This window comes from Neolamprologus brichardi, chromosome 8, assembly GCF_056152115.1.
Source record: "Neolamprologus brichardi isolate AB-2024 chromosome 8, ASM5615211v1, whole genome shotgun sequence".
NCBI classification, from domain to species: Eukaryota; Metazoa; Chordata; class Actinopteri; order Cichliformes; family Cichlidae; genus Neolamprologus; species Neolamprologus brichardi.
The window spans coordinates 8,831,940-8,888,977 of record NC_142111.1 but is presented as its reverse complement, the minus strand read 5'-3'; the positions used below and the strand labels follow the sequence as shown (position 1 = coordinate 8,888,977).

The following is a 57,038-nucleotide window of genomic DNA, read 5'->3' as shown; positions in this document are numbered from 1 at the left end:
TCGTCGCTCCACACGTTTGGATGCAATCTGTGGAAAGCAGGTATTTTTTTAATGATAAATTCAGGTAAGTATGAGCCAGAGAGATGATGACTTTTGTAATTAGGTTCTTACATAATTGCGAAACGCTTCGCCAAGTTTAAATACATTGCATTGTTTTACATATCCTGTATAAACACATTCAATTCCCCAACATCCTTCTTTGAGTTCTGGGTAAAAGTTCACAAGTCCCTGACTCCAGGTTTCCAACAACTTTGCGTTGGTTTACATGCTTATGCCCTTTTTGGGGCCATGCGATAAACCACAAGAAGAACTGACCTTAACTCCAGTTATTTTGAGTTTGATTACAGCCTTTTATCTAAACAGTAAAGAGAGAGAGTACGAATCATCATAATACTGCAAGATATATTTAAAAACCTTATGTTGTCTTGTTCTGATCACCCATTCACTTCAAATTAGTTCAGACACGTCACTTGAAATATTTCCTACTACTGGATTGACTGCTTTAACATTTGTAGACGATCCCTAGAGGCATCATAACAATCCCCTGACTTTCCCCTAGTGGTACCATGAGTTTGACATTTGGACTGTATTTGAATCTCTTAATCACGATTACCTAACTGGCACTTGATACAGTTCCCTGGAGTTCATAGAGGAAAGCTGCAGACCAGCTACTGAGTTAATAAAAACAAACAATTTACAGTTAACAAGAAACATCAAGAGGCTGTGGCAAGACGTGTCTGTACCAGGAGCATATGGAGAATAGAAAACAGCCAGCCTGTAGTTTACTGCCACTAACACAGGGATGGTTCTAATTTGACAAAACAGCTCTGTGATAATCGAGCTTTCTTGCTGCCAAGGTCTTGTGAGGAGACCCTGACAGACGTAGTTAGAAACCCTTTTGGATGTGGTTCCATGCAGCTTCAAGCCCTAATCACACTTTTATACTGAAGTAGGAGCCATCGCAAAATGAATGTATTCTTTCTTTATCATTATTTTAACTGGCATCTGCTTTTTTCGGTCTTTCACAGCACACGAGATTATAAATTGAACTATAAACACTTACTTCACTGAAGTTAAAATGATTAATTGTCCCAGAGATATCTTCTTCTTTTTTTTATCTGGTTATAAATTTCTTTATCTTTTAACGTGAGCCTAGAATTCAAGTCATGCTTATGTTTGGCTAGTATAATAGATTTTTGCCACAGTGTGTACAGTTATCAGTTTAGCTGATATTACAGAGTTATTAGGAGCCGTGGTGACTGATAAGACGTTTTTGATAACTTTATTTCTTTATTGGATACTTGTTTCACAAGACTAATATTCAGCGCAATATCAAAGCTATCATATGATTAATGAACTCCATCTTTATCATTTAATTTATTTTAATTTGTCGGACATTTTATCTTATTCCTATCCTTAGTTTGACTTGAGTCTTAAAGGCTATATTTTAATTGATATGTAAATTCCCTCCAAATTTGTATGATTTTCTGTGTTTCTGCACTCTTTGAAAGGACTTAAAAAAGTAATGCAGAAACGTGTTGTCACATGTGCAACACCTTTTGCGTGAATTTTGACACAACATGTGTAAAAAAAGGCTTAAAATTACCTTCAAACAACTTTCAAAATAAACACGTGTGTGACAAATCTGACACAACGTGTGTTGTCCCTGAGCTGATGCAACACGTGTTAGCACTTTATGTGTTGTTGTTGATACATCTGTAAGAGTGCAGGAAGGGCTTTTTAAGGCTGGCTTTGATTGAGCACTATACAAAGGACATTTCTTCTTCTTCTTCCTCTTCTTTTTATTTGGTTATTGTATTTGGCAGCGTTTGTGTGCATGCGTGCCATCATTCTGTCTGTAAACACAATAAATTTGAATGATGTTTTGAATGAATTCTGATAAAACGTTTAGGGAAGTAGAGTTAACCATCAAATAAAATGTGCCTTACATCCAGTAAAGTCTACAAGGTCAGCTCATGTATTGGTGGGAAATTGACAAAAAGCCTCAGAAGTTTAGTGTTTATTGGGAATATATAGAAAGCACCGTATGCAGATTTAAAATATGTCCCATTTGACCTCTGACCTGTCTTTGGAAGCCAATAGACTGACCTGAACATAAAGGCATTTGAGGGAATTCTGAAAATCACATTACAATAACAGGTTACAGTCATGTAAATGCATAACATTTCAAATGTGTGTAGTGTTTCTGAATAAGTCTAATTTTTAATAAAATAAAATAGACTGATGATCAAAACCTTTTTTTGTTTGCTAAGCATTACTAAACATTTAAACCCATTTACTAAACAATGAAATGCATGCTACAAATGCATTATATGAACAAAAATACAAATAATAAAAAATAATTATACTTAAAATAATGTCAGGTATAATAAAATTGGTTTCAACAGGGCAAATAACAAAGGTCAGATTTTTTAGGCTTTAGCTTCAGTTGAGCAGATCTTTCATTTCTTTTGTTTTGTTTTTATTGATCGTTTTATGAATGCCAACACCAGTTCTGCAAATTGTGCCTTGTGCTGCAGCAGCAGTTTATCTAAGCTCCCCAGTCATGACAGGCAGTAGTGATCCAACACACTATGCCAAGACAAGAAGTTGTGGGCGCACAACATAACATACTACAGAGCAGCTGAGGAAAGGGAAAACACTCTATACTTACCTTTCTGCACTCTCACTGACCTCAGACATTATGTCAACTTAAATGCACAACTGTGGTGTTTTAACCTGTTCATTAATGGTTGTGACTGTGCTTCTTTAGTCCTCTCGGTACTGGAAAAAGAAAAGGTATGTGTGAAGAGTGTTAAGTAATGAACAAGTTCGCTACTTTAGCTTTGGCCATCTGATAAGATCTGAACTGTTACTTTTATCAGTGAACCCCAACCCACTGCAAATGAGTAGTATTCAAATCTAAGTCCAACGTGCATATCGGTCAGGACAGCACGAACTGCTGTTTTATGGTCTTGTTTACACCGTGGAACTATTCAAGTGAGAAGCTGTTTATTTGCTTGTAGTCCCTCAAAGTACATCATATTCACTAGAGGGCATGGATAAATATATTCTTGGTCATTTTAATTAAATATCAAAGAACCTGGTAGAAGCAAGTCAGGTTCAAATGTGTAGAGCAATGCTGGGACTAATATAACATCAACAAACCCGAAGAAGTCATATAGTTTAGGTTTGTAATAATTGCAAGAAAAGTGAAATCGAGCCTCTTGAACTGAACAAATCTACGGTCCCTGGTGCTGGTTCATGCTACATACTTATTTGAACAGAAGCAAAAATTGTAAAAATAAATGTTCTGTTGACATTCTATGTCTGGGTGTATTCATGAGGGTTGAAGAAACAGTTTCCATAACATTTAAAAATATTTTCAATATGACGTTGTTTATATGGAGCAGTGTTCTCCTCCATTGCCTTTTTTTGGGCTACTTTTTACTTCTGTTGGCATGTTATCACTACCAGCTGTTGAAACCATTGCCTGGATGTGGTTCATGTTGCACTCAAGGACTTTTTTTGTGCAACATTGCTCCGATTAATGCCCTGCTTTGATACTTCTATGAATCTTAATGAAAGGTTCTTTTGGCTGGGCCCTTGTTTCCCATGGGGCTGCAGCAGTAGATAGACAATCATGTCTGATTTTTATAACACATGCTCTTCATGACGCAGCGCTCCTATTTATCTCTGCTTGGGACTGGTACTAGCAGTAAACTAGCCTGAAATCCCCCTGATGCTTTTTTTTTTTGGACTCTTGAACTGGAGATGTCCCATTATTCACTTTTTCTGCTTCAATCTCCATGTGTTTATACACTACTTTGCATTTAATCATTAGTTATTAATAATCCCTGGCTCTCTTCCACAGTGTGTTTTCTGTCCTATCTCCCTCCCCTCTTCCCTTCACCAGAAACTCGAGCCTGGTTATGCTGAAGGCTTCTTCCTGTTAAAAGGGAGTTTTACCTCCCCACTGTTGCCAAGTGTTCACTGATAGTGAGTTGTTTGATAGTTGGGGTTCTCTCTGTATTATTGTGGGGTCTTTACCTTACAATAAAATGTAATTACTGTTGACTACTGTTGTTTTGATTTGGTGCTATAGAAATAAAATTTAATTGAATGTGTTAACCACTACATCACTGTAAATATTTGCTGACCATTTAAAAAAACCCGTCAAGAGTTCCTTTTAATACCAGGATTACACCTACCAAGTTTGGATCAACTGTCTTTGAGACAGATGAAAGAATAACAGACGTATAGAGATTCCTTTATTCAGCCATAAGAATAAGTCAGACAAATGTTGATTCATCTGGAATAATAATAATAATACAGATGCCTAAATAGAGTTTAGGTTGTTGTAATCGTAAGGGAAGAAACTCCATCCTTGTTTGGCTTAATGTCATCCTATACACTGCCATACCTGCCTGCATACACTGATACACACATACAGCCCAGCAGCTGACATTTCCAATGGCGTGCAACATATAGCTGTATGTGAAGATTGGATATTCTGGGCTATCACAGTTTCTCCACACTTCACTAACTTCCATTAAACGAAAAGCCAAATTTAATTATAGTTCTAGGGAGTGCAGGAAGATTGCATTAAAGGGACACATATCACACAGAGACACACACAAAAAAGGCAGCAGTTAACACTCTTTCATTGTCTCTCTGGGAACGCGCAACTGACAACTCAATTCCAGTTAGTCTTCAGGCACCTGCTGTCCTAGTCATAAATAGTTTTTAGCCTATGAGCCACTGGCTTACAAAAAACTCAGAACTTTGCGTTTGATGAATTTCTTTTCTTATCACAGCTGTGTCATTCTTTCAGGATACAATAGCTTTCTTTACACTTTATATAGATTGTGGTTTTCTTAAGTACAGTCAGTGTCACAACAAGATGCTATCAGAAACACGTGTGAGGACATAAAAAGTCGCTCACCGTCATACCTGATTAGATTTCCATCAGCTCAGCTAGGAAGTGTTCAGTAAATAAGTGTTCAGGTCGTTGCACGTGCTGAGCATATGGCGCACGTTTTCAAAGAGGTCAGCAAGTCCGAGCGCAGAGACGTTAAAATCTCTTTCAAGATATCAGCTATGTGGTGTGGATATCTATGACTTCTAGTTGCCTTAGTGAGATAGATGGAGATTCACATGCAGGACAGTACAACCTAAACTGCTGTCACACAGTTGCCCACTTAGCTTAAAAGACAGAATGGCTCTGATTTAACGGTTCGGCTTTAATTTTCTGTTACAAGGATCATACTGCGATTGTCATTTCAATGTTAATTACCTTCACTGGCTAAAGTGACCCGATCATAATAAGCTAGCCAATGTGTTATAGCTCACACAAAGTGCTCAAGAGTTCATTTACCTCGTAAATAAAATGTCAGCATCAACTCAATTACAGCTGTTATCTGCTTCAGAGGGAAGACGTTATCAGCAGCTGTGCAATAATTTCCACCAGCAAAGCCATCTGGTGAGACATTAATTTTAAATCCCCCCCCCCCAAATCCTCCAACCCCCTTAACATAAAAGGATTAGACATTTTAAAGCCCTAATCTATTAATTTACTGTAGTCATGTTAAAATCAAGGTTAATGACTTGGCTAACTGTCTTTAACAGCTGTTATAAATCAAAGTACATGATGCCGTAGGTTAGTATGAAGAAGTATAAGCTGCAAGCATAAATGACTCTTAAACAAGCAACTGATGCCTTGACCTATAGAAAAATATGATTGATCGAGGTGCCTTATTTAAAACAAAACAGTAAACTAGTGTCTTCAGAAAATGTTGTTCTTCACTCGATCCCTTCCATCTGCAATACAAGATCAGGCGGTTGCGATCAGATGTTTCATGGCCCCATTTAGTCACTGCACTCACTACCTGTGTTACCCAAGTGGCTTAAAGACATAATCCCTCATTTTGTCACAGGACTCTAGAGTGCATATGATAAAACAACAACATCAACAACAACAACAAATCAAAAACAAAACAAGCAAACAAAAAAAATCTGATTTCTTTCCTTAAATGTCAGGTTTTCAAACTTAACACACATTCACATGTGGGCTCAGCAGCAGGACAATTTTGGATTTCAATGCTTTGTTTTTGTTTGAAAAATGTACATGTATCTAATAATAACAGCGATGCTTACATCTTAGCTTAAGAAACGCTTTGAAAAGACATCAGATCTTATTGGATATCTATATTGATATGAACTGGATCTCTTCCCAGACCTGGACCAGCTCCTGGACAGTCTGAGGTGCAACCTGGTGGCCATCATTTACCCAGAACGATGATGTTAAAGGCAGCATGTTCTCCACAGCTTCTCCAGATCCTTTTACATCTGTCATATGTCCTCAAGGTGAACCTGCTCTCATCTGTGAAAACACAGGGTGACAGTGGTGGACCTGCCAGTTCTGGTTTCCTATGACAAATGCCAATGAAGCTCCACGGTGGAGCGGTGAGCACAGGTCCCTCAGACCACGTTAAAATCTGTTTCTGATTGTTTGGTCAGAGACACTCGCGTCAGTGGCCTGCTGGAAGCTATTTTTAAGAGCTCTGTCTGTGTCATACACAATACCTGTCATTTCTGTTCCTCTTTGCACAAAGGAGCAAATACTCATCCTGCTGATGAGTTGAGGACCTTCTTCAGGCCTGTCCAGCTCTCCTAGAATCTCCTCCATGCTTTTGAGGCAGTGCTGGGAGACGTACCAAACCTTTTAGCAATGGAACATACTGATGTGCCATCCTGGGGCTGGACTACCTGTGCAACCTCTGTGGGTTCCAGGTATCACCTCATGCTACCAGTAGTGACGCTGACCAGTTCCTGTTTTGGGGGTTTTCTCATAGTTATCACTCTGTTGTTAATTTCATTTACACCAAAGCAACTGAAACAGTTTAAAACCCCCCTTGCTGCTTAACTGACCAGATCAATAACCCACAAGTTGAACTGACTTGATACTATACTCTGATCAAAACCGTTCCTTTCATTTTTTTTTCATAGCCAACACATATGATATAAAAGTAAAAAGCAACAAAATGTCCTTTTTAACACTATGATTTACTTTTTTCCAAGATCTCGTTTAAAGTGTAACTAAAGTCCGGTGAATGATCTGCTGGTTGGTAGCAATAAAGCCAGCTCACATATTTCAGTACTGTCTCAATGTAGCTTCATGTCACATAAAAGTGTGAATGTAACAGTAACATAATTTACCTTTTAAGAGGACTGTTTTGTTTGTGCATACCTGGTGACACAATGAATGCACCTGCTGGTGCAATAAGGTAAGTCACATAGCTACAAGCCTGTAACTCTGCGCAGTACAGGAGGGTGACTGCAGTATGCTTGAAACCATGTTGGAGAGCAGTGAATGCAAACATTTATACAAAGCTAAAATGATTCAGTTAGAACAGTTTATTACTTTTGTTTGTTTAAAATTTGAGGTCAGTTTAAAGCTAAAACTGGTGACAATAAATGAAACCGCAAACCAGTACTAGGAGAAAGTGAATATGGTGAACAAAGTGGAACATTGGACTCCTGAAGAGACAGCTATCCAAAGCTCTATGAGGTTTTAATCATGAGGTGATGGAAAACATGACTGTTAATGAGTGTCGGCTTATGTTCGTGCAGCTGTTAACTGTTAACATACCTGATTCATACCCCCATCCTCTCCACACCCTCTCACCCAGCATTACCTCTTTGGCTTCTTCAGCCTTGTGTCATGATCCTGGGTTGTCATTGTAGTTTTCAGTTTGGATATTACATTTGCTTAAATTATGTTTTCATTTTGATCTTGTTAGTTATTAAGTTTTTCCTGCCCACCTATTTCCCCCCATGCCTAATCTGCATTTCTATGTTATCTCCCATGTTTAGTCAGTTTTGTTTTTGTAGTTACTTTTGTCTGTCAAGTTCATGTGTCTTAGTTTCAGTCTCAGTGTGCTTGTCACTTCCTGTTTTATTTTGATAGTCACGTGTGTGCAGTTAGATTATGTTCAGCTGTGTTCCCCAGGTGTTTCCTCTTTGCCCCGATTCCCTCTTGTATATAGATAGTCTGTATCAATCTCTTTCTAGTGTCATGATCTCCTTCATCCCTCTACTGTGTGTTCTGTTAGTTTGTATTCCTGAGTTCCTGTTTTTGTCAGTCTCCTGCATTTTGGATCCTACCCCGCCTTCTTCACACAGCATTAAATGACACTTTGAAGGTCTAATAAAGGCAGTGAAAATACATGTATGTATGTATTGGGCTGTAAACAGGGTTAAGAATGCCAAACATAGTTTTTGTCTTGTTTCTTAGGTATTTATAAGCTGTAGATGATTTCACATTACTCTGCTCTGTAATGCTGTGTGTTTACTGTAATTTTATTCAAATGGCTTTGTCAGGGGATTACTGGGAAGTGAAATACTGTAGCAGTTTGGTTTGGGATGAAGAAAAACTCAGTGAATTTGGTTTGTCTACTCAATTATGGCAGGAACACGTGCACATGGTTCTTATTTTAGAGAAAGGAAATGTCTCAGAATATTTCCCCTTTACTGAATAAACTTCCACTATTATTGTTTTGCACAAATTGCTCTGACGGTTGCTGTGCAACAGCCAGTGAAATAAGGCTTGTTACATGCTACATTATAGTGGGACTGTACACTTAACTGCAGTTGTGTCGCATAGCCTGAGTGGTGTAAACATCCTCATTCTAGGTAATCTAAACAGTGGCGTTATGAATGTGTGGGAACCAAGAACATAATGATGCACACTGACCACAATATTCAACTGAAGTTACTCACCATTTTCTTGTTACTTGCTTCCTTTTTCTGCTGATCTCTCAGTCCTTTTCTCCAGAGTCCTGCCACCCCCCACCCTCCAGCTTCATTCCCTTATCCCCTCTTTCATTTGCCCTGTCCTTATAACTCCCCCTCCTGACTGAGCTAAAGGAGGGAACTGAGAGCAAAGTATGTGGAGTCCCTCCCAGACACTCCACTGCTGGTTAGTGAGGAGCCACTGCCAAGCAGGCAGGCACACTGCACCAGTGTGTCATAGTCTGTATCTCATCTTGCTCTGTTACCGAAACTTCTGATCAGCCAGCCATCCAAATCCTCTCAGGCTGGTGAACAGAAACGGAAACAAGGGAAGGGAGAAAATTACAGAGGAAGGGGGTGTATGGGGTACTTTGTTCAGTGGTGTAAAGTAGTAAGAGGGAAGGCTGCAGGGAAATGTGGGCTGGGTTACACTGGCACTTAAAAAGAAGCTCGCGTTGGCTCCTGTGCATTTCACCAGCAGCCAGGCTGGGAGGCAAAGAAGGGAAGAGTGAAGGAGTGGATGAGACAACAGCTTCAGGGGGAAGGTGTACTCTCACTTCATTGAAGCAAGTGTATTTTTAGCCCTTCCACCCAACTACTTCACGGCTTTTTCTTTCACTGTGTCTTGGTGGGGGCTAGCCATGGGTACTGGTTTGGACAGGTTTCTGTGGTCAGTACTGCTGCTGCTGCCAGTCTTTGGGCAATCTGAGGCTCTGCCAGAAAGCTGGCTGCCTGGGGAATATTCAGACACCATCAGTGATGCACAAAGGTTCCTCAGTGACTACAACAGCACCGCCGAGGAGGTGTTTTTCCACAGTGTCTCTGCCAGCTGGAACTACAACACCAACATAACAGACCACAACTCAAAGCTTCAGGTAAGACATCTGCAGTCTCGAGCTCACAAGACAACTCGGTGGCCAACTCTTTCTCTCATGCTGATGTTTCATTGTCCACTGTGCATCACTCTTGTCAGTACTAGCATCTTGTCACCAGAAATGCAGAGTTTTCTGGGGAACTCAGCTCTGCTTGACTTGGAGATTACTACTATTCATCTCTCTCCAGCATTGCATGCTCAGTTTACTCCAAACGCAGCCAACTCTGCTTGCGCTTTACTGGAAAATAAATGAGATCTGAATGCCTGTGGTGTGAATGTCTTTAAAATAAATAAATAAAAAATAATTCTAATGGGTCTCGCCTGCTCTTATGTTGGCCTTTTTTTCTCGAGTAACTGTTTGCTTTATGATTCTTCTGCTTGAAGTATTTTGTCCTCATGGTAGCACTCTCTACTAAATGTAGTTTTGCACACACCAGTAGTCTTTATAGCCCGTTGTGGCAATATTTGCAGCCAGTAAAATGCCCTTTTAAAGCAATTTCAAAATGTGTTTTCTTAGAAGGGAGCTGCGACACGTTAATATCAGATTGCAATTGTTCTAAAACTGCATGTTACCACAGGTTTGAGAAACAGTTGCATTAAAAGCTTAGGGACACGATAAAGCCAGTAAGGCAGCAGAAAAGTACAGCGAGACTGGAGTCAGAAACCAACAAAGCTGCTGTGGTGTGGAAAAATCACACCCATGAAATAGTCAAACATCCAAGTCCTGTTGGACAGCTGTCGAAACAGGGATTTGGTAAACTATCTAGGCTTTGAACACTACTTCCCTGACAAACACACACACAACAGGTGTCCCACACTGAACTCCTTGAACAGGGTCAATTTACAGAATGTGTTTTGTTCCGCAGCCTGCTTTTGTGATGGAAGGTGAAAGACAAGCAGCCTCGCACATGCTGCGCATGAGCATATTTTCCTCCTCTGAGTTTTTTTTAAAAGAAGGATCAAAGTGAATCCGAGCATAGAACGCCGTCTAATCTGGCAACCAGTCAACTTGACAGAGACATTTTGCGATATGGGCTGCTCAGCAAATCTTGTGCAGTTAAATATTTTGAAAAGTCATATTTGCACACTGATCGTTCACAAAAAGCAAATAGAATAGAATTAGAATTCAACTTTATTGTCATTGCACATGCACAGGTACAGGGCAACGAAATGCAGTTTGCATCCATCCAGAAGTGCTTTTAGTGATATAGATATATTACAATATATATTAGCAATAATATAGATATGTAAGTATATTACAGGAATGGGTCTATTATGGTATGTTTATAATGTACACGGTATGAAGTATGTTATGAATATTCTATAACTATAAGTATGTACAGGCTGTCAGTATGTGCATAAACACACTTTACTTGTAGCTCCATTTCATTGCAAACATACAGAGCTTCTTTTTTTCAATGCTACTTGTATGTGTTCTAATTATAGAAAATGTTGCATAACTTAGTGCACATTTTTCCTCAACATTAGTGTTTTTTGAGATGCAGATGTTTTAAAAATATCTTTAAAAAATTGAAATGTAAAGACTGTATTTCCATAATCAGTTTAAATGCTAATAATAGGTGAGACAGCCCATTCCAAAAGGTAAAATTGAATTTAAATTTGTAAACTAATTTATTACTAATAGAAAATATATAAATGTAGCAGAAACTGAGTGCAAGCTTGCAGAGAGAAAATGATTGAGAAAAATAGAGATTGAGAGGTAGAGCACAAAGGTCAGAGTTAATGCTTCTCAGCCGCACCATTTCTTTGTTTTTTTTTTCCCTTCTCCTGCAGCCTGTTATTTTAGGGAAGGCTGCTAAAGAAGCAGATAAGAAAGGCTTACAGTGGAAACATTACTTGTGAGAAGCTACTGTTCTGTCAGCATGTGTGTGGTTGCATCAATATGCGTGTGCAATTATTTTGTAATATTTTTCATACTTATAGAAGCTAGTCTGATTTTCTCTACACCTACTACAAATAATAAAAAGCCGCAACACCATTAAAGGAATTCTTTACAAAAAAATTCAGAGGTGCATATAAGATTCACAGTTTATAGAGGAGCAAATGAGTGTTGAATGGCACAGCGGCCTTGAGTGCATCCATTCTTCTGAGACTTATTGTTCATGACCTATGTCTTCTTGATTGCTATAAAAAGAAGCTCTTGAAACTTACTGGAGCAGCAGATAAGCATGTGGACTTGAGTAGCTATAGTATTTTTTTCTTTTTAGAGATGTTATCCTTGAACAAAGGTTATTTCACTGAGCACTTGCTCAGTAGATAGGTAGAACTCTTTATTGCCACCACGGGGAAGATGTATTGTTACAGTTATCAATAAACCAGCAACTTGAAGACATATTCTAGTTACACAGTTATGGGACAAAGACAGAAGGCTGGTAAAACAAATGGTTAAAGAACTGGAAAAATTATGGCATTAGTTGAAAAAGTAGAAATGACAAAGATTAGCTTAAATCCTTGCATCAAACTCCATGTTCAGCCATCCAGCAAATTTCAAGAAATCTGCATGATTCTTTAAGGGAGACTAAATGTAGGCTATTGCTCTTATTTTTAAATGTAATTATTTATTTTTAATAGATTGTAAACATAAATATTTATTTATTTTATGTGGGAGTCACTTTTTAGTTCAGGCTCAGTAGTTTGACTGCGTATTTCAGTATGCCACTGTAGTTGTGCTGCTTGGGCAATACATTTTTTTCCGAGGACCCACACGAGAAACTGGGACTGTTGTGGAGGGCCACACCGACCAGTCCTATTGAGTTGGTGCAGCCCTCCACAACAGTCCCAGTTTCTCGTGTGGGTCCACGGAAAAATTAATTGCAGACTCATGATGCAAGATGAAGAAAGACACCCGCGTTGCACAAGGTATGTTTTACACGGATGCTGGCAGTTACATTGCTTTGAAAGTGCACTCTGGTCTATAATAGCAGCTTGTAAAACTGATCCGTCCTTTCATTTTCTGGAGGATGACAGTCTTCACAAAAAACTGGCATGTGTTATAACAAGCTGATAATAAGAGTCCAACCCCGTATGTCTTTGTGCCAACAGCTAGTTCCTACAGTACAGCTCAACAGAGACTTTCACCAAGTCTGAGTTTTCTCAAGTGTTCACTTATGCTCTTGACAGATATCAATAATTCAAATATTTACAAAAAAAAGAAAGAAAAAAAAAGAATGACCCTGCACCTTTGGCTTTTTCATGGTTTAAAAAAAACACATGCCATAAATATTTTTGATAATTATTATTTATTGCTACCTCTTGAGAGACCTATCAGTGCACTGTTTAAAATATTTAGTAGCCGTATCATTTACGTCTACCTTGTTTTGTCTTTAGGTAAGTGCATTTCTTGAAGAACAGGCATTTGTGGAGGCATGGGGGATCAAGGCTAAGCAGGTCTTCTCTTCTGGAGTTCTCGACACCCTTCCTGACCCTAAAGACAAAAAACTGATGGAAAAGATCAAGCACCTTGGTGCTGCCAACCTTCTACAGGAAGAAAGAGAGGAGGTTTGTCTGTCAGATATTTAACGAGTCGGTAACCATGTTTGTGACACTGCTAAACTCTTTTGTATCTTTTTAAAAAATTCTCTATAGTATAACACCATTCTGAGCACCATGGACAATATTTATTCGACATCTAAGGTGCACCCACAGCCAAACATCAGCTGGAGTCTGGAACCTGGTGAGTTCACTATAATAAATGCTCAGTTTTGAAGATCAAACAAGACAAGCAAATGATATGATGCAAGAATTTTTAAGATGTTCAAGTCGAAACAAGGCAGTGTTAAAGAATATGAACAAGTCAACAATGCCCGGGTAAGAAAACACTTTTATGTGATTAAGATCTTATCAGCTTTTAAAAGTAGCAGGATGGGGATATTCACTTCCATTCACTTCTCCAGGGGAAGTGCTGTGGTTATGTTGAGTGAAAATCTAGAGAAAAAACACATGGGTAGCTTTTAACTTCAACAGTGTTAATTGTGAAAAATAGTCCTTTGTGCTTTGCTGGCAAAACCTTCATAAAGTAACAGTGAGGCAAGAGTGCAAAACCAATTAGTTCTGCAACAATTTTTTTGTTTGTATAAGTAAATGCGTTCATTAAGGTGCAGTCCCTGTACTCGTTATTGGTTTCTTATTCTTGGAAATCATCCATCTTGGGTTACTCCATGACGCATTCCCCTCACAAAAACACTACTGTCTCTATCATAACAAAAACTTCCAGGTGTCGCTTTTCCCTGCCATTTTCTGTGCAGCTCAACTTTCACCTTTTCCTAACCTTCATTTCCTCTCTCTGGGATTTTGAAGAAAATTGTTGGTTTAAGTAATTGTCAAAATAACACTGAGTTATCACAAGTCTTCCTGCTGTGATAACGTGAGCAGACAGAAATCTAACCACCAGCACATCACCATGTGTTCAGGAAAACCTGAAGCTTTTGAGTGTAATGCACCGGATTAGCATCTTCCTGATTGTGACACTTTTTCCACATCTCTTTGCATTTCTATTTTAAAGAGCTCACAGAGATCATGGCTAACTCCAGGAGTTACAAGAAGCTGCTGTATGCCTGGGAGGGCTGGCACAATGCGTCAGGCGTGCCACTCAAACAGTACTATCCAAGCTTTGTGGGGCTCAGCAACAAAGCCTCACGAGCTGATGGTAAGTACTCCTTGCTAGCTGCTGATATCGAGCAGGAGATTCCTAATGGAGGGAAGAAGAAGCAAAGCAGAGTGAGGACACAGAAGTAGAAATGACCACATTAACATTTTTGCCCTGTTCAGGATTTCAGGACACTGGAGATGACTGGCGCGCTTGGTATGAGACTGAAACTTTTAGGCAGGACTTGGAAGAAATCTACAAGACCATTGAGCCGCTCTACCTGAATCTGCACGCCTTTGTGCGCCGCCAGCTCTACAACCAGTATGGCCCCAAATACATCAACCTTAAAGGACCTATCCCTGCTCACTTGCTAGGTAAAATGCATGCAGTATCCATCCAATATGAGCTACATGTACATGCATGCATTACTTAGGAGTTGGTCAGCCAAAACAATATAGCAAAAAATGAGAAAGGGCAGGCTGGTCTTTAATTTGTAATTTATTACGATGTATTTATTTTTAACATTAATGTCTTTAACATAAACAGTAATTTTTTTACTTTTTTTTTTTTTAACTTTTACTGTTTTTTCTGTAGTAAACACATATGCCATGGCCAACATAAGCTCAGAGAATTAGGATGCAGGCACACCATGGGAGTAGTATAATGCTCTTATCTCATTGCTGTGCATAAACATGCTGCAGCAGGCATTTCCTACAGTGCTTGTGAGTGGTCCACAACACAGTAAGTCAGAACTGTTGCTTAAGTGTGTTTTCCTCCTCACCCCCAGGAAATATGTGGGCCCAGACCTGGAACAACATTTATGATATGATGATCCCATTTCCTGACAAACCTAACATTGATGTGACTGATGAAATGGGCAGACAAGTAAGTAGGACGGGAAGCTTTTATGGAACTAGATTAGGTTAAAGGAGGAGGGGAAAGAACATTCTCTGGTTCTTCCAGACCATCAAGCTTTCACTGCAATTCTAATAATTTTGTCAAACAGCGTTAATTGCGACTAGTCTGATTGTTTCCACTTCACAGGGCTATAACGCCACACACATGTTTCGTGTGGCCGAGGAGTTCTTCACCTCTCTGGGTTTGGAGAGGATGCCTGAGGAGTTCTGGGAGGGATCCATGCTGGTTAAGCCTCAGGGTCGAGAGGTGGTGTGCCACGCGTCTGCCTGGGACTTTTACAATCGCAAGGACTTCAGGTAAAATGAATTTTAGTTGTGCTTCCCATATTTTTCATTGCTAATAAAACATAAAATTCTATTCACATTGCATTCCCTATTTAAGAATTAAGCAGTGCACCACAGTCACGATGGAACAGCTCTTCACTGTACACCATGAGATGGGACATATTCAGTATTACCTGCAGTACAAGGACAAGCCTATGGGCTTTCGCAGTGGAGCCAACCCTGGTTTTCACGAGGCTATCGGTGATGTTTTGTCCCTTTCGGTTTCTACGCCCAAGCATCTGGAAACCATTAATCTTCTGGAATCTGTGACATCTGACATCGGTAATAGCATGAACACAGAAATAAAACTTTTCCATACCACCAACATCCCTTCTGGTGGGCTTCAGTACCATAACTAAGAAGGCTTCCGTATAAGGGCATCTTTTAGAAGCAACACTGCAACACTGTGTAATTTATCCCCAAGACTCTAATACCAGAAGTGTAATAAAATCCAGATTTTTAGACACTCAGACAACTGAGATTAATTCTTATATCAATATCTTTCTTATCCTATTTGTTTGTTTGTCTGGTTTTACTGAACTACGCTTTGTGTTTCTCTAGAAACTGACACCAACTACCTGTTAAAAATGGCTCTGGAGAAGATAGCCTTCCTTCCCTTTGGCTACCTTATTGACCTCTGGAGATGGGATGTCTTTAGTGGAAAGACCCCTCAGGAGCGTTACAATGCTGACTGGTGGTATCTCAGGTAGGAGGTTATGCATAGAAACTGTTGTACAAGTTAAAAGAATTGCTTGTGAAATATGTTTGGACAGAATGGTTTTCTTGATAAGCCTATAGTCGAGTAACAAAAGGCATCTTTGGGTGCTAGGCAACCAGCATAGACTCAAGAAAGTTAGTGCTTTATTCATCTTGGAGGGAAACGATTGCCAGTAGGAGAAAAGAATTACAATGACTGACATGGGACAAACTGGTAATTGTTAGAGCAGGGGTCTCAGATTTATTGGCTGGCTGGATTAACCTGTCTCTTATTTCTTTTAACAGGACAAAATATCAAGGCATCTGCCCACCCACCAGGCGTACAGAGGAGCACTTTGATGCTGGGGCAAAATACCACATCCCTGGGAACACGCCGTACATCAGGTAAGCATCCTGTGATGGAGACGATCGATTGGATTATTGATATTTTCAGGACAGCCATCTGTAAAACACGATAGAGGCTCTGTCATGGTTTGGGGCTGGATTTCAGCCAGTCTGACAAGGAGATCTTGTCAGTATTATTGGAATTATGAAATCTTTAATCCACCATGTAATATTATGTTATAGATTTGCAATGACTTACATTTTCAGCATGACAGTGATCCCAAACACACTGCCAGTACATTAAAAGCGTACCGGGATAGGAAAAAACCACAACATGGTACAAGATCAGTCATGGATCGGCCCAGAGTCCGGACATGAACATTATTGAAGCAGAGTAGGATCATCTATACAGAGAACAGAACAAAAGGCAGCCAACATCCAAAAAGGAGCTTTGAATGTCTCTCAAGAAGAAGTTTGGAGAACTATTCCTGAAGACCTCTTAAAGAAATTACAAGAAAGTTTCTCTAAGAGAATTCAGGCTGTGTTGAAGAATAAAGACGATCATATTAAATATTGACTTTCATTGTTCGAATCACACAAACTATGTTCTGCCTTGTGTACTACATTTCTATGTGTGCAGACTTTGCACAGTACTGTATTAGTGCCTTAATAATAGGTATTGTGTGAAGGGCAACTCTGTGGCTGAAGTAAAGGCAGTGAACATGCAACAATGCCTGACAAGCTGAACACTTTATTGCGGTTTTAAAACAATACTACGGGCCTACAATAGCAGGAAATGTAGCAGAAGCTGGGGTGGTATGAGAAAATCCTCTGACTCCATCTGGTTTCATTTAGGAGATGGAAATAAAAATCACAGAATCAGTTACTTTAACAGAAAAAGATTGCAGAGCTTTCATATATGTGGCCTCAAACACATAATTTATATAATTTGTATACTCTGAATAGTCATTATTTTCTGTCATTTAATTTTTTTTCTTCATTTTTTTAAATTTTTTTTTTCCTTTTACCTTGTTTGGTATACGACCTTCATTTGCAAAAGTTAAAGCTTTTCTCCCCCCCCACCCCCCTGCAGATATTTTGTCAGTTTCATCCTTCAGTTCCAGTTTCATGAAAAACTTTGCGAAGCAGCCAAGCACACAGGTCCCTTGCACACATGTGACATCTACCGGTCTGCAGAGGCGGGAGCCATTTTAAAGTGAGCTGATTATACCTTCAAGTTAAATACCAGGATTATAATTAATGGCTTATGGGGGAAAAAATAAAGATGCAATGCAATTTCACTCTTATCCCTCCAGGAAAGTCCTTCAGGCCGGCTCATCTGAAAGCTGGACAGTTGTGCTCCAGGATGCTATAGGCACTAATAAATTAAATGCCAGCTCACTCATGAAGTACTTTGAGCCAATTATTGAGTGGTTGAAGAAGCAAAATGTGAATGAGACGTTGGGATGGCCAGACTTCAACTGGGTCCCACCTATGCCTGAAGGCTACCCAGAAGATATCGGTAAGTTACCGGATTGAGCACAACAAAGATTATTTACATCTTATAAATGTCATCACAAGTTGCAGCATTAGAAACATGTGAAACATTAGTTCGGTGACTTATTTTTGACTGACTTTCTTTTTTCCTGTTTACACAGACAAGAACACAGATGAGCTTGATGCGCAGAAGCTTCTGGAAGAGTACAATAGTACAGCTGAGGTGGTATGGAATGCATACACTGAGGCCTCCTGGAAGTACAACACCGACATCAATGAAGCCAATAAGCAGGCAATGGTGAGGCCCACTGACCAACCAGCTCAAAGGAGATTACCTTAACCATGCTCAAGCATCAGCTCTGCTCATAGTTTTGCCGAATCAATAAAATGAATTTTCTCGATCAAACTGTGTCATTGAATCAATAACTGATTGAGTTGATGTGTCACTAATAAATGCATGTGTGCATGATTCTAATTACCTATACACTGGTCCATCCATCCATCCATCTGTCCATCCATTTCTTGATCTGTCTGTCCATCCATCCATCCATCCATCTGTCCATCCATTTGTTGGTCCGTCGATCCATCCATCCATCCATCCATCCATCCATCCATCCATTCATCCTGCTTTCATTGGCATATAATGAAAATTGTTTAATATAAAATAAATGCTATTCATTATTCTTCCTTAGCTTGAAAAGAACCTGGAGATGTCAGCACACACCTTGAAGTATGGACTGCAGGCCCGTCAATACGACACCACTGACTTCCAAGATGGCTCGGTCAAACGCATCATTAAAAAACTCAGTGACATCGAGAGGGCTGCGCTCCCCTCTGCAGAACTGGAAGAGGTGTGAAGGAAGTTCCTAAATTCCTGAAATGTGTGAGAGTATTCAGAGCTGCTTGCTTGGTGTTTAAAACACCTCTAAGTGTTCCTCAACAACGATGGACATGCAAAAGGGAGGGAGAATATAAGCTACCGCAATCAGAGACTATACATGAAATATATTTAAAGGAATGTCTCTTTGTTTTGACCCCACTTACACCAATGTGAATATGTTGGCATTGTTTTAGGAAGGTGCAAATAACCCTACTCTATACTAAAAGAAATGCATTTATCTGATGAGGTCTTGGCTACAGAGCAGCTGTAGAAATCTGTCAGATACATTTAATAAATGTCACAACCTGTTAATAATTTCACTTGGATCAAAAGTAGTTTTTTTTTTTTTTTTTTTTACCTTTTTAGTACAATACGCTCCTGTCCAACATGGAGACCAAGTACAGCGTGGCTGAGGTCTGCAGAGAGAATAATGAATGCCTCCCTCTGGATCCAGGTATGACTATGGAAAAAATGCTGCAGATTGACTTCCAGATAAATAATGGCTTTTGGTAGCTGATACACGTGATAAGGCTAAATAGTGCAATTATCATCACACTGCCTTAGAGAGTATACAGTGAGCAAAGTTTGCATGATGAAATATTTTAAAATCTGTTTCAGATCTCCAGAAGATCATGGCAGAGTCCAGGGATTACGATGAGCTGCTATTTGCCTGGAAAGGATGGCGAGATGCTGCTGGCAAAGTACTCCGTCAGGATTATAAGAGATATGTTGAACTGGCCAACAAAGCTGCCACACTAAATGGTATGACATTTAAATGTAATTTTACACCTACTGTGAGATTCTTCATTAATCTGTCCTGCTGGAAAACTTTCAAAAGTTTGGCCTTGATGGAGACGGCAGTTATAGAACAGATTTTTTTCAGATGCATGGCAGTCAAAGTGTGGTTAGTATAAATAAGTGGAGTCAAGGAACTGTTTTAGTCAGTCCATCATATTTATACTCACCAGATACTTTGTTAGGTTCTGAGTTCAACCCCCTTTTGCACTCCTTGGCAGAGATTCAACAAAGTGCTGGAAACATTCCTCAGAGAGGCATTTCACCCAGAGAACTGCTGCTTTTATTCTCTATAAAACTCAGAGATGGTTGTGTGGGAAATATCCAGTAGGTCAGCAGTTTCATAAATACTACAACATTGAAAACTCACTCATATCACCTCTCTTCTTCATTTAGATGCTCAGTTTAAACTTAAACAGGCCGTCTTGATCATGTCTTTATGAACTGCTGGCATATGACTGGCTGATGTGATTAAGCACTTGCATTAATGAGCAGCTGAACAAGTGTGTCTAACAAAGTGTGTGTGTACATATACAGTATCTCCAAAGTGACAGAGCTGTGTGTACACAAAGGGTATTTGGCTGATGGTATATCTAAACAATGAGGACATATAAGGATTTGCAGTTAAACTGTCGCACACAGATTCACATTTTAGACCAGGAGTTAAATCATTTGCTCCACAGCACTTATCCTCAGCCAGAGTCCCAAGCTTCATCACACCCTAGGTTTTCCTTTTTCTTTACCTAAAAGAGCCTGAAAATTTTAAACAATTTGTCTTTTAAAAAATTGTCCTGTCAGGTATTTTATCAAAGAGATTTTTCCATTTTGCAGTGACACAGCAGGATGTATTATCACACCAGGCGGCTGACGTTATATAACAATAAAAACACACTTTATGGTATATAGTTTATGATTACACATTACTTGTCAGTGTTTAGGAAATGAAGACTTAATAAAATGATATCTGCTCTACAGTCAGCAGATTTGAACTATATATACTGTTAATTATTTACTAAAAATTGTTGGACATGCTAGGTGAATGTTTTACTCTCAAATAAACAGCAGCCTTTTTCTGACACCCCAGTAATATGAAATAAATCACTTCTCCAAATCAAAACACTTTACATGATGATGTTTAAAGTATTCCTCTGATTACTATTAAGATATTTCTCTCTGGCATTTTCTGTAGGTCACTCTGATAATGGAGCTTTCTGGCGTTCCCTGTATGAAATGCCTACCTTTGAAGAAGATCTGGAGACTCTGTGGAAGGAGCTGGAGCCACTCTATCTAAACTTGCATGCTTATGTTCGAAGGGGTCTATATAATAAGTATGGCTCCAACTATATCAACCTAAAGGGGCCTATTCCTGCTCATTTACTTGGTAAGTAATGCGATTTGACTGCACTCGAGGCTCTATATGGACTTCAGATATTTAGTTTTTTTGATGATAGCAAGGTCACAGGACAGAACCACTTTTCAGCCAGCGTTTCACTTTGGAATCCCAAGTATTCTAACTCTATAGACAAAACTCTCCTTTTATGTCTGAGAGTAGCCCCTTCATATTCTGTCGTTGACTGTAGAAGCGTTTGGATTTTGCCAAGATTTAATTTGCTTTCAGGGGCATCAAGCGTGAGATTGTGTGTGACAGTTCCACATGGTCAGGGATTGGAGCGACTCACAGTCCTAAATCCCACTTGGTTAAACACTGGCACAGCCGATGACCTTCTACCTGACTTCTTAAGACTAAAAATATGGAACATGAGTACTGTTTTTTCTCTTTTTCAGGCAACATGTGGGCACAGACGTGGTCTGGCATAATGGATTTGGTCATACCCTACCCAGACGCTACACAGGTTGACGCCACCCCAGCCATGGTGCAGCAGGTGAATCGATGCATGAACCAGCCGTTGCTTTAAAGCCATTACTGCACACTTCCAAATCCAAGGAAGCATGCAGAAAACATATGCAAGCATCTTTTCTTACAGTCTTTCTCATTTCTCTCACTCAGGGATGGGATGCCATCAGAATGTTTCAGGAATCTGACAAATTTTTCACCTCACTTGGTTTGGAGCCAATGCCGCCGGAATTCTGGAGCAAATCTATGCTGGAGAAGCCGTCTGATGGACGCCAGGTGGTGTGCCACGCCTCTGCGTGGGACTTCTATAACCGAAAAGACTTCAGGTTGAGCCTAACTTTTTTTCCCTTCAAGGTAGAATCAAGAGACACGTAGCAGCCTGGAAGCCTTACCAAAATCTTACAGAATATCAGTCAAATCTCAGAATCTTTATATGATACTTAACAAAGGCACTCCCCGAAGAAGCCTGGTAATGAAATGGGATGGCATGTACGAAAAACTTTTATAGTCTTCTTCTTTTCACGCATGTTCAGCTAATGTAAGAGCCTCATTTGCTTCACTAATACGGTTGGTTTAGAATCAGCAGCTGCCCTAACATGCTGCTCCACTGTGGCATCCACCTCAAATCTTCTCCAACCTTTGCTCATTTCTAATATAATTTCCAAACTGTTGGAGATTATATCATATGTCTCTTTCCAGTTTGACCTCAAAGAAAAACTATTGGCTCTGAGAAGGCAAAGATAGGCATGGCTAAGTAAAAGGGTATTTTTGTATTACTTTGGATATTGTTTTAGTAGAACATGTCAACTATATATGTTTACTATGTCTGTTATTAGTATTATTTGTGTGAGGTGGAGTCATGAGTTTGTCTTTGAAACATTTTCATAATTTGCTCTAATAATTTCTTTGTTTGCTTCTCCAGGATCAAGCAGTGCACTGTTGTCACAATGGATGACCTGATCACCGTGCACCACGAGATGGGCCACATTCAGTATTTCCTGCAGTACAAAGACCAGCCCGTGTCCTTCCGTGACGGAGCCAACCCCGGCTTTCACGAGGCCATTGGAGATGTACTTGCCTTGTCTGTGTCGACACCCAAACATCTGCAGAGCATCGGCCTCCTGGACAAGGTTGAGAACAACTATGGTGAGTGATGTTTGCAACAAAAGCAAAATCTTCGAATGCATGTTGCTGTATTACAGCATATGATTTTGGCATTTATAAACACCTCATTTAGAGAGTGACATCAACTTCCTGATGAGCATTGCACTTGACAAGATTGCCTTCCTACCTTTCGGCTACCTGATGGACCAATGGAGGTGGAAGGTGTTTGATGGACGCATCCCACACACCGAGTACAATAAAGAATGGTGGAACCTCAGGTAAAGTTTATATCACAGAAAATGCATTTATTGCATTCATAGATGATGGTTCACTAAGGAATTATAACAAGCATGCATGCCTCTTTTCTTTGCATTGCAGATTGAAGTACCAGGGATTGTGCCCACCTATAACACGCACTGAGGAGGACTTTGACCCAGGTGCAAAGTTCCACATCCCAGCTAACGTTCCCTACGTCAGGTAAGGCTTTCTGATTCTCAAGAACAAACACATGTGATATTTTATCACTGATAAGTGATAAATGATTCAATACTCACCACCTCATCATCATCGATAAGATAAATATGCTGTGGAACACAACACGATCTTACTATTGTGCAGTAGCACAACTGTACACTGAGCATAGTGCTGACCCTACTTTTTTTTATCATCTTCAATCAGGTATTTTGTCAGCTTCATCATCCAGTTTCAGTTCCACAAAGCTCTGTGTAATGCTGCCAAGCATAATGGACCTTTATACACCTGTGACATCTACCAATCCAAAGAAGCTGGAAAGCTCTTAGGGTTAGTACGCACACTTACACACACGCAAGTGGAGATGCTCATATGTATGCTATTTTTTTGTTTTCAGCACTGGCAGTTTAATTGTTTATCCGAGACATCCTTATTAGTTATCCTAGTCTTCTCTGACCTTCTCTCTAACCTTTCTATTGCTGTTTTCAGTGATGTAATGAAGCTGGGCTTCAGCAAGCCCTGGCCTGAGGCTATGGCTATGATCACTGGCGAGTCCAAAATGAGTGCCCAGCCACTCATGGAGTACTTCCAGCCTCTCATTGAATGGCTTGAGAAGGAGAACAGCAAGAACAATGATGTTCGCGGATGGCCAGATTACGACTGGAAGCCTTTTAGTATGTTAACAGAAACACATACATGTATTCACTCATCAAAACTTTGCTAATAAGTTTTCCATAGTCAAGGCCAAAAGTTTCTGAACACCTACTCTGAAAAAAAAAAAGAAACACACATGGGACTTCTTTGTGTGTGTGTTTCTCCTCTGCTGCAGCTGAAATGAATCTCCTAATCATTTTGTTTTACAATGCACAAGCTCTGACTGAATTGATAAAAACATTACCAAGAAAGTGAAAGAAAGGCCCTGGTAGGGATAGTGTAGAAAAGTGAACACATCTCTTATTGGAGAGATTAAATTATGAAACCAATAACTAGATGCAAAACTAAATGAATTAGTATGGAAATGATTTTTAATGCTTTTTAAAAGTATTAATTTCATTATTATTTTTCATTATTATTATCTGAAACTAGTACCGACACAGAAATGTTGTTACACATGTGCATTGTTACTCACAGAACAGCAGTTTTCTAATTAAGACATATCAGCCTGCGCCACCTCTTGGTATGAAGAGGAATAGCTCTTGTAAATACCTAGCTACAGCTGGGCCTCTTGTTTAAGCAGCTTTTACTGATCTCTGTAGATGGAAACGTATCTTCCCCATAGCTTTCCAAAATAAGCACAACAAGAAGCCATTTGAAAATGACTGCACACGTACCCTTTATGTTTTAATTGTTTAGTGAAAAACAACCATTTAAACATGTTTGTATCCCCAACAGGTGAATCTCCGACAGGTGAAGCTAAAACAGTGGATTTCCTGGGTTTAAATGTGAACAGGTCGGCTGCCATAGCCGGCCAGTGGATCCTGTTGGCCCTCGGCGTGCTGCTATTGGTGGTCACCATCCTTATGGCCTACATGTACAGGAAGGCAAGAAAGCCTGAAAAGTCCTTGTCTACTATGGAGCTGAAGCAAAAAGATTAGCCGTGTTTGAAGACTGAACGACGAGAGTGAAGCCTGACTTACTGTAGCTGGCACAATACCAACCTCAATGTGAACATCAGTGTTTTTTGTGTACTGCACAACATCTGAACAAATTTGCTCCTCATGTTTTGTCTGCCTACCAAGTTTTTCATATTTATTGTATACACAAAAACACAAAATTCCTTACTTGCCTATGCAAAAGAACACATGCAATTTTTTTTTGTAATTTATTTGTAAGCTTTGATGTTAAAGAAGGAAGAGTTTTAAAATGAAAATTTGTAAAGTCATTCATTGTGTAAGTGTTTCTGAATATTTGATTTTTTTTCTAATAAGTTGAATCCTCAGCATTTCTACAATAAAGACATTAAATATTTATTCTGCCTCTGGAGACGTGACATGAATGAATTACAAAAGTTATTAAAAACAATTTCATTACAATAAAAAAATGCACAGTAACATAAAAAAGGCAACACCACACGATGAAAAAAAATAAGAGCTTGTGCACTGTTTTCAGCCCTTCCCTCTTTACTCACAGAGTCAATACAACCTCTTTAGTGGCTACAGTTGCACAACAGAATACAGTACCTGCAGGCTCTCAGGTAACACAGACTGGAGCAGTAAAGCAACACTTAGTCCCATCAGAGACTGTTTAATAACAGGCTTATAACAGCAGTCTATCATTGGTCTTACAGGTTTACCTTAACGGGGGCCACAGAGGCCTAGAAACAATCCAAGAGAAGGCTTACTGTCTTTTAAAAATACAAAGCTCAATGAGTGAGAAAAGAAATTCATTAAAACAGTCAATTTAACCCAACTTGTTACTATATACAATTTATACGTACCTATGTATGCTGGATCGTAAAGTCTCCACATAGACATCATCCTACTAAACTAATCCAGTGTTGTGACTCCCTGTATGACATTCTTTAGATATGTATGTTAATGTATTAGCCTAAGATGATGTAATAAATAATAGTCAAGTTTACTCCCTGACTAAATCAACACACAGACATGAAGCTATTGCTTTTCAACTTGTTACAAACCTGCTTTCGGCGTTCACTGCTGTGGAATTCAATGCAGGAAATTACAGTGCATCCGCTGGGGCTGTTTAAAGTATTACAAGTATTACTCACCTATAAGTACAAATCCTGTTTCCCTGAAACCAGGCAAACAATGCAAGTACATAACCTGAACAATATATAATGTCACGTTCTGCATTTGAGGCTAGCGCCAAAACCATTCCAACGCAAAGTCAGGGTACATTTGATGTGAACATTCACTTATAAGAGAGCGGCTGCTGGTCATTATGTTCTAAGTGTAGGGGTTGAAAATGATCTACAAATCAACTTATCTTGATTTAAATCCCTAACAGAGTCACTGACTCCTGACCACAAAGTGATAGAAGCAGAAAGGACATTTACAATCACAGATTAGATATATACACTCAGATTAGATATGGAAATAGGCACGGTGTGAAACAGCACAACAAATGACCAGCAACATTTCTCAGAAATTTTAGGGAAAAAAAAGATATAAAAAATACACATACAGAAAAAAAATTCAGTACATTAGCTCCTACAACACAATCAAAACCAGCTACTTTTGTATGCGACACAGCTTCTAATGTACAAAGTACATGCGCATTCACAAGCGCTTAACAAGTTACAATCTCTGGAACAAAATGTTCAGTGTATTGCACAAAAAAAGAGTCTATAAAAAATAAAACCATTAAAAAAAATGAATGCACTATCCACAGTTGGTCCATGTTGGTCCACGTGGCTCAGTCTAGCCCAGGGTTTTTTGGCCTCTTGACACTGAGCAGTTCAGGGTTTAAAACAAAGGCCTCAGTAGTAGTAATGCTGCATCTCTGTCCAACTTGTGATCCAATACTTTTTCTGTGGCTCCTCGGGCTGAAACCCCAGATTGAACTGATAACGCTCAGCCCTGCGAATTTTCACTCCCTGGTGCTTTGGCATTATTCTGTAGTAGATGGCTCGCTTGAAGAAGCCAAGCTAGCAGGAAAAAAAAAAGAAAGGAAGAAGGTGACATTAAAAAGTTTGAGAGCTGAGTTTTTTAATGGCTTAAGAAGAAGATTTAGGATTTAGAAGCTGAGTAGATTCACGCTGACAGAGACAGAAATACGCACTACCCTGCTGATTAAGGGAGGATTCACATTCACACACAACTTGGGAGTGATGTCACTTTCAAGGTGACTGCATTCCAGTTGTAAAGTTGGAAAAGCACATAAAAAAATGTTTTTGTTCTGCTTCTTAGCAAGGTAGAGCCATTCATTCATTTATTTAACCAGTCATAAATACAAAACAGTGGCAGCAGAGATCAAATGTTTTACATTTTTGCTACTGTTTTTTCTTCACTGCCACCATCTTGTCAAGTTAGGGTTGGCTGCTTTGGTGTGTTCCAGATGAAAATTCTAACTGGGAACTCTGAAATTCCATCTTCCAACTTAATCTGGAATGCACTAAGAGTTGCTGGTGCGATCATCGATGTGGCATCAACCAATCAGTCCCAAGGCGAGCTAACAGAGCTTGAATGAGCATTTAAACAAGCTAGCTGTCTGTTAGCTCTCTTTGTTCATATGCTACATGGTGATTATTTATAGCAAGCATAAACGTCACCAGTTTCAAGCCAAACAAAAAGCTGTGCAAGCACCTTCCATCTCTCTTAATAACATTATTATTTTTATTATTATAACATCAAAGCAAAAGCAGCGCAAGGAAAGCCAGGCAGTGTATATATGTATATGTGAATCCTCCCCAAGATGGAAAAGAAGCAGTGAAAAAAAGTTAGCCATACAGAGATCAACAGTGCAGTGTTAGCCTGCAAGGAAAGCAGTCGAAGTGGTTAGTTGAATCACATCCCAAACTCGGTGCTGTCACTGACAGCATCTACAGAAAAATCCTTTCAAAGGGGTGTTTTTACCCAAAAGCCCCAATGGTGTATGCTGTTGGGAGACATGGGGCCTCAGTAGTCCTCAGTTAGCCTCTCTGTCTCAGAGGGCTGGATCTTCATCTCAGCCTTCTGGGCCTTGGCCTCATACATCTCCCTCCTGCTGGCTCTCTGGAAGAAGCCACACTGGAGGAAGGCGCATGAATTCTGGGGTTAGACTAAGGTGTCAAAACAGAGGTTAAAGCTCAATAAAACAATCTCACCTTCCATAGTATAAGAATGATGATTCCTAGCAGTACAATTCCTGCTACAGCTGCAGAGATGATGATCCACAGGGGAAGCTCATAGGGCGTCTCCACCCTTTCCTCTGGTTCTATTTGTACTTTGAACTACAAGAAAAGTGAAGAATGTAATATATTATCATATCATAAGCATCATTTTCATTCCTGCCATCATCATCACATACCAAGGCCGTCTGACTCTTCATCTTGATGTTTGATTGATCATTAATAAGCTTCAGTGTGGCTTGGCCTTTAACTTCAACTACAAATGCATCAGAATAGTCCTGTAGGCACACACAGACACAACATCAGAACATTTTCCCAAATGTCAGGGCATAAACAGTAAAATAGGATTGCTATTTCAATTTGCACTTATTTATATTTGGTCATATAGCTCTTTTCTAGAATAAACTCCTTTCACATGTGTACAAGGAAAGCATGCAGTGGGTAGGAAGCACCTCCCTGCCCTTCTATTTGCACACATGGAAATCCTGAGGCACGGACATGCCAGAGACAGACAGCAGATATCACAGTGATCAAGTGAGACACAGCATGAATAGAAGACAACGTGTTAAAGTGTGAAGAAGCTTACACAGCACCTTGCCAAGTGAGTTTTTGGCCTACCAGATCTAACAGCACACTTGATATATAATTAAAAAATTACCATGAATCTACAATATATATTAGCTGGGGAGCTCACCTCTAACATTGTACTATTCCACAACCGGGATCGGACATAAATCGTGGCTGAATTCGAAACATTGAGCAGCGGGCAGGTAAACGTCACACACTTTGCTGTCCCCTTGGAGCAATCCTTTAACAGGCCATAAGAAAGAAACTATTAGAGAGTGAACAGATACTGACAGTTAAGACTAGATTTAAAAAGAAAAATCCTACTATCTACAATGGATGACTCAATTTGTATATTAAATGTTAATCCTACTGACGTTGGTATTTGCCACAGTGTGAGGTTGTCAGTCCACTTATTTTGAAAGATATTAAATTCTGTACACAAGACTCCTCACATACAAATGTCACACATATACGCATGATTATGTTAAGGGAATATAAAGCTAGGACTTACCAACAGGTAACTCTTTTTGGGAGTAGAAGACAGTGTGACTGCTGCCTGTGGCTCAATAATATTTGAATGGGTCACGTCATTCTCACCTTCAACTCTAATCTGTCGCTTAGTACGCTTAGGTCTTCTCTCTGACAACTGCAAGATGGGAGAAAAAAAAGAAGAAAGAAAAGGGAAGAAAAAAAAGAGGAAACAGAGGAGACAGAGACATTACATCAGAGGGTTAATTACTGGTTTGATAAAGACATTACTACATTTTTCTCAGAATAGCATTGTCATTTCAGCTGTCTATATATAGGCTGCATGCACTATGGCTTTCTATTTTGGGGCTTTGTGAGGTCTGTGTGTGGCGACAGATGTTTTTTTCCAAAATGTATTTCTGAACAGTGGTTTGGCATTAAGACCATTTTCACACCACTTTTCTAAAATTGACATTTATTCACACTGTGCTGACTTGAGTTCATGCTGACATCGGCTTGAGCAACACACGTAACAAGTCGATGACCCACCTAGCTTAATGAATTCATGCTAATGAATTTCTCAAAGGTTGATATTTGAGAAATTGTATTTAGAGGTAAGGTTCATGGGTTTAAAATATATCTCACAGTTTATGGTTCAGTACCTAATGTTTGTTTAAAAAAGTAATGATAAGCCTTGGCTGTACTTTCTGTTTAGTGCTAATGAGTAAAAGCTAGCATGCTAATGTGCTAAATAAAGATGGTAACTGAATTAAACATACGCACTTTGGCTTATTTGGATGCTGATGGAATTTAGCTCAGAGTATATGTCATATATTTAACTTTAAACTGCTGTTTAATTCTCTGCGTCTTTTGACACTGTCAAAGAGACTATGGAGTCCTCCTTGTTTAAATACCGCAGTCGTTGGTCAAACTATTCTTGACACTGTCACTTCTGTTCTAAACTGAAACCTAAACAATGGCTGAATGAAAACGTTCGCAGTGTCAGATGAGACCACAGGAAAACAGCACATCAATAGCAAAAGGTAAAGTACAACTGTTTTTTGATATTCTTAAGGAAAACTTCACGTTGTTAACAAAGACCTGTAAAAGCTGAAAAAAACCAAGCAGATAATATTTTTAACAACTGTCACAGACGCTTAGTGAAATTAACTCTTTGATTAAAATCCCTCAACTTACTTAACTCATGACATGTTTCAACGAGGTACACCGTGGCATGTGGAGTTCCCCAAGGTTCAATTCTGGGGCCAGGCTTGTTTTTTACCTTTACAATTTACCCCTAGGATCCATTTTTAAAAGACATGGCAGTTCTTTACACTTTTATATTGATGATCATCAAATTTACCTACCCTAAAAAGGTCTTTAAAAAACACAGAGTGTGTCCGGTAACATCATCCCAACGCATGGCAGTCTAACGAGTAGCTCTCTCTCATAACTAATTTGTTCACCCCGTGAAGTGTCAAACTCAAATTCTCAGTTATAACTATTGCTCTCCGGCTCACTTGGTTATTCAATATCCAATGAGTTGGCAAGCACAATCATTGAAATATTTAGGAGTTGTTATTCCCAAGGATTTAACTAAACTATTTGAGGAGAATTTTGGTTCCCTACAAAGGAGAATAGTGGGTGATATTAGACGATGGAACATGATCCCCTTTCTTTCTCTACACTCACGAATTGAATCTATCAAAATGAATATTTTGCCAAGATTATTATATTTATTCCAAACACTACCAATACCTATTGATTCAAGCCGTTTCAATGAATGGGATAAAATAATATCGCGGTTTATATGGGGGGGGGGGGGGGGGGAGCGGAGCGGCCGAGGGTTTGTTTTAAAACAGGAGGATGGGGGTTGCCGTCACTAAAAAATTATTTCCGGGCTGCTCAGCTGAAGACTGTGGTCAATTGGTGTGATACAAGCTACCAAGCACATTGGAAGACTATTGAGGAGAGCATGTTTTCCTCTCCAATACAAGCTGTCTTGATGGATTCGAACATTCGAGAAGGTATTGACAAGGTTTGCAACCCCTGGGTGTCGTGTACACTTAATATATGGAGAAAAGTCGTGAAAGAATTTAAACTGGAACAGGATTTGGCTTTAAATGGTATGCATATGACTCTGACTTTGTCCCGAATAAATTGGACTCACGTTTTAAAAGTTGGTCTGCTAAAGGGTTATCTACATTCGATAGTTTGATTAAGGATGGGAACTTTATTAGTTTTGACACACTGAAACAGAAATACAATCTAGAAAAACAGGATTTTTATCGATACCTGCAAATAAGACATTACATAAAGACAACAATCGGTGTGATGTCAAACACTAATGTGGAACTGGTAACTTTGTTTAGACAGGCGTACAGTGGGGATGTCGATACAAGACTCATTTCTTTTTTGTATAATTTTCTTATAAATAAGCTTCCCCACTCAACTGATTATATGAAGATGTTATGGGAAAAGGAGGGAGGGATGTGTATTTCAAGGGATGAATGGACTCAGATGCGGGAACGGCAATGGAGGAGTACTTCCTCCAACAGCTGGAGGGAATTTGGATGGAAGTCTATGATAAGGTTTTTTATTACTCCGTGTCAAAAGGCTCATTATGATGGGAATCCTCCTGTGTGTTGGAGAAACTGTGGACACCAACGAGCACATCACACCCATATTATGTGGGACTGTCCTGTGCTACGGACTCACTGGAAGGACATTCATGGTACATTACAAGGCATTTTTGACTGTACACTCCCTTTGGACATGAAGACAATCGTTTTTGGTTGTATACCGCAGAACTGGTCTAAAAATGATACATGTCTGTTAAGAGCTTTACTTGTTGCAAGTAAGAAAAGTATAACTTTTCGCTAGAGATAGGGAAATTTCGCTAGAGATTTATAGGATGGAGGAGGTAACAGCTCATGTCAATGACAGGGTGGGTTGGTTCCACTTGTGTTGGGATAAGTGGGTTCTATATGCCAATACCCATAAACCGAATCTTCTTTTCAAAGCTTGAAACCACCAACCTAGCTAACTGGTCACTCCTGACTGTTTTTTCTTTTTTTCTTTTTTCTTTCTTTCTTTTTTTTTCCTTTTCTCTTTTTTCTTTCTCTTTCGTTTTGCTTTGTTTTTCCCTTGTAAATTATGTTGATTAATGCCTGTAATCACCTTCATGAATTAATATTTTAGAAATAAAGAATTAAAAAAAACCAAAAAACACAGAGTGTTTCAGGGACATCAAACCCCTGATGGCTCTACATTTTTAAATATTCAATGACAGTAAAACTGAGGTTGTGATACTTAAACCCAGTGATGCTGGCATTGCCTCAAAATTGGGCTCTGTGGAACCTTATATTACGCCCACTGTAATCAACTTTGGAGTTCAAGTGAACTGTGATTTTAAACTGGATAAACATATATCCATAAATATACAGCTTTATCCATCGTCAGATCACTTAGTGATTTTGAGAGTTATAGAAGTGTTTATTTGTATGTAAAACGTATATATTTTAATTATGTTCTTACTGTGTGAAATTAATATTTTGGGTCAGTTTTTTAATGTGTTTTATAAATAAGGTTGCATCAGACTGAACTGGATTGAAGGTACAGCTAGCCTCTCTGTATGGCTTCACAGAGAGGCTAGCACAGATGTTGACTCGTTTTTATGTGACGCTCAAGTTTTTGAATGTCTTAAAAGTTTGATTTGTGTATTTTTTGTTGCTGTTAAGTTTTTGTTTTTGGTCTTACTCTGGGTCATCTTCACAGATATCACACGTTTCAAAAAGTGTTAAAAAGAACCTTACAGTTAGGTTAAGCATGTTGACCACATTTCCAGGAGGTTTACACTCCGTTTCAGAATCCCCCTGAACAACAATCTTCGTCAGGTACAGCAGCCACTTGCCGTTTGCTACCTCACAGGGCCACTCAAACTCCACAGCCAGGGTTGCTATGTCTTGCAGCGATTGTCCCATTGTGTTCATCTAGAGGTGGAAGCAGTCAGAAACATTAAAAATAGAAGTGAAATACATCAGATGGTATGAAATAACAACATGGTGACTGTAACTCCTAAACAGTATCCACCCCTGCTCACACTTAAACCACAAACCATGGCTGACACAACAATCCACAGCCGACGCAATATTAAACTTCTGAAGTGCTGGCTTCAAAGAAAGGGTGGGGATGATGGAAATGTGGGTGAGTAAAACACATAATAGATACAATGTACAATCTCTGAGTGGTGAAGATGACTCACAGTAAAGGTGAACTCCACCAGACTGCCCACGTCACTTGTGTTGACCATGGCTGACTCGCCCATCACTGTCCCACCAAACTTTACTGTTTCCACCTGTGTCTTTTCACTGGATAAGCTAAAAGACAGATATGTTTTACAAACTGTAAGGAGGGTAATATGATGCACTGACCATTTTATTTACCTACTCTTTATGTACAACAGGGGTTCTCAGATTTTTTGATGACCGAGTACCGATTTAGGAAGATGGTTGATGGAAGGAAGGAAAGAACCCTCCCCCAAAAAACCACATAAAAAAACCTAAAAGTCCTCTAGGGGCACGGGAGACATGCCTAACCTAACACATGTATAAGAAATATAGTAAATGCAATGCATATACTTCCCATGATGCCTGTGATTACTCTCAGTAATCAGGTGGTTTATGTGCTAAATACCTGAATTACTTTTCTACTATTTCTCACTGTTACTGAGAACCCTGAATGTACAGTATGTCATGAAACATTTGCGATTGGGACTTACAAGCTGAAGACTGGCTCAATGGTGTTTTCAATCAGCAAGGCCATAGGAACAGGCGTTAGGTCACTCTGCTCACTAAGACTGGAGAAATTACAACAGTGTGCATTATCTTAAAACAGCTTAAAAATTTAAACTTCATTAAAAAAATGCAAAAAGCAGAAAATGAACTTAATTATTATACACAACAGTATTATATTGACTTGTTTTCGCTGTTTAGTATTAAGCAGGAACAAAATACAATGTGCAACCAACATTATAAAGCCCTTACGTTGACAACAGCAGCTGACACTCAATCTTTCGTGTGTGTAGGGTGATTCCTGATGTCTCAAACTTGAGCAGGAAAGACACCTATTAATAAAGCAATGCAAGCACATGAGAACTGTTGCAAACCCAACTGTCCAGTAGAAAAATATAAAAATAATTGTCACCTGTTCAAACCTACCTTTTCGTTTTTGCTAATTGGGTTCCCCACCTCACAAATGACTGTATCAAGAAGAGTGCACTCAACTTTGTTATTCTAAACACAGAAGAAATAAACAGAATTAGTTTTAATTTTTAAGGAACTGACATGACCAGAGATGTGGCTAAACATGACCAAACCAAACCAATACAGTGTGCATCTTGTAAGAAGAGTAGCATTAAAAAAGAAAGGACATTTAAATAAAAATGGGCATCTTCTGCCCTCCAGTGGACCTACCAAAGAACTGACACTGGCATATTTCAGCACATCAGGGATAGTGACATTGAGCAGGACTCTGTGGGCGTCTTCAGCTAGCTTCCCTTCAGATTGATAGTTGGTAACGTTTACCGCGAGCCCTATTTTCTTTATGGAGCTGTTGAACTGGAGCACTTGAACTTTGCCCAGACTGTAGAGGGACAACATGTATTAGCTTTGTTATTTAATGATTATTTTGCTTAACTAACACATTCATGACATGACATAACAAAGAACAAAATGGCTAACGATGGCTAAAGTGCTAAAATGGACCTTTCCAATGGGAGTCCATAAGCAAGGGGGAACCCTCACAAGTTCACACATTTCACACTTCACTTTGTTTTCTATGTGCTAAGCTAATGGTAAGCTGGTACTGGTGGTAGCTTCATATGCATTATATATATACATGAGCACTGCAACAATCTTCTAACCTAACTGAGCAAGCTAACTAGTGTATTTTAACCTTTAAAAGTCAGCTTTGTGTCTATACATGAATGACTCAAAGGATGCTTGGTTGCTCACTATATAAATTTACCTGGGATAAGGCTTTTCTTCATTTTCTTCAACAAACTTTGCTGTTAGTTGCAGGTTACTGGTACATTTGTTGTCTGAGCCACACGCCTTTTGAAAGTGAATCTGCAGGAAATAGAATAAGCAACATCATATCAAATCTTACAAGGGGACACTGGACTGTACCATTTCTTTACCATCTCCAAGTTACTGAAAGGGAAACCTGTAAATGAAGTGCATGCAAGACTCCATACCTCAGTTCTTCGGCTGGATTTCTGCTCTGGGCTCAAAATTGGGAAGAAGTCGAGGTTCTGTGGGGATCGTCTGGCTCTAGGTATTGGTTCGTATAATGAGAAGTTCAGGAAAAAGACCACTGGTTCCAGTTTGTCCCTCACAGGTTCCTGTGAATTAATTAAAGAGTTTCTTTTTGCTTGTCTCAATAAGCACAGGACTATCAGGTAGCTGCAGTTTATTTGTTCTCTCCAGTCACTCAGCAAGATGATCATTTGCAAAAACACAAAATGCACGGCTCAGTCAATACAACATCTGCAATAGTTGCGTTGTGCACTTACGACTACAAACAGCTTGAGAGTTTCACACGCAGTTTTGGAAGCTGTCATGGTCAGGTTGCCAGTGTAAGTGTTGATGTCATTCTGAAAACGAACACGAGAGCTTCCTCTTCTCTCCCTGTCGGCCTCTACTATATACGTCACCACTTTACAGAGTGAAAACAAACAGAAAAGATTAAAGCAAGCTCATGCAGTAAATAAAGTTTTTTTTTCTTACAATACAAAGAATTTCCATGGTGATGCACTTGTTTGTAAGTTGGAAACGCTGTTCATTTGAAAAAGAAAATTGAACACGGAAAAACTTACTGACAGGTCTCTTGAAATTTGTATTTCCGGTGCTTAGAGTGAAAGACATGCACAGAGTAGCTGTAATGCTGTGAAGCACAAAGAGAAAGAGAAGAAGAACTGAGACCTGAAAAAACACTCAATAAGCCAGTTTCAGAACGACATAAATTTAGGAGACATCTCACCATGGTTTATCTCCAGAGCACATTTTATCGTCCACAATCTTAGGCTCGACAGTGAAGTCTTGGGTTAAGTGCACAACCGGTCGAGCTCTTATTTAAAAAACAAAACAGAACAAAACAAATAAATTAATCATTATGATAATAATAATAATAATAATAATAATAATAATAATAATAATAATAATAATAATAATAATAATATGAGAAATAACTCCATGAATACTGAAAAATAATAGATGTCATAAAAATAGTTTGTCGTAACTTATGAGACAAATGTCACTGTAGAAAATCGCTAAATATTATATATACAGTCACTGGCCACTTTGTTAGGTACATTTGTTCAACTTCTTGTTAATACAAATAATAGACAATCACATGGTAGTGATCAGCCCACAACCTTCCAGCAGAATAACTTACTATGACACTACGTCAGAAAGCTCAACAAAGACTTCGCTGCACTCAAATGATCCCGAGATCACAATAAAATTGCCCAAAGAGCACCTCTGTGTTGTGGTGGAACAGCTGTGATTGTTTTGATTTTGTTTGGGAATCAGTAAAGTGTGAAGTTTTTTTAGTAGAGGTTTCAGATTATTTCCTGATAAGCTAGTCTTTGAGTGGTAAACTACTCCATCTTTAAAAGAATTATAATTTTTTTTAATTACTTTAAATTACTGTAAATCCTGCACATTCAGGATTTACATCATGAATGTGCAGCCGATACATCAGCAGTGTGTGTTATGCTATGATGTCAATAAGGGGGTCCAACTAACATTGAAATATCTTGTTTAACTTTGTTTTTGATTGTGTCTACCTGAGGAGGGCGATGTGATCATCCAGAGAGCCAACTAAGATATCAGGGTAACTGTTATCATCCACGTCCATCCCTCCGCTGATGGAGTAGCCGAAGGTCCGGAATTTTTCACCAAACGTCCTACCCATAATGGTCTGCAGAGGGAGTCATTGACACAGGTTTTCAGAAGAGTACTTTGAATAAAGTTTTTAAATGACCACAGAATGTCAGACGTTACCTGACTAGGCTCCCTTGATATTCCCTTTTTGCTTCCCATCCATATGTAGACTATTCCTGTCTGGTGGAATGGCGCTCCAACAGCAAAGTCTGGAGACATTAGCATTACAGTTAAACAAGTGCTGGAAGCATGGCAAGAAAAGATGCTAGAAAAGAAAACTAGGCACTCTTTGTGTATAGGAAATATTTGTCCTCTAGGTGGCAGCAGAGAATGTTTTCAGGACTCATTTGAAACACGACAAGTTAAATACCTCTTGTTTGCAGCTGAAATGATTTGAAATTACAGAAATATTCCTTTAGCGTGCTTTATGCTCACACCACAGTTTACCTGTGGTCTGGTGCACCACTTTGATTTCACTTTTTTAAACTAGAATATTATCAGATGTAGGTCCAAAAGAGATGCTGGGTTCATGGTCACACCTTGGAATCCGTCTTGGTTGATGTCGCCAATGGCGGCCAGTGCAAGGCCAAAGGCAGAATCAGATGGGCCCTTCAAAACCATTGAGGCGGTCTTCTGGAAAAATCCATTCTCGTTCATGAAAATGTACACTGCTCCCCCCACTTCATTCTTACGGTCAAAGTAAAAGGGGGCACCCACAATCAGGTCATTCCAACTAGAATATGCAAGACAAAAATCCACATATGCATGTAAATACAAAAATACATACCATGGCTAAGTATAGCTAAACATTCAACACAAGTCACCAAAGCTATATTAACTGTATCTCAAAAGAATGAACTACCTAGAATCTTAATGACCAACTAGATTTCTAGATAGAGAAACACCTGATTTCTTCATAATTTCAAAGTGAATCCCTCATCCCTGCCACAGAAAGTCACTATTATCATCTGTGTTCAGACACACACTGCTTCACTGTTATGCACTATATGCATAAAAAGGCAAATCACAGCCAAATCTATGTGAAAAAAAAATCATTGTTCATTTCCCCACAGTTTTCCCCACAGTTACACTCTCCGGTATAGAAACGCACCTGTCATTGTTCAGATCTGTCACTGCCAGGCTGTTTCCAAAGTAGGAACCCACTTGTTCCCCGAGGATGATCTGCTCCAACAAAAGCTTTGGTTGAGTTTTATTTGAAAAAATCACAGCACCCTTAGACTCATATCTGGGAGCCCCCGTCACAACTGTCGAGTCATCATAGCTCAGCAGCTTCTTTCCTTCGAGAACTGAATAACCTGTGAATGAAAGTGCTTGAGAATCAGAGATGTTGTTTTTGACAATTGGATGCTTATCTGACGGTAGGGAGATTGAGTGTGAATCTCACTAAGGTTCCCAATGATTTGCCATTTGAAATGTTGTAAAGACACACCAACACTTACCTATATAACTATATGCTTTCTCTAGACTTTCAAAGTTTTTGTCAGCATAGTTCCAGGGGTTTTGTGGATCTATCCGTATCACATGAGCATCTCCTTTAAAACAAAGCAGAATCACACAACAATGTTAAAATCAACTTAATACACAATTCAAGAGTATCCAAGACATAACACAATCAAATCCAACAGACTTGCACAGTGTGCAAATAATGAGTAACCCCATTATTTCAGCAGTAGGCAAAACAGGTTAGCTCGACAGTTCCCACCTTGCCAATTGTAGCTGCCTGGAGAGCCTAAATAGACATCAGTTTCCGATATACCGCCTGAGATGCCCATGTTGCACATGCCGTCCAAGTTGTGGTCGTTGTTGTGATTGCAGACGTCATAATTTTCATCCTGCCACTGATCATCTTGGTCAAAGGTCAGGTCATTACTCCTTACATAACATTTTCCTAACATCCGCCACTGATTCTCTGAAATAACCTTCACATATCGATGTCCGCATGCCTGGAGACCAGAGAAAGTATTGAAGAAGTGCAGTGTGTCATATCAGAAATTGACAGTGCTTAAACTGAGATCAATTCAGTGACTAGGAAAAACAGCTTCAAGTAAACTGAAGAATCTCAAACATCAATATAATGAAACCAGTGTCGCTGCTTTTTAATTTACACAATGGAAACGGTCCTCCCTTTGAGCAGTTACACGAAATAATCATTTTCTATGAGCCAGATATCGAGTTTTTCCGTCCCACGGTCACCAAGTGCTCACTCATAGGGGGGTCTGATTGTTGAAGTTTTCTCTGCAGGGTCTTTTCCTCTTACAATATAAAATCATTTAAGATGACTGCTGTTGTGATCTGATGCTATTTAAAAATAAATATAAAAATATATATATATAAAAAAATAAATGCATTAATATGTAAGATAGAAAAATAAAAACATGGAGATTACACCAATTAGTGCTTAAACAAAAACTGAAACATATTAACAAAGACAGACTAGGAACAACATGCTGTTAGTTTCCCCTCACTGTATGTAAAATGTGTTCTCCAGTAATAATAATTAAAAAAAAGTAATAAAAAAAATCTCTTGATCAAAATATAATTTCTCCCTAAACATGAGACATTATTGTATTTTCTCCCTGTGTGTATCATCCTGTCTCAGGTGTGTGTGTGTGTCTACAGTAATTAAACATTGCAACAAGTCAAATGTGTCATCTCTTAGACTAAATAATAAAAGAAAACATCCTGTGTGTCAGCTCACCCTGCCTTGTACATAATATCACCGGTAGTAGTGACTCATAGAAAGAAAACAGGAAGTCATCTTACCAACACACGTCCATCTGGCTGGCCCTTCTGACTGGACACTGTCACACCCAACCACATGCCCTCCACAATCTCAGAGGTAGTTGCTGTGGATGCGTCATAAGGAGGTAGGTCAATTATTAAGGCAACTGTTTTAATTTGTCATCAAGCTGGTGCTGACAGGTAGGTCTTTACATACAGAGTAATTACCTTTTTTTCTGCTTTATAATGTTCCCTGTTTTACTTCTTGTTCTTTTATTTCAATAGACCGTTTCCAACCAGATTTCTATTTGCCATTATACACTAATCAAATCAAACCAGCATGCAGTACAAAATCGACCATTCCAGACTATTTATTACATTAAAAGAAACATTCAGCATGGCTATGGTGATCACAGTCATCAGAACACCTACTCAAACTGTAAATGCAAACCTTCATGCAGCCTGGATCATGCCCTGACAAATATTAACCACAAAAATGTGCTGAGACTGCAGCAGCACTCATTCTAACCTCAACATGAAAAGTGATTCAGAATCCTCTTATTATACCATTTACCCCTAGGTTTGGATGGGAGGGGGGTGGGGTCTAACATTTAATAACAGTCTGTTCATGGACATGGTGGACAAAATAATTCCAAATGCTCCAAAGGATGCTTGATGATTTTACTAAAATGATCTGACACAGTTCTGTAGTCCTTACTGTAAAATGAGGAAGCTAGCTAGTGTTCATTTAAAGGTTATTATTTTTTGTTCCTCACATTAGCTACATCCTTTTGAGGCCCTGCGCAGGGGAAACCCAGTTTTAACACATGAAGTTCACTCAGGGAGTACAATCCTAAATAGAGCTGAGCTGTGAGTCTCCTATGGCTGTGTGAAGTAAGTGTTGTTGAACATCTCAATCATATGAGCGATTCCTAAATTTTCGTTTAAACCCAAACTGGTTCTGAACAGTGTGCTAAGTCAGGAAGGAGGGTTTTAAAAAATGTACGTACAACATGCAGTCTGGGTTTTTTTAAAATTTGCTTCTGTTGGAGATCTCTGCGTTTGCCGTTTCATTTTGCACCACCATCTGTTATGTTTGCATCAAATCTATGGAAGTGCTATACAAACTCGGTTAAGGTGCTTTTAAAGTATTGTGAACGATGGCTCCTTGCTGGTGCACTGAATATGAAAATCTTCAGAAATGTTCAAAAGCGCTCTCACTCACCATCGATCATCAGAATACCAAATAAGTGAACATCTTTAAGAAGAATGGTGTTCAATCTCATCATTATTTTCCTTACATATATAGATGTATTTTAAAGGAAACCCCCCTCGAGCTCACTAAAATCTCTTAATGGAACAGTTCAGAAACAGCTACAACACTGCAACCAAGCATTCCCTTCATCACATCAGTGCTTCGCAGTGATCTTACTTGAGGTAACCAGGTCCATTCTGGAGCAGTCAGTGGTGTCGGTGGTAATGGGACAGAAGTAGACGGCGCCTGTTTCATTGACTTCCGGTAGAGATTGTGCTTTTTCTTTGGGCGCACCTATAAGAAGCCTACAAAGGCACAGAGGAACACAGAAAGAACAAAAACACAGAAAAAACAAAAACACAGAAAGAACAAAAACACAGAAAGAACAAAAACACAGAAAAAACAAAGAGAGAAAAACAGAAAGAAAGAGACAATGTTTGAAATCACAATGGAAGTGTGGCACAGTGTTAGACAAAGCTATGACACTATCAGCAACGGTTTATCAGATAACCTTCGAGACACAAAAAAAGCACACCATGCAGCTTAACAAGTCAATCATTTATATTTCACCTCTTGAAATTTAGCTATTTGTATATATTACAGCTATTTATTATTTTTCTAAATGTTCTAACATATTGTATTATTTAACTAGTTCAGTCTGTTACTGTTGTTGTCTTGGAGGAACTGTAACTCACATTATTTCCTTAAGGATTATGAAAGTATTCTGATTGTGATTAAAGGCACAACTTTTATGCACAGCATTTACCCACTTAGAGTGTGTGACGTGACCTGAGATGTTAAGATTCAGGGTCTAAACACACAAAAAAGCAGACTCATTTCACATGAAAAGAAAGAGTGAAGCAGTCGGACCATGACCCGTGACAAGCTTGGGCAGCGTACACACACACGCACTCACTCCCATGCACGCACGCACACATATATAGAGAGAAATTTGCTTCTTGGCTCTTTTTGTCCACTCATCGAGACACTCCCTGCATCTGCACCTCTTACCACACCAAAGAGCTTTGAAGTAAAGAGATTACTGCTCTCTGAGGCTCTGTGCAGGAACACACCATTTACCGTCAGCAGAAGATTTATTAGCTCCACTTTGTGGGCGAAAGGTGTGGACAAGCTAGTTTACAATATGTGAGCGAGTGACATACGCATGAAATGAAAGCACTCAGTGCTTTGGTCAAAGTGGGTAACACAAACATGTCATTCTTCTCATTTTAGCGTCCTGAAAATGATTTCAGTGCTGTCAGTGCTGACAATGAGTTATCAGCATTGTGGGAAAGAGTAGAAAATGAAAAATAAGTAAGTCAAGATGTTCACGATTGTTGACCTAACTGCGAGTATAGTGGGAAGCCAGCTTTCTCTCTTATTCACACTGACAAGTTAGAATAAATAAAGGTCCCAAATGTAAAGTTAAAAATAAGTCTTCACAGTAAAATCACTGTGCTTTTAAAATCCCATTTTCTCCCACGAGTCAGCCTGGGATTACTCCAACTTGGGGAGAGATCATTTCTCCTGAAAGATGAATCACAGCAAAAGGCTGTGCTATGCTAAAAACTGGAGGTCTGAAGACAAAGCGGGAAATCACTGAACAGGGTCTGTTAGCACTTGCTCTTGGTTAGTCATACCTGATTAAACACTGCTCACAGGTTTCGTGGTTTTTCATTCTGTTTAAACACAGCGAGCCCATGTACCAGGCTCCACCACTCCACCACAGTCGTCCACATATATACACACATTCACAGTGATATCGACATTAACATGCCCCTATAAACATTTACAATCTTAATCTGACTGCAGGCCTAAGAACATAGACAAAATTATTCTCTCTTTGATGTCTCACCTGAGCATGCAGAGAGTCAGACATGCAAATTAGTCACATGGCCCGACTTCCACTGATTTTAGATCAAATTACTCTAAAAAGTATATGAATTGTGGCACATAAGCTGACAAAACACTGAACTCAGATTAGACGCTGTGGCACACATAGCTAATTCCTTGACATTAGATCTGGTCAGATATGTTTATAGGTAAGACATCATCCCTTTCCTTTTATGAACGCAGTATGACAGCACCGGCACCAGCACAAACACTTCTCAGTATGACGACAACCACAAAGAGACAAGACGGCTGCTGAGGGCCAGCAGTTTCCAGGTTAAACTGTCAGAAGAGACCTTGGGTGTGGTGATTATTCAGTAATGTGGACAGTAAATAAGATACAAGATACCACAGAGGTTTGCAGTGGTGGATGGACATAACAGAAACATGGAGAGGAGTCCCATTCAGTGTGGCGTTGACATTCTTTTGTTTATCTGAGTACATGTCTATGTGTGTCTGTGTGTGTGTGTGTGTGTGTGTGTGTGGTCTTACACTACAGATTAACTAAGCCGATGAGAAGCAGGCGTGTAAAGCTGTTGTGTTTTTGAGCCGCAGGACACAGTGTCCCAAAACACTAACTCAGATCTTATTGTAAAGCCACACAAGGCCTCATGGGAGTGTTATCCAAAGCACTCATAAAGGGAACAGCGTCAAGCCGAAGACTGGGCAAACTTGACACACAGATAGCAGTTTGAACTTTTCTCACTCTGAATAGAAATCATGAGGAAGCAGGGAAGGGTACAAAGTCCAGTATTAATCATGCATGCTTTAGGGCATCTGAAAATCTTGGCTAGCAGGGTGCTGATTGGAGAAAACTAGAAAAAAAATACTGTCACCATCTTACTATCTCAGTGGCGCCATGTGGGTCATCGGTGTTTGTTGTTGAAATTTAACAAAGCTGTGTGATACCATCACATCTAACACAAGACGGGTTATCAGCTACCTTAGGTTCACGTACGTGCTACATGAACATTTAAGAACAGGTTGACAATTCGGCTAACTGACAAATGTTAGATGAGAATTCCACGTGTCAGGCAAATATGAACAATCAATAAATATTTTTTAAATATCATTTACTGTCAATACTGTAGGATAATATATATCATATATTAGGCTATTTGTCATTAGAGAAAAGTGTTGCAGATTGCAAAATACAAAAGGTTTACCAAAACGCCTTTCTCCATAGCTTCCAGTGTATGCTATGTTGTGTATAGGACTACATAAACAAAGAATTGTACCAGACACACGACACAATGAACCTATCCCTGTTTTTAAAAATAAATGAGATGCAGAGTTAGCTCAAAGGTTCAAAGGGCTATCTTTATAGTCAACCAAGATGATATCAATACATGCTCATAATTTTGATATATTGACTAATATTTATATGTTTTTCTTTCAGGGATATGACACATAAACGGATCTCCCTAGCAACATTTATGCGTAGTTATATACTACAGATGAATTAGACAGGCTCTAGTTTTAGCATCCTTTAGCAACTTTTCTTTTTAGTCTTTTTTTATAATTTTTTGATCGAGTTAAATCCTGCGGTAGAGAATCAGGGAGATGAATGTCCTTCCAAGAGAAGCTTGACGCGTGCATTTATGTTCATATTTGGCCCCTACATGTCAACTCCTGCTTGTTAATGTATCACTGGGCATGTTTGATTGTTTCTGACAGGCCATAATGATCCTAATCCCACTGAGAAATGTCCCAGTGCTCCCAACAATCAGGCTGCCACTGTTAATTTTTAATGTAAACACATAAGAGTAGCTACTTTTGGCAAAAAAAAAAAAAGAAGAACGAGCTTAATTTCCAAAATTTCGCTTGAAAAATGACCTTGATATCCTCATGATCATGGATACATGGAGGACAATAATAACTGAAGGTTTTCACTTTTCCAAGTAATGCAGCACAGAACCATAGACTAAACATCATTACTAGCCCGTCCTTCACATTCCTGATCTTGAGTGAACAACTTGCAACCAAATGTCAACTTTTTCATTAAAAGCAGATCTTTTTTTTTTTTTTTTTTTTTTGATACACCCACATTTCTCTGTTGCATATGTAACCCTCATAAAATTGGCGTACACCTGATTAACAACGAGGTGACTCGCACGTCATATTCCGTCCTGTCCTAGCTGTATGCTCTCCTCCTAATCTCCTTTCATGCTCATCACCTCCTCATAAACAGGCTGTCAAAGGCTCGGCTAAATGGAAAGGGAGAAGCAGGCAGCTGCATTCCAACTCCAGGACATGTTGCAATTTGCCCCTTCTGTCTAAGAAGTCATCCAAAAGGCTGGCTAAACCAAACATTTACTGTTTGCACCCAGCTAGGGGTGGGCGATAGTGATGTGTCGGTCGCGAACGAAATGGCTTTTAGAGCCGGTTCTTTGACGTGAAAGACGCGAGCCGGCTCCTTATCGCGAGCCATGTTTTGTTTTTGTTTTTTCTTTCTCTCACCCTCTCTCTCGCACTTTTTTTCGGCTTCACTCCACATGCGAGCCTTGTGCTTTGTGCTGGGCAGAGGGGGGAGGGGCGGCGGGAGGGAGAGTCGGAGAAAGAGAGCCAAGGACAACAACGCCACATTAGAAAGCTATAGTAATCATCACACCACAACTATTTTCAGTCGCGGATGATAAAGGATTCAGAAAGTTTATACTTTTTTATTATTATTATTATTTGAATATATGTGAGTGTTTGTGCATAAATACACAAACCACACACATATGCTTTCAATTGTGTAATTTAACTGATCTAGGTAGCTCTGTTTTGGAAGTTCAGTTAACGCTAGAAATGTGTTTTGGAGTTTGTACTGCTTTTTGGAATTTGTAGGTGCTTTGTCTCTAGGGGCCACCATATATATTTATATATAAACATACATAAATAAGACCACTTTTTTTACATTAGTAATTCCTTTTGTGCATAATTTTATATTGTTGTTAATAATAAATTAATTAAAGCAACAAAACAACCTGAAGAGCTGGTTCGGAGCCGAAAGAGCCGGCTCTTTTTAGTGAGCCGAGCCGAAAGAGCCGGTTCTCTAAAAAGAGCCGGAAATCCCATCACTAGTGGGCGATATAAACGATATACGATAGAAACTATATAAATTTGGCCAACGTTAGAGATTTTGACTATGGTCGTGTCCAAATTCATGGGCTGCATCCTCCCGAGGACCCGGCCTTCGCGGTCTACGTGGGCCGGGTCCTCAGAAGGTCGGGTAGTTTTCATGGATGCATGGATGTAAAACTTAATTGTTACACCCGATAAAGCAGCAACGCTGATGATTTAATTAAAGATGAAAGAATTTAGACCGTTTTTAACTCTTAGTGTTCGTTTGACTTTGGGACCTGAAGTGGACGGAGTTTTGAACCCAGATTACTCCGCGAAGCTCCTCACTACGGCAGCCGTAATGCTCTGACAATCCATCAAGCAGTGCAGCTTACCAAAGTTGTACTAAAACATTTTTTAACAGATTTCTGCAGGCCAAAATCGGTCCAAGGCCAGTAAGCACAACCAGAATTCATACATAAGGCACACTCTCAATTTTTGAGAAAATTAACAGATTTTAAGTGTGCCTTATAGTACGGAAAATACGTTATACAGAAGAAAAGAATGATATATATGGTTACCGCACATGCTTCAAATTATATTGCGATATGAATTTTAGGCCATATCACCCAGCCCTACACCCAGCAAAGGTGAGACTTAGTTAGGCTGCATTCTTGACAACAGGACTAAAAATCTTAGAAGAAGACAGTTTGATGGACTACTGTATATTTGTGTCAGCCATTAAGTTAAACAAACAGTGGTTCATTTATCTAGTCATGTTAGCCGGCACTGCCTTGGAAAAGCCTCTAACTTGAAGAAAGAACAGATAGTGGGAAAAGTCTCTCAACAAATGAGGGGAGCTGCAAGGGAAAGGGCTGATTGTAAGCTAATGTCAGAGTCAACACAAACAACTTCTCTTGCAGTTAATTAAAATTAAGCCACGCTCACCTATAATCTTTACCCCCCACATGTCTATTTGCTGCTAAGATAACACCAACAACAGTGAAATCAGGAAATCCAACTTAATTAAACCCTTTTTGGGATGACATTTCCTTTCCAACTCACAGGATTTTGAGAGATTATCAAGACGAGACAAAGCGCAAGTTAGTCGTGTTTACAGTCAAACTGGCGTCTCATTAAGAATACACACATCTTCACGTCAATCAAGTCGGAGCCGTTATGAGACACGGGATACAGGTGTTTAATGGGCAAATTTGTATTTTTTTTCCCCCCCTTAAAGGCCTTTATCTTATATGTGAAGAACAGGAAACATTTAAAAGTGGGTGAGGGAGAGAAACCGCCACAAAGAGATTCAGATGGCGGAAGGAAAGGTGAGCGACACGAAGCAAAGTGGGAAACTTTCTGACTCACGCCTGCTGTTTAATAAATTGTGCCTGCAGAGTGTATGCTGTGGTGTTACAGCTGCCTGTAACATGCGTGATTGATTGCCCTCCGGATATAGCTTAAGGCAACCTGTCTGTCACAGGATTTGAACACAGCCCTTTTAATAATATTAAAAGTAAACCATGTGCCACCGATGACATGTCAAGTTTGCATAAGTGACACTGATTGCACAGCAAACTGAAATTAGCTAAAAAAGAGAAGCTATGAGGTGATTGTAGCTCAGTCACCAGTCTGCTTGCCAAAAATCCTCGGGCAAGATACTAACCCCAAGTTGAATGTGTGTAAATGTTAGACTAGAAGCACTTCCAAAGAAAAGAAATAACTGCTTGTGTGAATGGGTGTGAGTGAGTGAGTGCTCAGAGTAGAAAAGCACTATATAAGAACCAGTCCATTTCAATTGTCATGACACCAGGTAAAGATTGTAATATTTCATAATATTATTTTACGTAGAATTATACAGTAGTCACAGCAAAACAGTAGTTTTATGAAATATTTTATATTTTACTGTTGACCTGGACCAGCACAGCCATTTTTCACACCAGTGCTGTACGTGGATCGGGGTACAGTATGGTGACACCACACTGTATCACTCTAACTGCAACACAAGGTGGGTCACTAAATTACCCAAAATGCACAAGCAAAGAAAAATGCAATAAAATATTATTAATCCTCACCCTTTATCTTAAAAACACAACATCAGACACACATACATACAAAAAAACCCTGCATGGTCTCATCTACTGCATCCTCATTGTTTTTCAAGGAAACACTGCTCTTCTACTAAAGAAGAAAATAAATACAGACCATACTAAATAGTGACTCAGTTTGCAGATTGAATTAAGCCTAATGATGAGAAGAGACTAGACGTAAGATCTTTTTATGATCTTCTAATGACATAATGACTTCAGTGGACGATGAGAATCTCTGATCCACCTCTCCCACCGCTCATGAACAAAAACCCTGAAAACTCCTCCACTTGGGGCAGCAATTCCTCCCCAACCGAGAGTGGGCACTCCACCCTTTTCTGGCTGATGACTTGGAGGTGCTAATTCTTATTCCAGCTACTGCACACTTGACTTGTAGAAGCACATCCTCTGTGATACATACAGCACGTCATAACCTTACTGACAAAGATGGCAAGGGATGAATCATGGCAGCTTTCAAGAAAATGAAGGTGAATGCAGAATGCCGCATTTTCCAGGAAAAATGAACAAATTATTTTTTCTTTTTTGTGAAAGGCAAGCCAGTGTGCTTCCTTTGTGGTGAGGCACTGGCAATAATGAAAAGGGCAAAGGTTGAGCACTCTTACAGTTTGAAACATGCTAAACTTGATGAGTAGAGAGGAGAAATGCACTCGTAACTCAAAGTGCTCAAAAAGCGGCTTTCACACAACAACAGACTGACAGCGAGAATATTACGTGTGCAGGTGTGGTGGTGAGTGCAATTTATAGCCAAGAAGCTGAAATCTCATGGGGCTAAGTAACACAGTATCTATAGACTTTTTTGTTGGTCTTTCGTTTTTGCATCCCTCGGTATGTGTTCATAATAGTGTGGCCCTCAGACAACTATATAAAAATTTAAATGGCCCTTCACATGAAAAAACAAAACCCAACAATCAAACACATGGAGAGTGAAGTAGAAAACACACAGTGCAACATAGGAAGCCCCTCAGCCTCAGCCCATTGGGAACGTTACTTTAAACTGCAGACTTCACAAAGGCCTGAAATAATTATCCACTGCCAAAAACACACAGCACTTGCAAATTCAGCATTCTGACACAAAGGTAGAGAAGAAACCCAGAGTCAGAGGGAAGTGGAATGTGAGCGGCTCCTGCCACAGCCAATAAGCGTGCAGCCTTTATTCCTACCTGTACCTGTGTCTACTGAGCTGTGCCAGTATATGCACATAATTTAGCCTATACTTTATAGTCAGTGCTAATTATAAGACAAAGCATTTCAGTCTTTTCAACATTCATGCTGAAAGACTTTCTTCAGCGAGTAATTTAATGCCTTAGGAAACAAATAAATGTGTAATAAATTACTTCTTTGAGTAATTACTCAAACAATGAGTACAGCTGTGATGAATCCAGGTCACTGTGCTTTCAGGAAACAAAGAAACTACATGAGGCGGTGAGCACACACTTCGCTTTCATATCATTCACAGTAAGCACGCCTAGTTCTTAACACACTTAAAGAACATTTGCCTGCATTTACAGAACAAAGTCGATGAGTCATCTCTAGTCAAACAGTGATGAAAGAGTGCATGAAGTAGAAAACATGGCTCACACAGACTCACCTTCACTTTGCATCCCAGGATTTTCATATATTTATGTCAGGGCAGGGCTATATATATATATATATATATATATATATATATATATATATATATATATATATATATATTAACATGCCAGCATGAACAATAACAGCAAACTACAAAAGCCTAAGCCTTACAACTATCATAATGTCAAATTATCTACTTTAAAGATTTACATTCTTGCAATATGGACTAGACTACGATTAAATGTCTCTCTATAATGACAAGCATCACTGTTAGTGCATTTAAATGTTTATACAAAAGGGAGAAATGTAGGAATGCACTGCAAACCACTTTCACACATAGCAGACTGCTGATAAACTTTGTTCTCTTTTTTTTCACCAGGGTACTTTTTTAGTGGAAATGAAATGCAGACGAAAGAGGAGATGACAACAATGTCATACAGTTGAATAAAGAAAAAAGAAAGGACTCTGCACCTGTAGACAGGCACCCACACTAACAGGGTATCTCAGCTGGACAAACATCCTGTTTGAAAACCACCATCTGTCTTTGGTGAAACAGTAACAGGAGACCAAACTAATTTAGAGGCAGCTCGACAAATTAAACATGGCAGGACATCCCCTTGATGATAAAGAAACTCACTTTTTATTGGCAACAAGTGAAACCTAGTCTGAAGCGGGCAAAGAAAGTTCAGCTTGTGGTTGCAGGTTTGTCTCCTGTCACTGGATGAATAATATCGTCAAGTACTGCTGCAGGGTGTAGCCCCTCCCTCCTCCACACACACACACACACACACACGTGTATTTATATCCTTGTGAGGACATCTCGTTGACATAATGCTTTCCCTAGCCACTTACCCTAACCCTAACCATCAAAAATGAATGCCCGACCGTGACCCTTACCCTAACCCTAACCATAACCTAATTGTAACCCTGACACTAAAACCACATTTTGAGTCTCAAAAATGCTTTCAAACTGTTTGTCCTATACTTGTGTTTGTCCCCACAAGTATAGTAAACTACCAATTTTTGGTCCCCATGAAGATGTTAATACCCGTCCACACACACACACACACAACTGACATAGAGAAATATACCGATCAGGCAAAACATTGTGACCACAGACAGTTGGGGTAAATAACTGATCTTCTCTTCATCATAGTATCCGTCAGTAGGTAAGATATATTAGGGATTAACTGAACATTTTGTCCTTAAATAGAAATGGGTTAAAAGCAGGAAAAATGGACAAACGTGGGGATTTGAGTGAGTTTGACAAGTGCCAAATTTTGAAGAGCCTGGCCTGTGTAGTCTGATCCAACAGATGAGCTACACCAGCTCAGATTGATTCAAAAATTAACACTGTTTCTGACAGAAAGGTGTCAGAACACACAGTGCATCATGGTTTGTTGTGTATAGGGCTGCATAGTCACAGACCAGTCAGGGAGCCTATGATGACTCCTGTCCACCACCAAAAGCACCAACAATGGGCACACAAGCACCAGAACTGCAACACACAGTAATGGTCCAGTGACCTGGTCTTATGCATCACATTTTCTTTTACATCAACGGGTTTGTGCCCATCGCTTATCTGTATAACACCTGGCACCAGGTTGCACTATGGGAAGAAACAAGCTAACAGAGCAGGCTTGCCCAAAGCAATGTGATGCTTTGGGCAATGTAACATCCTTGGCACGTACCATCTAAATGGACTGGTTCTTACATAGTGTTGTTCCATCCTATCAGAGCACTCAAAGTGCTTCACACAACTTACCTGATTCACCCAGCCCTTTTTTCTATGCTCTAAGTGCTTTCTATTTAACATTCACACACATTCACACTCCAATGGCCAAAAGCCATTTGGCCATTGGAGTCTCCAACATGTTTTTGGAGACTAAAACACATTTTGCTGAAAAACTGAATATGGAACAAGCAAAGCTTAATACTAAACAATATATATATTAGCTGTATAATACCAGTAGGCCAGCTCTAATAGTAATTTGGTATGGCTTCGTGGGCCAAATGTAATTAGGCTGCGGGCCAAATTTGGCCCGCGGGCCAGAGTTTGACACCTATGGTCTACAATAATACCTAAGCATTGTTGTAGACCATGTACAACCTTTCATGGAAACTGAATCCTGTGAAGGCTGTGGCCTCTTCAGCAGGATAATGCACAGTGCCTCAAAGCAAAAATGGTTCAGAAATGGTTTGAGTAGCACAACAATGAGTTTAAGGTGTTGACTTGGCCTTCAAATTCCCCAGATGTCAATCCAATCACCCATCTGTGGGATGTGCTGGACAAACGTGGATGCCCCACCTTGCAACACTGTTGCTAACATCTTGGTGCCAGATACCACACTACACCTTGAGGGGTCAAGTGGAGTCCACAACTTGATAGGTCAGGGCTGTTTTGGCACCAACACAATATGAAGCAGGGGTCATAACGTTATGCCTGAACGGTGTACATACAAATGTATACATGTAAACAGGAATACACATACCGCTGGACTAAACCTGACCACATGCTTCTCAGTGACGCCATACCTCAGTAGTGAACCATGAAGCCAGAAATCACAAGAGGCTCACAGTATTAGTAACAGTATTACTATTAAAATGTTGTCCATTGCTTTATGTAAAAGAAGAGAAGCAGCTGTGGGAGACACAGATGGACAGTCAGCCACACAGCTGTAACAGAGCTGACAGCAACGCATGTTGGCGTGCATGTTCAGTGCCAAGTTTCTCTCAGATATTACTCAGCTTATATAAAAGAAGTGCAGGTGTGCATGAAACATCTGCCTTTACCTGCTAATGCCAGGAAATTTTCCAACGCCAGATTTTTTTTTTTTATCTCTCTTTGTTTACATATTCATTTCATACATGTATTTATTTATAAATATTTATTTAGCCTTTTATCAGTAATAAGCGTTGGAACATCCTATATTTATACCAGCACTTATTTGTATTTTACGGACGCACAACAAGTTGCAGCACTCGCACATTTCCTAAAAAAAATACCAAGTGTAATCCAATACTTGTGGATCATTTCTCTCTTCAAAGGTGAAAAATGGCATGAAGACAGAGAGGTACTGGAGCATATGGGTTTTTCAAGCTACAGGTAGCTCCCAGTAGCCTGGAGGCTAGCTTCTTTTCTGTGCAGCTGAGGGCATTTATGCAACCGGGGGAGGAAAGAGGGAGGGGATCTCTTACACTTTTGTTAAGATAAAAACAGTCCTCACTGCAGGTATTTCTAATGAAAGCGCCACCATAACCAATCTCCTCTGTGGAGATTAGCGGGAACCCCGAGCCGTGCTGGGATCCATTTCAACATGTTTTAGAAGCAGTTTTTGTGCTGCTACACAGAATGCAACTCATGTCATTACCAGCTGATCAGATACAGCAAATAACTGCGTTAAGATCAGGGCCCGTAACCATGGTAAAGGGATTTTATAACGACAGCAGTCGCTCAGCATAAAACCACTTTAACCCCATTTTAACCTACTTGTTACTCCAAATTTCTATTTGATCTTCTATTTGAAAATGATTCTGTGTCAGTGTAAAACCTACTGGCTTGCATGGGATAGACATGAAAGTGTTGCATCGAGGCATGACACTAGGCCTTTGATAGACCTCGTTCAATGACAAAGACCACTATCATATGTGTATTAGCAGGAATGTTGGATTACAGTCACGTTTACGGCCCACAGGCTTTTATCACTGATCAGTCCAGTGAACAGTTCTATTGAGTGTATAAGGCCCTTACAGAGCTTACAACCCATTGCACAATACTGTACTGGAGCACGTAAACGACACAAAAAGTTGTGATAAAAGATTGAAAAAGTAAAATCACGGGGGTGCTTTGAAAAAAAAAGGGTTTGCCAGAAAAGTTTACTTCTATTGAAACATATGACGAAAGGTGACGTATGTTCCTGTGCATGTTCTAACTGAACAGTGGGTGGACCAGTTTAATTTGCACCTCGCAGCAGAAAGGGGAAGGCCCCGTCAAATTAAATCGTTGACTTTCATAGCCTCTGGCTGCTGCAGTCAGACAGGGATGATCCTCGATCCCAGCCACGTCAACTCTGATCAAATATTCATCAGTCAAAAGACTGTGTTATAATGTGTTATTTTTTCAGCTTTCATCTGTAAAATGAAACAGTTTTTGATCAATTTGAGTCAAATATTTGGAGTTTTTATGTGTATTCTCTCTTGGATAATCATTCTCCCTCCTGTCTTGTCTCAACCTGAAACCTGGCAGGTTGTAACTGTGCAGAGAAGAGTAATACATTCCTAAAATACCATAAGGTCAGGGGACTGGAAGAGCCAATAGGTGGCCAGCTGACTGCCCTGTTTCCCCCCCTTCCCTGAAACAACAGAGAGAAAAAAAAGACCTTCTCGGGAAAAAAAAATCTCTCTGAGACCTTAAATGGGTGATCCAAACAGAGAGGGGGAGTGGGGAGGTGAATAGTTGGTACAAATTGGCTTCAGGTAGTTCTTGGATTATTTGGGTAAAGCCCATCCCCAACAAGAAGCAATGCTGATCTACTAATTGGATGTGCAACCCATATTCAAAATATATTGTTGAAATTCAGCTCAGCAATCATTTAGTATAACTGGATAATAACCTGCATCTTAGAAGGTTTCAATTTAAAAAAAAAACAGCAACAAACAAAACTCTTTATTCCAGAAATGGGAGTGGAAGCCATTTGACTCGACTGGTATCCTGAACTCTGACTCACAAGGACAACAAAGAACAGTGTTCTTCTCTGTACATGTCATGACTGGTGCATACGTCTTGGTGTTTTTCAGATATTCACACTGCAGTTCTAGCCAGAGAAAATATGTCGCTAAAAGCTGTGAGGTTCATCGAGACAGACGTGCAACCACAAAAGAAACTTATTTTAAAATCCCTTCCTCTAAGACATTGCAGACACCAGCACACTGTTATGTCTTTACAGAGTCATGCACTCTGCGCCACTATCTCCAAACCACATATCAAAGCGGGTTTCACTTATGTCTTGTAAGATGAAATAGGTGACATCAACAGCACTGTGTTTTTTCCCTGCAGATGTGTGCTACACTGCATGCCCACAACATGACATGCCCTGCTGTGTGATGTGAATCTTTACGTTTAAGCAGAAAACGTATATTCAGTGTGAGATTTAGGCTACAATTATATTAATATTGCAGTAACGTTAGTTTTTATGGGTTAAACAGAGCTAGCAGCATAGCTAACACTGGCCAATAACCAGCACATATGGACTTAAGCTTGGCAGTACAGGAGTATGTTATTCAGGTAATTCATGCAGACATATATTTCTTCCCTTTTCCAGTTTTATGCAGAACCATCTAGGTTTATACTTACAGCTCAGACATGAGAGTGAGTTTGGTCTTCTAATCTAATCTGTCATTGCATGACTTGCAATGAGAAATAAACCTTATATCTAACTTCACTGATGAGAGCACAGAGGAAGTGGGCTCTGATCTGAAACGTCATGCTTTACTCTTCAAAGCAGAACGACACTGATAACAGCACATTACAAACATGCTGTGTGATCATGAAAACGGATGGATGAAGGGGCTGCTCTAATTGACCGAGTGAAATCCTATACCGCACAGTAACACAGTTTGAGGAGCTCTCATTAGATATGCCACGAAGACAGCAAAGATGTGACATCCCTGAGCATCAACAGATACAAAAGCAGTCACTTCCTATGTAAATCCTTGCAAGTGCTCCACACTGGTGTTAAGTTTTGAAGTGTTACAGGCCAGTAAAAGGTTTAATAGGAAACAACCCCAAGTTCTCTCTAGCCGATAGCGGCAACAATAGTTCCACCCAAATTCCAAATACAGAGTGAGTAGATGTGCAAATGTTTATTTTACAAATATTTAATAACTGAATATAATACAGCCACCCACATCATGACTGAAAGTTCAATCACAATGCACTGAAATGCACATCACGATAAAAATGCTCTTATTGTACCAGGACTGGCTTCCAAACTAGAAGCATACACGTGGTTTACAAACCACGAGTTATCTGTGTTCAGAGAATTGTGAATTCTGGTTAAAAACAAGTGTGTTTGTGAGTGTGCCAACAGCTGGACCAGCAGCAGAAACTATTAAAAATAAATCCCATCTATTCACTTTAAACAATGCGATTTTCAGTTTCGTTCGTTATTGTTGCAATAATGAATAAAAAAAGACAAACGGAGCAAGTAAGAAGAAGAAAAACTGACAGTGAGATAAAACAAAGAGAGAAATGTAATTTGTGTAAAAGTCAAGTAATATGGTGATCGTGTAAAACTGAAAAAAAAAAAAAAAAAAACAGTTTTGCTTTCAAAACAGGTCACATCAGGCCGGACGTGTTATGAGACACGTTTTCTACACGTTGACAGTGCACGGCAAAGATTTACAACGCCGCCGGGTACGAACTTCGTCGAATTACTTCCAAAGAGCGTAGAGCACCTGTCTTATATTCTCACTATACTAAAAAAAAATGTCTGGTTTGGTCTAACTAAATCTGCAGACGTGGTCTCCAGCAGGTTGTTTCTCTCACAGGTAGTATGTAAGTGGAGCACAGAAACGCTCGACAGGTGACAATAAAGCGTCTCCGTATCGTATGAGCAGTTAACCGTGCCCAGTACGAGGTGAACAGAAAGTGTTGCTTTACCACGACTGTTTGCCTGCCGACATATTACCTCTAAATTTAAAAAAAATGCATTATCCGACTATACTTACAGATACTGTCTGGAGCCCACCGTCTGCTCATGCAAAGCTACAGAGAACCCAAACAAGCTCCCCCTGGTTTTCCCCTCTTTGATCACAGGAAACCGTTCATCTATATTAAATCCAGTGCAAGTTTGCGTCCAGTGGCACACGGCCAAAACAGCGCAGAGTAAAAGTCTTTCAGACATGTTTCCGTTGTTTTCTCCCTTGTTAGGTGCACTCAGCTCTCGCAGGTCCACGATCAGCGAACGAGCATGGGGTCCGGGTGGCAACTCTGCCGCAATGAGCTCCAACAGGTAGGCTGCTGCTTCACAGAGACCTGCCCATTAACAGCCCCTCTGTGCAAAGTCGCTGCCTAGGTGTCGGCGCCTCATGCTCGGTCCGCTGCCCTGCCCCTAGTGGTGTCCCTCCCTTCCTGTCAGATCTCGACATCCTTCAGAAGCAAGTGCATTTAACTACAGGGAGCTGCAGACTCTAGTGGTGTGCGATACAGCGAATTTTAATATCAATCCGAAACCAAGTAAATACAGAGCCCGTTTTGTTGATACCAATACCAATACTTGTAAAGGCAGCTTATACAGGGAGAAGCAGTGTGCTATGATTTATGAAATGTATCATCAATTTGGAAATTCTCTACACATTTTAATGACCGCGTGATCGGTGCGATTTTCATTTCCCACAATAATTAGTTGATACAACAAAACACACCTTTCAGCTTTTCATCTCTTTTAATGTAATTTGAAGCTAATTTTTTTTAGGAGACCTGAAATGTA

General features: G+C 39.6%; 2 protein-coding genes across 4 annotated transcripts; one reads left to right on the top strand and one right to left on the bottom strand.

Annotated features, from left to right (window-relative positions):
• Nucleotides 1-9,273: 9,273 nt before the first annotated feature.
• On the top strand, nucleotides 9,274-25,127 carry ace (angiotensin I converting enzyme (peptidyl-dipeptidase A) 1). The gene is made up of 25 exons (XM_006800990.2): nucleotides 9,274-9,668; nucleotides 13,016-13,186; nucleotides 13,274-13,361; nucleotides 14,190-14,333; nucleotides 14,456-14,647; nucleotides 15,061-15,158; nucleotides 15,318-15,487; nucleotides 15,573-15,796; nucleotides 16,076-16,220; nucleotides 16,517-16,615; nucleotides 17,649-17,771; nucleotides 17,872-18,077; nucleotides 18,214-18,350; nucleotides 18,745-18,903; nucleotides 19,299-19,386; nucleotides 19,551-19,694; nucleotides 20,917-21,108; nucleotides 21,513-21,610; nucleotides 21,736-21,908; nucleotides 22,505-22,728; nucleotides 22,820-22,964; nucleotides 23,065-23,163; nucleotides 23,365-23,487; nucleotides 23,647-23,831; nucleotides 24,550-25,127. Exons 1-25 carry the CDS (start codon nucleotides 9,435-9,437, stop codon nucleotides 24,750-24,752), a joined length of 3,864 nt encoding a protein of 1,287 aa, XP_006801053.1. The 5' UTR covers nucleotides 9,274-9,434; the 3' UTR covers nucleotides 24,753-25,127.
• On the bottom strand, nucleotides 24,965-56,607 carry itga3b (integrin, alpha 3b). Of its 3 annotated transcripts, none has more exons than XM_035912135.2 (26): nucleotides 56,278-56,607; nucleotides 41,102-41,229; nucleotides 39,712-39,794; nucleotides 38,651-38,891; nucleotides 38,388-38,480; nucleotides 38,039-38,258; nucleotides 37,467-37,660; nucleotides 37,048-37,136; nucleotides 36,831-36,964; nucleotides 36,023-36,109; nucleotides 35,859-35,926; nucleotides 35,556-35,698; nucleotides 35,238-35,384; nucleotides 35,009-35,109; nucleotides 34,456-34,624; nucleotides 34,201-34,275; nucleotides 34,027-34,106; nucleotides 33,762-33,839; nucleotides 33,246-33,360; nucleotides 32,797-32,973; nucleotides 29,025-29,159; nucleotides 28,641-28,754; nucleotides 28,126-28,224; nucleotides 27,923-28,048; nucleotides 27,693-27,845; nucleotides 26,631-26,764 (listed from the first exon to the last, which is right to left on the bottom strand). In XM_035912135.2, the coding sequence occupies exons 1-25, from the start codon at nucleotides 56,451-56,453 to the stop codon at nucleotides 27,735-27,737; spliced, it is 3,183 nt and encodes a 1,060-aa protein (XP_035768028.1). In that variant the 5' UTR covers nucleotides 56,454-56,607; the 3' UTR covers nucleotides 26,631-26,764; nucleotides 27,693-27,734. The 3 variants fall into 3 exon arrangements, with proteins under 3 accessions (XP_087701506.1, XP_035768028.1, XP_006801055.1); XM_006800992.3 differs by having other exon boundaries at nucleotides 38,039-38,243; XM_087845380.1 differs by lacking the exon at nucleotides 27,693-27,845 and having other exon boundaries at nucleotides 24,965-26,764; nucleotides 38,039-38,243; nucleotides 56,278-56,591.
• Nucleotides 56,608-57,038: the final 431 nt, after the last annotated feature.

Excerpts from the sequence above, each read along its gene's own strand:
- itga3b (XM_087845380.1), bottom strand. The coding sequence starts at position 56,453 with ATGTCTGAAAGACTTTTACTCTGCGCTGTTTTGGCCGTGTGCCACTGG. Across the intron at positions 34,276-34,455 it reads ATGCCAGTGTCAGTTCTTTG|AATAACAAAGTTGAGTGCAC; the intron begins GTAGGTCCACTG and ends TTCTGTGTTTAG. Across the intron at positions 29,160-32,796 it reads TCAACATGCTTAACCTAACT|TTGTCAGAGAGAAGACCTAA; the intron begins GTAAGGTTCTTT and ends CCCATCTTGCAG.
- ace (XM_006800990.2), top strand. The coding sequence starts at position 9,435 with ATGGGTACTGGTTTGGACAGGTTTCTGTGGTCAGTACTGCTGCTGCTG. Across the intron at positions 13,187-13,273 it reads TACAGGAAGAAAGAGAGGAG|TATAACACCATTCTGAGCAC; the intron begins GTTTGTCTGTCA and ends AATTCTCTATAG. Across the intron at positions 21,109-21,512 it reads TATTCCTGCTCATTTACTTG|GCAACATGTGGGCACAGACG; the intron begins GTAAGTAATGCG and ends TCTCTTTTTCAG.